The 70328-nt window shown below is 49.0% G+C and overlaps 1 protein-coding gene across 3 annotated transcripts; it reads left to right on the plus strand.

The window, feature by feature from the left end:
- Nucleotides 1–11010: 11010 nt before the first annotated feature.
- On the plus strand, nt 11011–50271 carry Rps6ka1 (ribosomal protein S6 kinase A1). Of its 3 annotated transcripts, XM_034503108.2 has the most exons (22): nt 11011–11235; nt 17675–17719; nt 26318–26434; nt 26684–26765; nt 28953–29033; nt 29218–29297; nt 30745–30851; nt 31787–31824; nt 32279–32421; nt 32795–32865; nt 33124–33212; nt 34147–34211; nt 34457–34559; nt 36747–36877; nt 37599–37724; nt 37895–37984; nt 38283–38441; nt 46630–46791; nt 46963–47039; nt 47158–47275; nt 48942–49079; nt 49414–50271. In XM_034503108.2, exons 1-22 carry the CDS (start codon nt 11173–11175, stop codon nt 49534–49536), a joined length of 2208 nt encoding a protein of 735 aa, XP_034358999.1. In that variant the 5' UTR covers nt 11011–11172; the 3' UTR covers nt 49537–50271. The 3 variants fall into 3 exon arrangements, with proteins under 3 accessions (XP_034358999.1, XP_076790130.1, XP_076790128.1); XM_076934015.1 differs by lacking the exons at nt 11011–11235; nt 17675–17719 and adding an exon at nt 23642–23779; XM_076934013.1 differs by lacking the exons at nt 11011–11235; nt 17675–17719 and adding an exon at nt 25315–25515.
- The last annotated feature ends 20057 nt before the right edge of the window (nt 50272–70328 follow it).

Genomic DNA, 70328 nt, shown 5'->3' on the forward strand with positions numbered 1-70328 from the left:
GCTTAGGAGGTGTGGCCTATCTGAAGGAAGTTTGTCACCTGGTATGGGTTTGAAACCTTAAAGACTTATGGCCATTTAACTTTGCTCTTTGATTCCTGTTAGGAGACTTAAGCTCTCAGCAACTCCAGGTGCCTTTGCCTCCCGCCTGTGTCACGCTTCCTTCCCAAGGTAGTAATTGTCATGACATATAATGAGGTAGCAGCAAGGATACCTGGGGGACCCATGCCAAGGTTTCTCCCTGAAAAATCACAACATGCAACAGGAAGGGGAGTGAGGACCAGGAGTGGGGTAGAGGCAGACAGGTGGAAGCAGAGCCTTGAAGGGAAAAAGAGAAAAAGAGGCCAGATGGGAACAAGGAAATAGAAAGAGAATCAGTGGGGGGGAGGGGCAGGGGGTGGAGCAAACAGTCCTTTTTATTTCCTGCCTCACCTGGCTCCCACCTGGCTCTCACCTACAGGCAATAACATAAGCCACTACTAGGTCCTGGGGAGGAGCCCAGCAGAATCCCCTGTAAGCCAGTAGTCATGGACTCTCATCCTTTGGAACCATAACCCCAAAATAAACTCATTCTTCTTGTCTAAGTGGCCTCCCTTATGGTGTTTTATCACAACAGAAAAGGAACTAAAACAGTAGACTAGGCCAGCCTCTGATTCCCAAGAATTTGCCTCTGCCTTCCTTTTTTTTTTTTTTTTTTTTTTTAAGATTTATTTATTTTATGTATTTGAGTACACTGTCACTGTCTTCAGATGCACCAGAAGAAGGTATCAGATCCCATTACAGATGATTGTGAGTCACCATGTGGTTGCTGGGAAGTGAACTCAGGACCTCTGGAAGAGCAGCCAGTGCTCTTAATTGCTGAGCCACTGAGCCATCTCTCCAGCCCTTGCCTCTGCCTTCCAAGTTCTGAAATTAAAGGCATTTAAGGGAGAAGTGGAACCAAGCTTAAGCTGCCTGAGGGCTACGGCTACATGGGTGCTGAGGTTGGGGACTGTAGTTCACTATAACTCTCTCCTGAAAGGCTGCTGTTCCTACTACAGGAACAGATGGCAAACTGACTGTACCAAATGCCCCATAGAGAGCCATCTGCACTCTGGGCTTCCCTCTTGCCACAGTGACACATCACTCTCCAACACCTCCACAGAAAGGAAACATGGGAGGTGAAAGGAATTAATCAGAAGTTCAAGGAAGCTGGGTAGTGGTGGCACTCGCCTTTAATCCTGGCACTCGAGAGGCAGAGGCAGCCCATTCTCTGAGTTTGAGGGCAGCTTGGTTTCCAGAGGGAGTTCCAGGACAGCCAGGGCTGCACAGAGAAACCCTGTCTTGAAAAATACAAACAATGAACAAAAAAAAGTTCAAAGCATGGGGGATGGGAGAGACGGCTCGGCAGTTAAGCACCTCGTTCTGTAGCAGGTGGCAGCTCACAAACATCTTTCACTCCAGTTCCAGGGAATCTGATGTCCTCTTCTGGTCTCCATAGGCAGCAGACATAGACATAGTAACACACCAACATATAGGCAATGTTGCACCATAGCGACATTTTCCTGGTGAACAAAATACACTCAGCTACTCACCCTAGATAGGGAACCCATGACAGACCAAAGTACAGATGCCACCAAAGTCCAACTTGGTGAAACAATGACTTTTATTGGGGTCACTTATAGGAAGATGGGTGAGGGATAACTTACAGAAATGACTTAAAGACAACTGTGTCACCAAGGTTCACCCCAGCGTAGGGGACAGTTCACAAAATCTGGGAAACCTGGAGAACACTGTACAGTCTGAAGGCAGCTGTTGAGATTGGACATTGTCCTTTGCAGCTCCGTGGACATTTGCTTCTCCCAGGCAGCCAGCCCTTGTTCTCTCTCTCTCTCTCTCTCTCTCTCTCTCTCTCTCTATATATATATATATATATATATATATATATATATATATATACATATATACACATATATACATGTGTATATATACATATATACACATATATACATGTGTATATATACATATATATACATATACACACACATATGTGTGTGTGTGTGTGTTTTCCCACAGGGACTCTTAGCTTTTATTGTTTACTCTGCCAAGGAGAGCAAAGTGAATGTGGTCAGTTTCTGGGAATTCTTACAGCTATTCTTTAGTTACCTTCTTGTTTAAGAGCTCTCCTGAAGGACAAAAGGCTTTGTTGTTGTTTGCTTGCTTCTGGTTTGGTTTGGTTTTGGTTTCTCTGTGTAACACTAGCTGTCCTAGAACTTACTCTGTAGACCTTAAACTCACAGGGATCCGTCTGCCTCTGCCTCTCTGCCTCTGCCTCTGCCTCTGCCTCTGCCTCTGCCTCTGCCTCTGCCTCTGCCTCTGCCTCTGCCTCTGCCTCTGCCTCTGCCTCTGCCTCTGCCTCTGCCTCTGCCTCTGCCTCTGCCTCTGCCTCTGCCTCTGCCTCTGCCTCTGCCTCTGCCTCTGCCTCTGCCTCTGCCTCTGCCTCTGCCTCTGCCTCTGCCTCTGCTGCCTCTGCCTCTGCCGCCTCTGCCGCCTCTGCCGCCTCTGCCTCTGCCGCCTCTGCCGCCTCTGCCGCCTCTGCCTCCTCTCTGCCTCTGCCTCTCTCTGCCTCTCTTTCTGCCTCTCTCTGCCTCTTTCTCTCTGCCTCTCTCTCTGCCTCTTTCTCTCTGCCTCTCTCTCTGCCTCTCTGCCTCTCTCTCTCTCTGCCTCTCTGCCTCTCTCTCTCTCTCTGCCTCTCTGTCTCTCTGCCTCTCTCTCTCTCTCTGCCTCTCTGTCTCTCTGCCTCTCTGCCTCTCTGCCTCTCTCTCTGCCTCTCTGCCTCTCTCTCTCTCTGCCTCTCTGCCTCTCTCTCTCTCTCTCTCTCTCTCTCTCTCTCTCTCTCTCTCTCTCTGCCTCTCTGTCTCTCTGCCTCTCTGCCTCTCTGCCTCCTGACTGCTGGGATTAAAAGCATGTACCACTCACATGAGTGAGTTTGAGCGTAACTTCAGGAGTCCACAGCAACAGCATACTCACATATATATTAAAGAATATTTTAAAAGAGAGAAAGAAAAAAAGAAAGAAAGAAAGAAAGAAAGAAAGAAAGAAAGAAAGAAAAGAAGGAAGGAAGAAAGTTAAGTGTTGGTTAGGCAGGCTCTTTATAAAGTAGGAAAGGCTTTGGCCCACCACTGTGCTAGGGTTTTGATTCAATAACTTTATGGCCTCTGAGTATCCTTTTAGACCCCCGCCCTTCAATTAATTAACCCAGACCCAGTAGGGCTGTAAGGCAGATAGAAGCCCCTTGTATCTGGTGGTGTCTCCAAAGGCTTTCCAAATCTGCAAAACATTCAGAGGTTAGCTTCTTATCATCTACATAACAAACTCATTTCCAGTGGATGGGCCAGACAGGGCCGCATCCCAAACCAGTGTTCCTTAACACGTAGTAGGGTTACAGAGAGAGCGTTGGTGAAACTCTCTGAAAGTCTGTCACCATCGGCCCTCAGCAATATCAGGTGACCCCAGAGGTTCACAGCTAAGATTAAATCAGACATCAGCATTCATGGACCGGTTCCATCCGTGTTCAAGATCCATCCACAGATCAACGTTGGGTATGAAGCTCAGATGGGAGGTGCTGACTTCATTACTATAATTCTTAGTCTTTCTCTCTGAGTTGTTACATCTCCATAGCCTGGACCTCTTCCATGGAGCCTCCCAATAAACACAACCGGATAACCTCAGTGAGCCCCACTTAACTTGCTCAGACCTACTTAGGGCCCTGCTGTCCCCCACTACTCCAGCTGGCTCCCTGGGTCAGAGTCGCTGTAAGTGGCACTTAGCTTTTGCCTCTCCATCCACTGGTTGTTAGGGGAGCTCCTGGCTGGGCAAACCATCTCCACCCCTAGTATAACCTTGTGCTTGGAGGGAAATGTACCATCTTTAGTCTGGGTGTTATTACCACCCCTGGGACAGGTTTAACTTTCACTTGTATTATTGTATCAAGCGTGTCTTCAGTGAACTGCTCCCGGGCCTCCCAGCCTTCCAGCTTTTTCAGCACACAGTTTGGCTTTCTACCAGTCTTTTTCTCAGCAACTCCAGCTGGACACAAATCTTGCCATATTTGTCTTCGAGTAACCCAGGCAAACATCTTGCTCTGCTCGCCTGTTGCCTGCTTCTGATCTCCTTTAGGCTGCTTTCTCAAACCGTACAGACTCACTTTGGATGCTGGTTGAAGTCACTGATATCTGCCAAAGTCTTTCCTACTTTATACAGATCTTACCTAACCAACACTTTTCTTCTCCTTCTCCTTCTCCTTCTCCTTTTCCTCCTTCTCCTTCTTCTTCTTCTTTTAAGATTTATTTATTGTATTATGTGAGTACGCTGTCGCTGTCTTCAGACACACCAGAAGAGGGCATCAGATCCCATTACAGATGGTTGTGAGGCCACCATGTGGTTGCTAGGAATTGAACTCAGGACCTCTGGAAGAGCAGTCTGTGCTTAACAGTTGAGCCCTCTCTCCAGGCAGCTCACCCTTTTCTTTAACTCCTTTGTGAACTGGGGTTCAAACACAGCTCCTCTTATCCCTACTTCCTCTGTCAACAACACCTGCCCCTCCTCCATGGGCTTCCAGTTCCTGTTACCTGTGAACCTCAGACAGACACATAGTCAAAGGCTCCTAGGGCTTTGGTAAGCCAGTCCATCAGGGACTGACTTCCTCAGACTGTCTCCCGGATACACAGCCATGGCTGTGAGGAGGATGGGAAGTTATAGGACTCCACCTCAATTCAACTGATCCCTTCACTCTCATGTCCCAGAGCCTCACAAGCCACTCAGTGACAGGGATGGGCACTTTCACTAATCCTTCTAATTTTACTAATTCTTTCACTAATTGGTGTTCCCTAACTCCAGCAGTTAAATGCCAAATACTTCCTGATCACACTACTTTTTTGCACTGAATCATGGGTAATGACCCTATTAGCATCCTGGATTATAGGTTTCCCATTTTCTACTAAAAGTTGTACTTGAGGGATATTGCTTTTACCACCTCTCCTCTCCCCTCCCCCACTCCCCCCCCCCCTTTGTCTAATTTACTTGTCAAACCAGAGGACAACATGGAGGATGCTGCCCCATCTCTCTTTTCTGTTGCAATTGCTCCTTTACTTAGTCACCATCTCAGCCTCAGATGCCTGCCTTTTTTTTTTTTTTTCTTTTTCTTTTTTTTTAGCTTTTTGAGACAGGGTTTCTCTGTGTAGCCTTGGCTGTCTTGGAACTCGATCTGTAGATCAGGCTGGCCTCAAACTCAAAAATCTACCTGCCTCTGCCACCTGAGTGCTGGGGTTAAAGACATGTACCATCACCACTGGGCACCTCAGATGCATTTCAAATTACATACAATGGAAGCCACTGTTGAGAACTGCACTACCCCACGTTTGGGGGCCAAAATGTCGTGGACCGCTGTGTCAATGTTGGAACCTGCACTGCCAAAAGCCTTGGGGGCTAAATTGTTAGAGCCCGTACTGCCCCAAGCTGCTCCAGTCCGAGGATCAGGGTTCAGCAAGAGAGAGAGAGGGGACGGACACGAAGAATGGAGACCAGACAGACTGTGATTCAATCCCGTTTATTCTTCAGTCTCTCTTCTTCTCTCCAAGTCTCTTGTTCCTAGTCCAAGTCCCAAGTCTCTTGTTCCTAGTCCCCAGTTCCTAGTCCCTAGTGCCTCCAAGTCTCAAGTCCTGGGTTTCGGCACCAAGTCCTAATCCCAGTTCTCTAGTCTAAGTGTCTAGTTCCTAGTTCTCTAATCCAAGTTTCTCTGATCTGTCTTCTGCCTGCCTCTCGCCTTTTATACATCTCACTTCTAAGTCACCCCTTTAAGTCACACCCTTAAGGCTTGTCTCTAAATCACACCTTTAAGTCACACACACCCAAGGGAAAATCCTGGGTATCTAAAACAAGATGTTATCAGAGTGTGCTCAGCTGTTGTAGGCTGTTGTAAACAAGTCTCTTGTCAGGGTATATGGCTCAAGAGGGCTGCAAGGATGATAGCCTCCTTCTGTCGGCTCCCCACAAGCTACTGCTTACCAAGAGTCTTGACTTATCAAGCAGGTGGCATGGCATCCCATATCACACAGACAAAAGAGACTGCCATCCCAGGATTCTTCCCACAGACGCTACTAATCCTGATGGCTCACCCTTAGTTGCATGTGTCACTATGGATAGACATGCAAGTGCTGTCATAGGACAAAGGCACACTACCACACATCACAGAGGAAAGAAAACTCAATTGGAATTCCCTCCGTACTGCTCTTCTATCAGGCTCCTCAACCTCAGCACCCATCCTGCTACCCAAAGCCAACATGATGCCCTCACTCCCTTCTTCCCAACTCCTCTTTGGTTCTGTCAGGTCCCCCCTTGGGTGCCAGTTAAGTAGCATGATGAAACTTCCTGGGCCTGGCAGTGGTGGCACACACCTTTAATCCCAGCATTCAGGAGGCAGAGGTGAGTGTTTTCTGAGTATGAGGCCAGCCTGGTTTACAGAGCAAGTTCCAGGACAGCCAGGGCTACACAGAGAAACCATGTCTTAAAACAAACCAATCAGTTTTCCCAGGGGAAAAGAAACACACTTGTCTCTTCATCCCAGATAGGGAACCCACAATGGACCCAAATACAGATGCCACCAAAGTCTAGCTTGGTAAACCATGAGCACTATTGGGATTACTTACAGGAGCAGAAATGACTCAAAGACAAGTGCACCAAGGCCCATCCCAGCATGGGTGACAGTGGAACACTGCAGAGCCTGTAGGCCGCTTAACAGGTAAGACAGTGTCCTTTTCAGGAGTCTCTTTTGGTCTAAATCTCTTCCCAACAGTTCAAATAGTTTCTGCTTCTTCCAGGCTGCTTGTCTGGTCTCAGCGTCCTGTTTGGAGCTCAGCCAACAGGCAAGACTCAGGCACATAACACACAAAGAAACAAACCTTTATTTGTTCAAAGTATGGGCTGATGAGATGGCTAAGTGGCTAAAGGTGCTTGCTGCCAAGGCTGAATGAAGACCAGAGGAGGTCTCCATGATCCACATCTTAGAAGGCGAGAACTGATTCTCAAAAGTTGTCTTCTGATCTCCAATTGTTGCTGTCTTGTTTTTGGTTTTGTGTTTGAGACAGGGTCTCACTGTGTAGCTCTGGCTGGCCTTGAACTCTATATGTGGAACAGATAAATTTTAAGTTGAAAATGTAATCGCTGACTCCGTCCCTAAGTAAGACAATGTTCTGGAGAGGAAGAGTCCTGAGACAGAGAAGGAAGAGAGAGTCTAAAGACAAAACCACTGCTGCCTCCCTTCCTTTACTGTAGCCCAGTTCCCTGTCAGCAATGCCATGGCCCTTAGTGTGCCTTCCTCCATAAGTGTCACTTAAGTCTGTCTGACATTTGTCACCTGTATACAATTTCTTCCGAGCCCTGAGGAAGATGACCAGATTGAGCAAGTCAAAATCCGGGCTCCTCAGTTCAATTCGTGCAGCAGATAAATGACAGGTAATAATTTAATCAGGTGTGTCCTAGTATTCGAATCATAGCCCAGAGCAGTCAGGGCTGGCACATCACAAACTGGTCTCAAGCAGTTGACTTGGACCATGCTGACCTTGATGTTCCTAATTGGTGCCATCTGGTACCAAGCCATCTCCAGTGTCCTCATCCAGTACATCCAGTAGAATAGCCCCTGTCTCACTGGGTTGACATGAGTACCACAGTACAGCTCCAGGAAGACTGCTCAGAACAGAGCAGGTTGGTGCTGTGTCAGTGATAGCTGTGTTTATTTATTTTGTGTTTGTGTGTATATAGTGTATTGTGTGCTCACACAAACGTGTGTTCCTGTGTTTGTGTGTGCCCACTTTACTGAGGTAGGATCTCTCACTGAACCTGGAGCTAACCAGTTTACAGCTAGTCTGAGTGGCCACCTTGCCCTGGGGATCCTTTGTCTGCTTCTCCAATGTTGGGATTGCAAGAGGCTGTCAGGACTGCCTGGCTCCTTCGTGGGCTCTGGAGATCTTAACTCCTATCCTTACCCTGGTACTGCTGGTTTATCCACAGTGCCATCTCTCCAACCTCATTCATTCATTCATTCATTCATTCATTCATTCGTTGAGATAAGGTCTCACTCTGTTGTCCTGGTAGTCCTGGAACTCACTTTGTTGACCAGGTTAGACTTAAACTCACTAGACCCTGTCTGCCTACTGTCTTCAGAGTGCTGGAGGGATTGTTGTTGGTTTTTTTTTTTTTTAACATTTTATTTCTGTGTGTGCTTCCAAGTGCACAGGGTACATGTGGAAGTCAGAGAACAATTTGGGGAGTTAATTTTCTCCCCTTACTCTGTGGATCCTGAAAATAAAACTCACATTTTCATGCTTGGTGGCAGGACCCTTTACCCGATGAGTGATCTTGCTAGGTGTTTGGAGATGGGGTCTTTTGTAGCACAGGCTAGCCTAGAACTCAATATGAAGCTGAAGATTCTCTTGAACTCCAGATCCTCTTCCCTTCCACCTCCCAAGAGCTGCTTATAGTATATATCATCACATCTGGCTGTATTTAGATTTATCTTATTTTTCTGAGATTCAGTCTCACTGTATAATCCAGGGTGATCATCTCCAAACTCAAGATCCTCTTGCCTTAGCCTCCTGAATGCCACCATGCTGAGAGGGTCTGGCGTGTTATTCATAACTATACATAATATATAGGGTTACAATGAGTTTAGTCCTAACAGCAGACCTAAAACATTGGAGTTATACTTCCCAATTTTCAGATAAAGAAGCTGAACGTAAAGACAGGAAAAGATCTGGGATTCAAATCTATGTTTTTTGGATTCCAAAGTCCTTTCTACTCAAAATGCAATTCAAGTCACCAGTGATTCCACCAAGGGAAGACATGGGATAAGTGGGCGTGGAGATTTGGCAGAAATCAGTGTCTACTTCATAGTGTGTGTGCATGTGTCTGTATGCATGTATGCATATGTATATGTGCATATGTGTGTTATATGTGCATGTGTCTGTATGCATGTATGCATATGTATATGTGCATATGTGTGTTATATGTGCATGTGTCTGTATGCATGTATGCATATGTATATGTGCATATGTGTGTTATATGTGCATGTGTCTGTATGCATGTGTACATGTGTCTGTGTGCTATGTGCACGTGGATGTCTGAGCATGTACATGGGCTACAGGTTGACAGCCCATACCTTTATCATTTTTATTTGTTTGTTTATTGTGTGAGTCTCTCTTTGAATCTGGAACTCACCTATCTGGCTAAGCTGGCTGACCAATGAGATCCCGTCTCTGCAGCCTCTGCAGTGAGATTACAAATGCTGACTGAGCAACCAGCATCTGTTTTTATTTCTTTTCCTTTTTTGACATCTCCATTATAAAGTCCACGCTGGCCTCAAAATCACAGTCATCTGGCCTAAATCTCCTGGATTAAATTTATTTCTATTTATTCATTTATTTATTTACTTAATTTTTTTGTGGTTTGGGGGTTTGTTTGTTTTGTTTTGATACAGGTTCTCACAATGTAGCCCTGGCTGGCCTGGAACTTGCTAAGTAGACCAAGTTGGCCCTGAGCACAGAGATCCTCCTGCCTCTGCTTTAATCCTAACCCTAATGCTAGGATTAAAGGCATGAGCCACTTCTCTCCACTTAAAAATGTATTGCATTAAAATTTCTTCATTGGGGCTGGGCAGTGGTGGTGCACGCCTTTAATCCCAGCCCTTGGGAGGCAGAGGCAGGTGGGTTTCTGAGTTCGAGGCCAGCCTGGTCTACAGAGTGAGTTCCAGGACAGCCAGGGCTACACGGAGAAACCCTGTCTCTGAAAAAAAAAAAATTTTTTTTTTCTTCATTGGGGAAGGTTGTCCCTGTGCACATTTGTGGAGGTCAAAGGACAACTTATGAGAGTTGGTCCTCTTCCACCACTCAGGGCCTAGGAATCAAACTCAGGGCTTCAGTCGGCGGCGGGCAGGCTTGTTTACCCATGGAGCCATCTCACGGGCCCACCTGACCTGCTGTGTGACTTCGGATAAATCACTTAGAGTGTGTACTAGGAGGGAGTGAGAAGTGAGGTCTCAAGAAAATCACAAGCTACCTGGGGGTATAGATCCACGGTACTAAGCACAACCAGGCCTGCAAAGCCTGGGTTCCATGCCCATGACCAAGCAAGCAAACATAACAAAAAGGAAATTCCGTATCAATGGAGCCTGGCTCGCTGGAGGCTTTTAATAAACTAGCCAGCTCGTCTCTCACCTGAGAGTAAGTCGCACCACACCTGGGGCCTAAAATCTCCTTAAGTGCAAGCCAAATCTTACCAGTGAGAATCCTGATCCCACCAGACCTGGACTTTTCCTTCTTCACAGGGACTCTTGCTCAAATCAGACCACAATCTGGTCTGCCGAGGAAGAGGCGCAGGACCTGGCCCGAAACCAGCGCCCTCAAGTGATAGGGCACAACAGATGAGGAGGGAGAAAAATGCGTTATTAGGAAATCACCCCGGGGGCGCTGTGGGTCCTGGCGCTGGCTGGCTTGGGACACGGGGATCACATGGAGACCCCCAAGTGTGGGCTCCCGTGATGTGCAGAAGCTTTCGGAAGGGGGCGATCCTAGGGCTTGGCCAGCTGAGAGCCAGAGGGCTCACGGCCCTGGCTCCTTCCACGCCTCAGTCCGGATCAGGCCCCGGACGTCCCATGTAAATGTGGGGTGGCAGCCCCTCCCCCTGGAGGGAGAAGGCACATCTGGGTTAACATCCCAAAGGCTGCTAGGACAGGACAACGGAGGCCCAAGCGAGGTCTGAAAAGCGACACACAGTCCGGGAAGACAGAACCTGCCGAGCCTCCGGTGGGCAGGGCCGACAGTGGGCCGGGGTCTGGTGCGAAGGCGAGGGTGACTCCCGGCACGTTGGGGGCGGGGGTCCGCGCCGGGAATGCCGCGCCGTGTGGGGGGACCGGGCGGGGCTACTCAGGCCCCGCCCCCGTGCAGGTAGCCAATGGGCGCGGCGGCGCCGAGTGACGGAGGGAGCCGAAGTGCGAGTGCCGCGGCGGCGGCGGACGGCCCAGCCAGAGCGCGAGGGGGCTCGGGGGAGTGCGGGGGTCTCAGTGCAGCAGCGGGGACCCCGGGAGCCAGAGGCGGCGCAGCCCGGGGCCGCCGGGAGGAGCGCGGGCGGTCCGGCGGCGGCGCGATGCCGCTCGCCCAGCTCAAGGAGCCCTGGCCGCTCATGGAGCTGGTGCCGCTGGACCCGGAGGTGAGTGAGAGGGGCGGGGGACAGGCGGCGGCGGCCGGCCAGCCCGGATCCGCACCGGGGCGGGGCGGGGGCGGCCCGCAGCGTCTCTGCAGCCCCGCAGGGACGCGAGTGCCCTCCGGTCTCTAGCCCACTGTCCGGCTCCACCCCCTTGCGCTCCGGGTGTGCGTGTGCCGAGGGGATGGTTCTGCTGGGCGCTCAGTACCTCCCTGCAGTAGTAGCCAGGAGAGGGAACCCCACGGGGTGTTGAGATCTGACCCCTAGGACCTGTGCGGCTTCTCATCTTTTGGTAGCCACTGTGGGAGTTGCCCCAATCAGTGCAGAAGGGAAAGGCTCGGGTCAGATGTCTGGGCTTCTGCTAGAGACAAGGATCATGGGAATCCGGTTTCTCACCGTTCCCTCTCTCCTAGACCTCCTCTTCATTCCTCCATTTCTGACCTTAGGAAGGTAGCCTTTCTGGACCCCTGGCAGTTATGGAACGTGGGACGATACCACCTCTGGAGTTGGAACCTGCTTTCCTTTGCCCTAAAGCTAATGACACCGGGTCTTCCCACTTCAGGTTATGCTAGGGAAAGCCCTTAGACCTTGTGAAGACTGTCTCTGTAGAAGAGACTCTGCCTCTGTCTTCCTTTCCTGTAGAAAAGGCTGAGCCCTTGGGCAGTGTGGCTTCTGCCACCTAACCTTTCCCAGAAGCAACTCTTGTCCTTTTGAGGGCTTTGTGGTCCAACCCTGAGCATGCTGGCGGCCACTTCTGTGGTGTCCTGTCACCCTGGGATCAAGGTCAAGTTCTGAACCAGCAACTTTAAAACTTTCCCCTGCTTTCATGCTGAGGAGGAGGCAGGTGAAACTCTGCCTTCACTGGAGCTCTTATCGGTACAGGAGACAGAAAGAGACTTCACTCGATCCCAGAACCCAGATGATTTTTCTCCTGGCTTGAACTTCTTTACCTATGTTTGGCACCTCAAGTTAGTCACCCGTGAGCTCTGCCTCTCAGCATCACAGGTAGAGGGGATCCCCAAGTCTTCAGGCACCCAGGGCATGCTGCCCCTTTAAAGGGATGGCCTATACTGGCTATTGGAGGGTGGGCGCGGCTGGATTAGGTAACCAACCTGAAGGCGCAATTTGGAGTAAATTGTTCTGGGATCCTTGCCATGGGCTTTTTACAGGCCCTACACAGCCTCTCAGAGGTTCTCTGGCTGACTCACTCTCCTAGGTGAGGAGCGTCGCTCTATGGAGCCCCTGTTGCCTGCCCCCCCCCCCCAACCTCGGGACTGGGGCACAAGGCCCGAGGGAAGGCTCAGAGGTGTGCTCCTTTGCCTGAGCACGCCCCTGCCACCTGGGCCTCCAGAGGAAGGTAGAGCTGAGCTGGGTATGGTTAGGGAGGGACTTAGCCTAGAGATTCAGTGTTCACACTAGTGGGGAGGGTAGAAATCCAGGAGTGCTGGCCTCCTCCAGGGCAGCACTTCCTGCTTCCCTTTGGGAAATCCTGAGGCCAGAGGCAGCCTCATGGGGGCCAGGTTAAACCGGAAACATCTTAGTTTGAATACTGTTGCACCTGAATTCATGGAGCAGCAGAGACTGTCAAATTTCCTGAGATGGGGGAGAGGAATTTTTCATTGAGCTTTACTTCAGAGGTGCCGTTTGGCCCTTAGTCCATCTTCGAGTCGTCTGGGCCTCTCTTTCCAGCGCCACAGAGTAGAGCTTCTAGCTCTACTTCCTGGGCCTGACAAGGTGCAAAACCCTGGGGCCTGCTGCCTGTGTCCCCTCCCCCAAGCCATGGAGGTGCCTGTGGACTGGGTGTTATTGTTTGGGTAACAAGAGCCATGGGGCAGTGAGGGTGTGCATGCTTACTTGAGAACAGGGCCTTGCTGTTCTTCGTGCAGATGACACGTAAGTGATACAGCGCCTGGCCTGCAGGTACTGGCGCCATTGTGAGCAGCTTCTGGCCCGGAAGGAGGCAGGTGAGGGGGCTGGCAAGGGCATTTGGCAGAAGAGGTCTGGGATCTGAACTGCCCTGTCTTCGCATTGCTGTCACCAGAAATGGGCTGCTGGCAGGCAGGGCCCAGGTGGGATAAACCAGTTGGACATTGGGGTGAGGAAAAGCATCAGAGCCTGGTCTCCAGGCCTTATTCTGCCAGGGCTCCACTACCTGCTATTTATTGATGTTACGTTACTTTAATTTTCACAACTTGTCAAGTTAGAAATTATGATCCCTGTTTTCAAATGGCCCAGCAGAACTCAGGGATGCTGGCATGTGCATTGATATCTGGGCCAGGATTAGAACTCAGTGCTATTGCTGTTTGCCACCAAGCACTCAGAGAGACTTGAAGATGAATGTGGGGTGAGTTTAAACTGGCACAGGTGGCAGGTAGGCAGAGAGCAGCTCCGGATGTTGGCACACACTTCTCGGGCCGCAGGGCCCTTGTCCAGCCTTGGCTGAGGGCTAGCAGTGTCCTGGCACTTGGCCTCCAGGCTCCAGCAGTGCACAGGGCTGCCAGTGCCGGGCTCAGAACCCAGTTCCTGGGGCTACTTCCTGCCTGCAGGGCACGTGCTGTCTTTCTCCATCTGTTCTGCTCCCAGCTTTTCCACAAACTGCTCTGGACCCTTAGGTGGAAAGAAGCAGGTTTGTTAAGACCCTGACTTTTGGAAGAGGTGCAGGGCTCTAGGGGTTCTGAGCAGGTGTCCATCTTCATGAGCCGTGCTCCTGAGCAAGAGAGGAGAATGGAGTGCTCCAAGAGACCAGAGGCCCGTCCCTGTCCCAGGGGTCTGGTCTGCATGTCTTTTGTTCCTTCCCTTCCTTCCTATCCATCCAGGGCCTTATTTGTACTAGGCAGGTACTCTACCTCCTCCTAGGCCTTTTTAACAGTCTGTTTCCTCAGGAGCCAGAAGAGGGCATTAGATCCCTCTTGCAGCTTCAGTTTCAGGCAGTTGTGAGCTGTTCGACATGGGTGCTGGGATTTGAACTCATGTCCTCTGGAAGAGCAACAAGTGCCATTTACCACTGAGTCATCTCTCCAGCACTCCTTAAGCTTTTTAGACAGACTTCTTTCACTCTCCTAGGTCATAGAGTGCAGCTGCTGACACAATAGACATGGAGTCATGGTACAGAGGAAGAAACCAAGATGCTGAGAAGCGGTGTGACGGCTCTCACTCAGAGCCACTAGTGGCGGTGGCTTTGTGGTTACACAGCTGTGTTCTTCCCGCTGTCCCACATGTCAGACCAAAAGGGCAGATGATCTCTGCTGTCCTGTCAGCCCCTCCAGTTCTCTACTGAGGATGGATCACTTCTCTAGAGATCTTGAGAAATAGGCCCATAGGCTAGGATCCTAGCCAAATAAGGCCTGGTGGTGGAGGTCCCTGAATTACACTAAAAACATCTTGACACCTCTTGCTATGCCTTTTCTCCTTCGTCAGGGATTTAGGCTTGCAGACACATGACTTTGAGTCAAGGACCCATGACTGCCACCTGCTAGCTGTGGTGAGCCCCTTTGCTGAACCTCAGCTGAACAATAGGATAACAAAAACCTACTCTGGCCGGGCGGTGGTGGCGGGCGGTGGTGGCGCACGCCTTTAATCCCAGCACTTGGGAGGCAGAGGTAGGCGGATTTCTGAGTTCGAGGCCAGCTTGGTCTACAGAGTGAGTTCCAGGACAGCCAGGGCTACACAGAGAAACCCTGTCTCGGAAAAAACCAAAAACCAAAGTGAAACAAAACAAAAACCCTACTCTGGCGTCCTTGCTGTCTTTGCTGGATTCACATTTTACCTTTTGTTTGACAAACTGTATGTTGGACCCTGGCTCAGCGACGAGGAGCTGATGAAGGATACAAGTCATGCCCCCTTCTGAGTTTAGGTGCCGTGGCTGCAGAGGAGAGAGGGAAGAATTAGGGGCTGGGTGGGCAGAGGAGGCAGAGTTTTGAGCAGAGACCCAGCAGAAGAGTGGAAAGGGTTAATTAGGGTAAGCCACCATAGAAATGCTCAGTCATATGGAACAGGTCTATTCAGGGTCTAGATCAACTCAGCGGAAGCCCAAAGAGCACCCGATACAGCCTGCTAAAACTGGAATGATACACGGAAGACTAGCATGGTCTCTGGGGGAGGACGGCTCGCAAATTCACGAAGCCGTCCATCTTTAAGATATTGTTAGTAGTTATTCTTGCGTGTATTTCTACATGCTGTGCATGCATGGGTGTTTGTGTGCGCGTGCGGGGGCCAAAGGACTACTCTGTGGAGTCAGTTCTCTCGTTCTACTCTTCTGTGCTTTCCAGGAATCGAACTCACGTCCTCCAGCTTGGCGGCAAGCACCTTAAACTGACGAGCCGTCTCGCCAGTCTAACAGTGCATGGGTTTTAAGGCTTGAGAAAGGTTATTTTTGGAACACTCTCAGGTGGATGAAAACGTCAAAATTCATCACTTTAATAAGAGTGCCCTTGTGGTGTGAGTCTTCATGGCTGGCCACTTGGACAGGCAATTCTTGTGGTAAAATTGTCTATTTTACAGGCCAGAAGACAAATGATTCTGTATGAGTTAATAAAAAAGATGGCAGCTGGGTAGGGATGACAATAATAATGGTTCCAGTGGCCACTCTTTATGGGCCAGTCACATGGCAGCTGTGTATTTATGGCTTGATTTCACTGCCCATTTAGTCCCATTTTACAGGTGAGAAGACTGAGCCATGAGAAGGATAGCGACCTCTTTGGCATCATGCAAGTGTTAAAGGCCAAAACTTGAACGCATGTTTTTTTAATCCTTGTGCTGGGTGGTTGGAGACGGTGGCCTTGGGTTTCATGCTGAGGAGCTGGGACTCAGTAGTCCCAGTGACAGAGGATGTGAGGTTTTAAATGGACAGAGACTGAATTGACTGAGCAGGAAAGAAGAGTGTCTGGAATACCTCTGGAGGGCTGTGGCAGAGGCTGGTAGGGAGGCTGTTTGTGGTTGTAGGTGGGACAGACAGTGCCTCTGTGACATCTCATCTGCTGAGTGAGCTGGACTTGTCAAGTAGATCTGCCTGGTCCTGCCCTTAGGCTCCGACCAACCTGTCCCTTCTCAAATTGTGTGTGTACCTGTCTAACACTTGGCTCTCAGTTCTTGGGGGAGGATTAGGAGCATTAAGGGGGCTCAGGGCAGGAAGGATGTCCTGGCAGGCAGGATGCAGCTACTCCAGGAGCAAGAGGTTACATAATAGACAGACTTCAGCTGTACCTGCTGCTGCCACACAAGGCCAGAGCTGCCCTAGGAACCTGACCCTTGGCTCCGAAGTCCCAGCCTTTGGGAACTTCCTGTCTGTCTCACTGTGCTCAATTCATGCCAGAAAGGGTGGGGACAGCTTCCTCAGGTGGGTTTCAAACTTCATAGCACATAGGCATAGAGAGACCGGCTGCGGTATACCCCAGGGTATGTAGTTTCTATCTGGGGGTAAAGTCAGGAAGAAACGGGATCTCAGAGCTAAGCTGTGCCCCTGCCTCTCCCTGCAGACAGCTCCCTGGCTGAGGTGGAGGCCACTCAGAGGCAGGCCTTTCCCAAGAAGTCCCCACATTTGAGGAGACAGTTCAGACCCCTGCTTTTCAGTTGTGTGAGGGCTCTTCTATCTTTAGTCCCCTCTGAGCCGTGGTGTCCTCCTCTACCTGTAGAGCCAAGGCCTAACTCCCAGAGCTTTCAGAAAGATTAAACAGAGCCATGGTGTGAGGCAGAGAGCCCAGCCTTGACGTGAGGTGGGCAGTCTGCAGAGACTGTAGTACAGGTCATGTCTGCTCTCCCAGGTCTCCCCGTTTACTGGGAAGAGTGAGTCTGTATGTGACCAGTGGTACTGTGGAGAAATGCAAAGACATGGCGAACACAGCCATCATGTTACCTGCTGACAGGTTCTCAAAGTAGAGCAGGGCCGGGGAAGCCACCAGGAGGGCACACCTGCCCCAACCTTGTCTTCTTCCATCCTTATAGCAATTTGGGGAAGTTAGGGTATCCATCCATCCCAGTGGTCCAGAGAGGGAGACAGGCCTCTCATGGTTGGTTAGTTTGCAGAAGGTTGCATGCACAATCTGCATGGCAGAGCTTGGCTCTATGTGTGTGGCCCTTCCTTCTCCCTAGGAAGAGGTAATATTTGAGCTGAGACTTTGAACATAGATGAGGTGTTTGGTAGGCAGAGGGTGGGTATCCTGAGTCCTGGGACTATCCTGCTGGGGTTGGGAGGGGCTGTTGATGGAGAACTTGGTTCTTGCACAGTGAAGCAGAGGTGGAGGGGGTCTGTGTAGAACTGAGTGGTTGCCTCTGCCTCCTTGGCTATTGGGAGCAGCCAGGGATGGAGTGTCCCAGGGTGTGTGTCTGTCTGCCTGTCTGTCTGTCTGTCTGTTTCTCTCTCTCTCTCTCTCTCTCTCTCTCTCTCTCTCTCTCTCTCTCTCTCCAGGTAAATTGTGACATTCCCCTTCCTTTTGTTTCTCTTTTCCAGAATGGACAGGCTTCAGGGGAAGAAGGTGGACTTCAACCATCCAAGGTGAGGACTGGAACCTTCCAGTGAAGTCTTGGTCAGAGAGGAGAGAGGATTGCTCACATCCCCGGATGTGAAGGCCCTGGCCTCTTATCCCTTTGCGTAGCGCGGCTCTCTTCCTCTGATTCTGTCTCTGCTCAGGACAGAGACCACTGCTTTCAGCTTTCCTACCTCAAAGGCGAGGGAGCTTTCACTCCTGGACTCAAAGGTGTGGTCCAGGAAGGCCCAGGAACAGGTCAGGTACAGGATCCAGGAGTTCTGGCGGTCTGTGACCCCCACACAACACTTCCTGGGTTTATTATGTACTCGGAGTTAGTGCTTACGGAGTGATTGGAGAGCTGTGTGTGTTGTCCTGATCTCCTTGGTGGGAGTGAGTGCCACAAGGGCTTGGAAACATTTGGGCCTATGGATTGGAACGGTAGGACTGGGAACCTGGTGGCTTTTCTAGCCTGACCATGCCCAGTGCCTCCCAGATGGCTTTTTGAGACTCCTAGCTCCCAAAACAAGGTGTAATCATTTGTCTCAGCTGCCTCTGCTTCCCCAGGCTGCCTTCTTATAGCCTGCCAATCCAATCCTTTACCCCTTCCTTTTTTTTTTTTTAATTAAAAAAAAAAATAGTACTTTTTTGTTGTTTTTTTTTTTTTAATTAATTTTTTTTTTTTTTTTAAGACAGGGGCTTGGCATGTAACTCTGGCTGGCCTCCCTCAGAAATCCATTTGCCATGCTTGGTCCCCCAAGTGCTAGGATTAATGGTACACCACCATCCCCAGCCCAAAACCAGTAATATACTTTTACTTAATAATTTTATGTATGCTCGTGTGTGTGTGTGTGTGTGTGTGTGTGTGTGTGTGTGTGTGTGTGCGTGTGTGTGCGTGCGCGCGCACGCGCGCGCACACATGCATGCCCCTAGGCGTGTGTGGAGGTCAGAGGACAACTTGCTGAAGTCAGCTTCTCTCCTTCTGTCATGCAGATGCCAGGGATCAAACTCTGGTGGTCAAGCTTGGCAGTAACTGCCTGTACCCACTGAGCTCTCTCAGCAGGCTGCCTTGCTGTCATTCAAAGGCTCCTGTGTGACCTTAATTGAGTACCTTGTCCTCTCTGAGCCCAGGCTTTCTCTTCTCTGTAGAAGGAAGAGCCACACCTAAGTCACATAGAGCTGTTAGGTCACAGAGATAGTGGCTGTTGAGAGGCAGAGGCTTTGGAAGCCCTCTGGGCAGGGTCTCTGCAAGCCTAGATTCCAGGTGCCCCACCCCACCCAAGAGGTTCTTCGCTTCTGTCCTCATCTGAAAGTTGGGAAGTACCCAGGACTGAAGTGAAGGACATGACTTGGTGACAGCCTGGTACACAATGGAGCTCCTCAGATCAACTTCCTGCCCAAGGCTCCGCCTTCCAGGCCTGGGTCAGCCCAGCTGTAAGTGCGACCTTTGATTTGGAGTCAGGCTTGGCTCTGATGTTTACATTGACTTAGTTTCCTAAGATAAGATAGCTGAGCTGGGTGTGGTAGGGCCTGTGTAAGGGAAGCAGGCCTTTACCCACTCCTGCTGTTGGTTACTGTAGCAACAGAGCCACCCCCCACCCCCCACCCCCCACCCCCAAGCCTTATAGCTTGGACCTTGGTTATCTCTGACTATGTCTGGAGACTGATCCCACAAGGGAGTAGCTGGGCAGTGTTGATGCACGCCTTTTATCCCAGCGCTCTGTGAGGTAGAGGCAGGCAGATCTCTGTCAGTTGAGGCCAGCCTGGTCTATGGAATGAGTTCAGGATAGCCACAGCTACACAGAGAAACCCTGTCTCAGGGAAAAAAAAAAAAAAAAAAAAAAACCCCACAGAGGTACCATTGTGTCCCCAGTGGAGACCCAGGCATTCAGATCTTAGGTTTGAAGATTCAAGGGGTCACAGTAGAGGTTTTGGAGAACTAGTAGTGAGTTCTGCTTGGCATCTCAAAGGTCAGAGGGGCCAGGTCTGGTGATAGGCTGTAATCCCAGTTCTTTCTGGGTAGAAAGAGGAGAATCAAGAGTTTAAAGTCATCTCTGGTATATAGTGAGTTTTGGACTAGCCTGAGCTACATGAGACTTTGTCTCAAAACCAAACCAAGAAAGAGGCAAACGGACAGGAAGCTTGTCGAGGCAGGAACCTTTGCTCATTCCACAGCCTAAGGCCCTCCTCTGAGGTGGAAGGTCCTGAGGTGGAAAGGGGGTCAAGGCTGGAGATAGTATGAGTTGGCACTCTCAGATGCCACATAGTGGAAAAAGCTGAACTGTGCCTGACATCAGACTAGAAGCTCTATGCTCTATGCTGTTTTAGATTTATTTTTATTTTATCTGTACTTTATTTTATTTTATCTTTATTTGTCTTGCCTTCATGTATGTCTGTGCCTCATGTGTGGTGCCATAGGAGGCCAGAAGAGGGTATCAGGTCTTCTGGAATTGGAATTAGAGATGGTTGTTAGTGGCTAAGTAGGTGCTGGGAATCGAACCTGGGTCCTCGGGAAGAACAGTCAGTCCCTCTTAACCAAAGAGCAATCTCTCCTGCCCTGTGTACAGTTTTCAGAGGTAGAGCACCCAAATGAGAAAATTGAGGCCTTGTGTCACACATTGATGTGGGTCAAGCTTTGTTTGACCAGAGCCACGTTCCTCCCTGGCTGGTGAATCCTGAGTACTGAAGAGGAAGAAGATGCACCCCAGATGCTAGCTCTGAGTGCAAACTCAGCCCCGTAGGATCCTCACGGGCCACTTCTGGGCTTAGCACACTAGGGGGCGCTTAACCTGCTGTAGGACCTCATTGTTGTGTAGTGGAGGAACAGGCGACTGGTATTCAGTGCATACTTGGTGCATTAAAGTTTCACTGAGAGATGCCCCTCATCCAAATGCTCTGGACACCCCATAGCCTCAGAGAGCACCCAAGCATGGAGGGAGGGCAGAGACAGGAACACTGCGGTTGGTGCTAAGATGGGGAAATCACATGGTCATGGGCGCATAGAACCTACACTAACAGCTTCTGGACCCCCACACTCCTCTCTGGAGAGTGATTAGTGGCTCGAGGAGCATCCGAGCCTCAGCCAGTGTCACCTGAGCTTGTGGCTGAATGTGAAACAGAGAGGTGAGCTCTGCTGTGTGTGTGCGACAGAATGTTGGGTGGACTCTGGGGCACTTGCCTACCTTCCCGCCTATTTAGCAGTTGCCTGGGCTTTGAGTAGCAGGAGATGGAGGTGGGCCTTCCAGGCAGGGGTGAGACAGGGGTGGAGACTTGGGAACCAGGCTGGCTGGGCTCTCTTGCCTAGCCTAGGACAACAGGTTGCTCCTTCGAAGGACAGAATAGAGCCTATCTTGCTGGGTCGGTATGATGACATGGTCCCTTCATCACAGCATCTGGAGGTGGAGGCAGGTGGATATCTGTGAGCTAGGCCAGCCTGGTCTACATAGTAAGTGCCAGGCCAGTAAGGCTATTTATTTATCAAGACTTTGACACAAAACAAGAAGAAGGGGGAAAAAAAATCTAACTCTTAGGCTTACCTGGAAGAGAGAATGTGCTGTGTACAAATTAAAAATATTCGTCAAGGTTTGTGCCCAGTGTTGATATCTAATGCTGCCTTCTTTATCCATCACAGATGGAAAGAGGCTTGGGGCTTAGCACTGATGGTGCAGGGCAAACACTCTTTGGATCCCTTTGTCTTCTGTATCCTCTGGGTATCCTCAGGAACATCAGGGCTCCACTTACACCCCCTCTCCCCTCCTGGGAGCAGACTGGGTAGCCCAGGCCCCCTCCTCTGGCTATCTCCGGAGCTGGACCCCTTTGAAGTGCCTGCAGGTCTATTTTGAGAGCAGAGTAGCTCCCGCCTCCCCTCCTCTCTTCCTGTTTATGAAACCCTGATCCCTCCCGGATCCCTTATGCTCCCCTGGCCCTGGAGCTTAGGCAGGATGTGACTCTGGGCTTTGGGGAGCCTCAGGGCAGCCTCAGGTATTGAGAGATGCTTCTCTTGGGTGACCGGAACTGGCCAGACTACCTGCTTAGCGCCTGGGATATGTAAAGGGCTTTCTTCCTTCAGCCTGCCCTGGGAGAGCCTGTGGTCTAAGTAGAAAGGTTTGGTTACAGTGTCATTTCTCCATGGCCCATTTGGCTCCCGGAGACATCCTTCCAAGGGGATGGTTTAAACCTTCATCTTGGCAGGGGAGAGGCTGATGCTGAGGCAGACTTTTTGCCTGAGAGCACGTGACTTTCACAGGCTCATGACCGCACTTCCCATGGGCCCTGCTCACATTGCTCTTTCTCAGTGTGGACCCTTTCTGTCCATCCCATGCCAGTTCATCCTCAAGACCCAGCTGGACTGTCTTCACCAGAAGGTCTTCACCCTTAACCGTCTCTGCACCTCTGGGCAGACACAGCATCTTAACTGCTGCTCTGTAGCAGGACAGTTGTCTCCCAGAGCTGTCAGCTCTATCCAAAGGAGGGACACCAGTGTCTGACGCTCGCAGGAAAGCTTTGATGGAGGTGTCGGGATGGGTGGGAGAAGGGTGGGAGGAGGGGTTGGGGTCAGTGATGAAGTGTGGACAAGCTTTGGCTTTTCCTGCAGGTACAGGTTTTTTTAGTTTAACCTTTACTGTCCCCTGTGCTGTCCTTATGGCCTTGGGATGGTCTCTTTATTTCTGAGTTCTGTCTCCTTATCACTGAAATTGGAAAATGGTCCTTCCTTGGGAGCTGTGCCAAGCCCAGGCCTGGTGGACCTACATCAGCAAAGGCTGAAGGAATGGATGCTTACATGCTCAGGTGACAGGAGGCTCTGTGCTCATTGCTTCTTCCCTGGCCTGATCTGGTACCTGGGGCCAGCCCCTCCCTAGGATGCCTAGGCATAGCCAGCCTGCTGAGAGGCACGCTGGGAGACACACCTGGGAGGTCCTGCAGATTTTGCCAGCTGGGGAAGGGAGTGTTTGTTAATGGCCCTTATGATCAGTAACCCACAAGCAGGTTTGACCATAGCAAGAGGCCCTGAGTGGAGGCCCTAGAGGACAAAGATCAGATGGTATGGCTCTGGGCTTTTCTTCCTGCTGCTCTGGGGAGGGTCAGGAATGTAAGTTAATATCCCTCCTTCCCTCCATCAGGGGCTTCAGGTCCTCCCATGGTTCAGCAAAGGAAATTCTGAGACCGTTTTCTTCTTCCTGTCCCTTCTGGTACCCTGGTAGCTACAGTGCTTCTTTCCCTGTTTATGGGGACTAGTGGGTTGGGGAAATCCTGGCATAAGTGCTGTGGCAAATCTTCGGGCAGGCTGCCCCTGCCTGAGATAGCAATAAGCGATTTGGTCTTGGGGAGGTGTCTTTCACAATTCCACAGGCTGTCTACCACAGATTGTTATCAGGGCCCTGTGAGGACAGAGAAGGGGAAATGTGGGGGACATGTGTTTCTACACTGGGCTGTCTAGAAAGGGTTTCTGATCACCAACCTGAGTGAACCTGTCAGTTCTGTGGATGTGTTAGTGTCAGGAGCTGAAGCCCTGTAGAAAGAGATGGGCCTGTTCTTCCTGGATCTTCTGACTTCTTGTCCATCCCAGGGCTTAGGATTAGTATATCTGAGCAGAAACAGGACCAGGCAGGATACTGCCTGCTCTGTCGGGGAAGGATTGTTTAAGTTCTGGACTGGGTGGGCCAGACCGGCCTTGCAGACTTCTGTCCTATATGTCCTCGAAGCCCCCTGGGTATATATTTTCAAGTCCTGAATGCCTGGTGTGTGGCCATCTCATGGCCTTGTGGCTTGGGTCTGCTTTTCTGTCTTCACTCACTGGGGGTCAGGAGACAAAAAGGTATGCACCTTTGGGCTCTTCTTGAATCCTAGCTTGGGGTCTGCAGTGTCCCCTCCTTAGCAGGGGAGCCTAACCGTCTTAAGTTCCTCCTTCCTGCTGAGAGGGAAGTGAGAAGGAGGGGAGCCAGAGACCCTGCCTTCTAGGCTAAGAAAGCTAAAAAAAGCAGAAGTTGTAGGAGTTACAGGCCCCTCTGGCCACCAGCCTGAATCCTACCATGCAAACACCAGCCGATATCCCCAGGGTCGAGAGAGACTCCAGCTTCTGTCCCAGAAAGGTGAGGAAAAGGGTCATTTTCTCCAGAAGTGCCTGTCATCATGACTCTGGACACAGAATAGGTTTGGGGGAAGCTGTCTGACCCCTGGAGTTTCCGGGTTTCTGCATCTGTCCCCAGCGGGTCTACTCAGGCAGATAGCTCGGAGCTGAGGGGCAGCTCTCAGGGTGGGGTGCACAGAAATTGCTGTGTGGCCTTGGCCTATGCATGGTCACTCTCTGGGCTGTGCCTTCTGCCTGTTCTACCAGATTACTCTCTGGGGACCGCCTCGCCTACTCTGTTCTGGGGCTTGATGGTACAGTGAAGAGCCTCTGAGTCTCAGAGAGGGCTTGGAATGGGAAGTCGTAGAGTGGCTAGGACTGAGAGAGAGGGCGGGTTTGGGAGGGCAGGAAGTGGGCTCTGGCTGACTTACCTGCCCACCCTTTCCCGGCACTTGGGGCTGCTGACTACAGTCAGACAGGACCCAGAGGAGGGACTTGGCTCAGGACAACTCTGACATTGGTTTGTCTTGAACAGTTTCCTGTTCCCCCACAGGGGTTAGAAGTTTTAGGGATATTTGCATCAGAGTGCAGTTAAGAGATGGCTCTCTCAACCTCTTCATCAGCCCTGGGGCTCCCTAGAAACCCCCTGGAAAAGTTTTGAAAGACCTCAGAGATGGGACTGACCACTGACTTGGTGCAGCTGCTGGGTACTGAGGCTGGCGGCTTATGCTCCCTGCTGTCTCTCCAACCCTGAGCACCCAAGAAAGAATCTACAGCTCTGCCCTGCCTTGTCCTTTCCTGGGGACCCCTGCCCTGCTACCTGCCTGGGTCTGCCCCGGACACCTGTCAGTCTGTGGAGGTCTCAAATTCTGCCTGCCTCTCTTCTGCCAGCTCTATCTCTCCTGTTGGGTTCCTGACTCTGTCTCCAGTTGATAAGTGCCTGTCCTCATGAGTTGGGTACTTGATAATGGTTGAGTGACTTCTTCCTTCTGCCTCTGCATGTGCTGATGAGTCTCTATCACGGAGATGTGAGCTCCCTTCTGCATAGTGGATGTGTATTCTTGCATTTGCCACTGGGTAAAGGTCACCCACCATCTCTATGTGTTAATTGTGTGTGCCTATCTTATTCTGTCTGTCAGGTAATTGTCCCAGGCTATCTCTTGCCAATTTCCGATATGTCCTTGTATTATGCCTCCCTGCCTGGTGAATGGATGTATATATGTTATGTCTGTCTGTCTGTCTGTCTGTCTGTCTGTCTGTCTTTTCTTGGCTACCACTATGTGGTAGATACCTATCTCTGTCTACTGGGTACCTTGTCAGGTCCCTGTTATTCTAGGACGTATCTGCTCAGCAGCTGGGTTGATATGGGGCTTTCTCTTTGTAGGAGGATGAAGGGGAGGGCCAGAGTACAGACCTCAGGCACCGGGGAGTGAGGGGGGAGAGAGAAGGGAACAGAGTGAGGGTGGATGGCTGGAGCTGGGAAACCACAGGCACTGTCTGATTGGCTGTCTTGAGCCTGGCCCAGCCCCCACGCCTTCACCCTGCACATCCGCCTTGGGCCCAGCCACCTCCTTGGCAGCCCCAGTGGGTTGTTGCTTACCCTTGCCATGGTGCTGTGGCCCTGCTGGGCGGATGGAGCAGGACCCCAAGCTGCCCCGCCTGTGGCTCAGGACCCTGCTCCCCTGGCTGCTAAGGAAACAACGGTCCAGGATCAGCCAGACTCTGCCTGGCCCTGGCTCTGGTCCCCAGCCGGACTCGGTAAGTGTACCCGGATATCTGGTCCTGGCTTGGCAGTAGCCCCTAGAACAGGTGTTTCGGCAGCCAGTTTGGTCTAAGTTAGCTTTGGACTCCTCTGGCCCAGCTAGATGAAGACTGGACCTTGCCTAGACTTACTTCCTGGGGAAGTAAGGAGGCATCTCAGTGCTTCAGAGCAAGACAGGCAGATTGGAGGGCCAGAGAGGTCCTATAACAGCAGTGACCCAATGCTTAGCAAGGAATGTTTGGTAGAGTGTAGGGATTCTGGCTGTAACTCTCAATTGCTCCAGATAGGCACTGAGTGGGTTGGGGGATGTCTGACTGACTCTTGGGTCTCTGTGTGCTTCAGTCTTATCCACACAACCAGACTTTGTCTCATCTTATCCTGCCTAGCCAAAAAAAAAAGGCCCAGCTCTACCTCCCCATTATGAGCTCAAACCTTACTTCCTATTGTGGCAAAACCCAAACAGCTGGGGGAGGGGAGCCTTAAGGAAGGGCCTGAGTAGGTCCCTACCCCAGACCCAAGCCTTGGGTCAACTCATCCTGGCCATGTCTGTACCTTCCTTTGTGTCTGAGCAGGCTGGTGCTGCCATACCGCAAGAACAGGGCCTCACCTGAGTTGGCACCTGGTAGTTTGCCTTTGAGACACTGTTGGTACCCATGAGCCTGACAGCTGTTGAGGGAGTGGTCTCTTGGGCCTGTTTTGATCTGGTGGATGGCTTGGATAAACTGTATGCCATGTTGCCCAGGAAGGGCCCCACGTCTGCAAAAGGGCCCACACCTACCAGCTCTGTCCCTCTGTCAGGATGAGGGTGTCCTCAAGGAGATCTCCATCACACACCATGTCAAGGCTGGCTCTGAGAAGGCTGATCCATCCCATTTTGAGCTCCTCAAGGTTCTGGGCCAAGGATCTTTTGGTAAAGTAAGTTCAAGTCCCTTATTGGGAGGGTATCACAGGTTGTATCTGAGGTGGAATGTCAGGGGTTACCTTGGAATGTACCAAAGGAACAGAGGGCAAAGGGGCATGAGAGGTCCCCTTGATATACCCAGGGAGAGCCGACAGTCCACTTGGGGTCCCAGGGATTGTCTAGGTCATTGTGGCGGCTGGGAGCCACTTGGGCCAGCCACCTCCCACCTCCTTCTTGATTTGTCCCACCTTCTGCCTTCTCAGGTCTTCCTGGTGCGCAAGGTCACCCGGCCTGACAGTGGACACTTGTATGCCATGAAAGTATTAAAGAAGGCCACGCTGAAAGGTGAGTAAGAATTCTTCCCTAGAAAGAACTGAAGCTGGGCTTAGGGTGAGGGAGAAGCCCAGGCCTCAGGGTTACGGAGCTGGTTGAGGGAGGTGCCTCTGTTTTCAGGAGTCTCTGGCATAGAGATGGAAAATGAGCCTACCTTCAGCTGCCCTTGCCTCTCCTTCCCCTCCTCTAAAGCCAAGTAAAGGCCAGTGCCTAGAAGGGAGTAGTGGGGTGCAGAACACTTGGGGGTATGAGACTCACGTCGTTGATAAAGCATTGTTGCTTCATGATTCTTGGATAGTCTAAGGGAGACCTCTCTCTCTCTGGCTCCTGGAAGATTCAGACCATAGAGGGGCATGGGAGAGCTGGGCAGTGGTGGTACACGCCTTTGATCCCAGCACTCAGGAGACAGAGGCAGGTGGATCTCTGTGAGTTCGAGGCCAGCCTGGTTCCAGGATAGCCAGGGCAACACGGAAAAACCTTGTTGGTTTTTTTTTTTTTTTTTGGTTTTTCGAGACAGGGTTTCTCTGTGTATTCCTGGCTGTCCTGGAACTCACTCTGTAGACCAGGCTGGCCTCGAACTCAGAAATCCGCCTGCCTCTGCCTCCCAAGTGCTGGGATTAAAGGCGTGCGCCACCACCGCCTGGCAAAACCTTGTCTTAAAAAAGTCAAAAAAAAATGTGGGGGCGGTGGGGGAAGAAGGCACTAGAGAAGACGAGGGCAGCCTGAGTGTAGAAGCTGGGGACCCGCAAGAGAAGATTAATTGGGGCCAGGGCTACAGAGTTAGATGACAGAGAAGTTCAGAAAGGATCCCCAAGCTAAAGTCAAGAATTCTGGGGACTTAGAAGGTAGATGAGGATGTTAGTAGTTGGCTGAGGGTCAGTTGACTGATTGGTCTGGGAGCCAATAGAGCCAGAAATCAGGTGGAGCCCCATGCTAAGCCCTAGCTGGGGGTGTAACAGGGAGAAAGAAGGGGCCGGCCTTAAGGACTAATCTGCCCTTGGCCTATCAAAGGCTGTCTGCTGTGTGATAATGGCTTTAGTGTAGGCTGATAGTAGGATCATCCCTCAGGAGGGATTGTGGGAGTCACAGGGGAGGAGAAAGAAGCAAAGATGTGGTCCCTTCTATAAGGGATCCATAGACTGGTGGGAGAGAATTTACATGGCCTGGCAGTTGGGTATAGCAGTACCAGGCTTGTGTGCATGGATGTCCAGGCCAAGGAGTTGAGGGGGTAGGCTGTTGATTCATAGGGGTCAGATGAGGGGTCTGGGGGCCAGTGCAGGTCTTGAAAGATGTTAGGAATTTACCAGAACAAGATGGTAGCGTAAGGAAGGACTCCCCCAGAAAGGAAGAACCATGTCCCTGCGGTGGCTGAAATGTGAACTGTGTTTAAAAGTGGCTGGATTAGTTAAAACCGCCCCTGCCATATCTAGTGAGAGAAATACAAGAATTAAAACAAAATAAGACGTGTCATGACGGGAAGCGCCAGCCTTGTGGGAGCCCAGAGGTCCTAGCCTTGCCTGCAGGGTAGGGATGCTTCCTGGAGGTTGTAGGGTCTGAACTTAGTCAACCAAAAACCTGTCGATGGTCAGAATTTGCTTGCTATCTTTGTTTATTCCCCCCCCCCCCACCAGACATTCATAAGGCCTGCAGTTGAAACACATGGTAGAGGCAGAGGCAGAAGGATCAGAGGTTGAAGGCCAGTGTTGGCTACATCATGACTTTGAGGCAAGCCTCAAATAATCCTCCCCAACAACAAAGCAAAAGGAAATGAGTGAAGCACATGAAGAAAATGCTTAGACCCAGACTCACATTTGAGTATTGAACTTAGGAGTTGTTTATGGAGGATGGACAGGGACTTGATAGTTAAATGTGTGCTGAAGAGGTGCAGAGTCAAAGACTGGGGACCTCAGAAAATAGGGCACCCTGGGGCACACGGTACTCAGTGGCTGGGGGGCTGGTGGTAGGTGAGGCTAGACAACTGGGCAAGACACAAGGACTATGCCTGGATGTCTCCAGGAGACCAAGAGCCGGCTGAGGACCCAGAACACTCTAGGAAGGAAAGAACCAGCTAAATGTCCCAAGGGTGCTTGGAAGGCTGAGGAGCCTTGGAAAGCTGAGTGGGAAACCCCACCTAGAGGTGGGCTTTGGGGAGAGGCTGCATTGGGTGTGTTTCAGTGACTTCTTTTCTCTTCTGGTCAGTGCGCGACCGTGTTCGGACCAAGATGGAAAGAGACATCCTGGCTGACGTGAACCACCCGTTCGTGGTGAAGCTGCACTACGGTGAGGTCACAGACCCTGCCCAAGTGCCACTTGTCCCCTCAATGTCCACCCTTGTCTCCGGTTTGCTGCCTTCCTCATCCCTTGGCCTACCTCTCACGGGCCTGGCCAAGGAGCCAGGAGTAGAGGCGTTTGTCACAAGCTGACACTGGTCAGCTAATTCCTTGTCGGCTTTCTTATCTCTTAGCCTTCCAGACTGAGGGCAAGCTTTATCTTATTCTGGACTTCCTGCGTGGTGGAGACCTGTTCACACGACTCTCAAAGGAGGTGAGCTAGCATCCCACTACTGGGATGTGACAAAGAGCCCCATCCCAGGCCTGTGAAAAACAATGTGGTGCAGGCCTGTAACTTCCCGGCTCTGGTTAATAGTAGAGAAATGTCACCTGCCTCTGAGAGTTTCTCTCAGGGTGGGCTGAGGATGAATGGGCCTAAATCTGACACTGCTGTGATTTCTGATTACTAAGGGGTGAACTTTTCAAGGGGAAGAGGCCCAAACCCACAAAGGAAGCTAAAGACTTTAAGGTCCTGGTCATGTTGTTCATACAAAAAGATACAATACAAAAGGATCCAGTAGAAAAGGATCTGAACCTCATTTCTAAACAACAAGATCATTAATACAATCTAACCTGTGGAGAGAACCAAGGTTGGCCAGGCATTGTGGCTCAGGCCTGTCGTTACAGCTACTTGGGAGACTGAGGCAGATGGATTACAAGATTAAGGTTTGCCTGAGCAATTAAAATATATATAGGTCTGGCATGTAAGTCAGTGGTAGAGTGTTTGTCTAGGACATACAAAGACCTGATTCAGTCCCTGTGGGTGGGGAAACTCACACTTTCTAAAACAGCAACAACAACAAACTATTTATATTGGGACACACAGACAGACATGTGGACACACATACGCATTCAAAGGTCAGAGGACAACTTATAAGAATTGATTCTCTGCTTCCACCCTATGGGTTCCAAGACTTAGTGGCAAGAGTCTTCATACACGGAGTCTCATTTCTCAGAGCCATACTTTCAGTATTAAAAAATATTAATGCTTAGCTGGGCAGTGGTGGCGCACACCTTTAATCCCAGCACTTGGGAGGCAGATGCAGGTGATCTCTGAGTTCGAGGCCAGCCTGGTTGACAGAGCAAGTTCCAAGACAGCCAGGGCTACACAGAGAAACTCTGTGTTGAAAATAAATACTTACTGCTTAATTAGACAGTCTATTTTTATGATTCAAAAGAAAGATATTCATGGTAGTCTCATCACTATATGGTCCCTCTACCCCCGAAGGTAAACTTTTTTTAATTAGGTTTTTTTTTTAACTTTCTGTTCCTTTCTGTAAATAAATTCTATACATGTTCTTTGTCCCTACGCCTGATTTCTTACGTGAGAAGTATTAGTTTCTGCACACTGTTTTGTGCCTGGCTTCTAGTGTCAGTGTATCTCAGATTGTTCCGTATCAGAATGTGAGCAAACTCCTTGTTCTATATTAGAGCCACATAGCTGCCCATTTTCCCTGGGAGAGGCGGTTTATTCCAGTCATTTATTCCTGGGTGTTTCTAAACTCTAACACAATGAATGACTTGTGTATTAGAGAACGATATGGTGCCTTGACTGTGCCCCCAGGGTAGACCCTCAACACCGAGAGGCTCTAACTGCTCAGTAGCATGGCTCCTGGTGAACAGGATGTGCCAGCTGACAGTGTCTCTGTCCCTGTTGGCAGGTTATGTTTACAGAGGAGGATGTGAAGTTTTACCTGGCTGAACTGGCACTGGGCCTGGACCACCTGCACAGCCTGGGCATCATTTACAGAGACCTCAAGCCTGAGAAGTGAGCAAAGCCCCTGCCACACTGCTGGCCTCTCTCCTGGGCTCAGGGACTGCTCTTGGGCCTTTAAAACAGGGCCACTCAGGAGATGTGGCGCTCCCCAGAAACTTCTCTCTCTCTGGGGCTGTCAGAGGGGTGGGTGGTTGGAGTGGGAGGTGGCCAACAGCAGGTTCACCTTAGGTAATTAGGAACTGCCTGATCAGTACTGCTATTACCAAAGGCCCCAGGGTAGCTGTGAGCCCTACCCCATTACCCCCTTCCTAATACAGTGTCATACTGGGCATGCTACTGTTAAAAGATCATTTCTGGTTTGTTTTTTCCTTTTTTTTTTTTGGTTGTTTTTGGGTTTTTTTTTTTTTTTTTTGTTTTTTTGTTTGTTTGTTTGGTTTTTTTCTTTTTCTTTTTCTTTTTTTCAAGACTGGGTTTTTCAAGACTGGGTTTCTCTGTATAGTCCTGGTTGGCCTCAAATTCACCAAGACTGGCCTGCCTCTGCCTCCCGAGTACTGGGATTAAAGGCGTGCATTACTATCCCCCACATCTAAAGATCATTTCTTGATCCATTCATCCTGGGGTTTTTGAATGCACTGCCTTCCAGTGCTGTCTTGAGAGCTGGGATAGATTCTGGTGGTAGAGTTAGACACACCCCAAGTCAGGCCTTACGGTATTCAGCTGTAGTACCAGCTGCTAAAAAGGCTGAGTCCAGGAGTTCAAAGCCAGCCTGGGCAATATAGTAGACCCTGTACTTGAAAGAAAGAAAAGTTCCACAGCCATTTAAACCTTGTGACTACGAGGAGTTACTTTCCTGAGGTTCCATCTTTCTACTCTTTCATTGGGTAGAGCTGGACAGAGCCCTTCTTCTGGGCAGACCCAAGTCTCTCCACTAGAACTTCCACAGTACCCGCAGCTAAGGATTCCTGACTCCTATCTCTCTGTTACAGTATTCTTTTGGATGAGGAGGGCCACATCAAACTCACTGGTGAGTAAAGGGTACCTGCTCCTTTGGGCTCTGGGGAAGGATGAACAGGCTCTGTCTGATAGGTCTCAGCCGATGGCTAGTTCTCTGTGCTTACTTAGACATGACGCCAATTACATAGAAAAAGCCAAAAACCCAGGCCCTCGTTACTTATTTTTTTACGTATAGGGGTTTTGCCTGCATATGTGTCTGTACCTCATGTGTGCATGGCCCACAGAAGCTGGGAATGGAACCTGGGTTGTCTGGAAGAACAGCTGGAGTTCTTCACTACTGGGCCATCCCTCGAGGCCCCCAGGTCCCAGTGCGGACATAGCTCCTAATTATAGCAAATCCACTTGGGCTTCAGCTTTCTCCTGGGATCACAAAGTGATGCCTGGCTCTGGACAAAGGAGCTAAGTGCGGTAGCGGTGAGCATGGTGGGGTGCTAAAGATGACTTCTCTGCCCTCCATGCTGCAGACTTTGGCCTGAGCAAGGAGGCCATTGACCATGAGAAAAAGGCCTATTCCTTCTGCGGGACAGTGGAGTACATGGCCCCCGAGGTTGTCAACCGCCAGGGTCACACCCACAGTGCAGATTGGTGGTCCTATGGGGTGTTGATGGTGAGTGTCCAGGCTCTGGACTCAGTTTTCCCTTATTGAGAAATGTCAGTTCACCCTCCCCTTGTCTCTCAACTGCACACTGTTGCATCTTCTTTCCTTGGAAGATCCGTGGGCTTTAGTCCACCTGACTGAAGTACCGCCCTTCACCTAACTTGGGAACTGTCCTCCGCTTCCTTCTGGGATTAGTGCTGCTCCTGGAATCTAGGTTGGGATGGGTGCAGAGGCAGGTGCAGGCCTTGCTGCAGCTAGACTCTAAAGTCTAGCAGGCCAGCAAGAATCCTGGGACTGCAGCAGGGTAGCCGGGGAAGGAGTGGGAGAGGGATGTGGGAGACAGAGAACAAGACCACACCTGTATGTTTTCTTTTCCCTGCAGTTTGAGATGCTGACAGGCTCCCTGCCCTTCCAGGGAAAGGATCGGAAGGAGACCATGACCTTGATTTTGAAGTAAGCATCAACATTACCCTGGCTCTAGCAAGTTCTTCCTAGTCCCACCCTAGTTTCAGGACTGGAGCACTGCCTTTTCCCTGCCTGCAGACCCTTGCTATCTGCCAGGGCCAGTGGGAGGTGTCCTAAAAGTCTTTGGGAGGTGAGTTAGTGGCTGGCTTATCTGGCCTGAGCTGGGAAAGAGACCTGGACAAAGGGAAGGGGCTCTGGGGCTCCTGGGGTGGGGCTCGACCCTGATGAGACCCGTGGCCTTTCCAGGGCGAAGCTAGGCATGCCCCAGTTTCTGAGCACGGAAGCCCAGAGCCTCCTGCGGGCCCTGTTCAAGAGGAATCCTGCCAATCGGCTTGGTAAGCAGCCCCAGCTCGGGGGAGGGGGCATGGCAATGGGGAACAGGGTACAGCTGCAGCCTAGGCCACAGGGCCACATCTGGGGCTGAAAGGAGCTGTTGTCCTTTGTGTAAGCAGACAATGCTGCCGGCCACCCTATTTTCTGGTTCCATGTATGGTTTGGGAGGGTGACCTGTGTGTGGGGGGAAGGCAGGAACTGAGTCATCCATACCCCCTCAGGGACAAGGACACAGGCCCCCACACAGCTTCTCTGCCAAGGTTGCTGGCTCAAGAGAAGGCACATGAGCTTAGGAGTGAGAAAGGTCTCAGTCCTAGCTGTGCCTTTCCCCATGGCCTGGCACCCAGCAGTTACTGTAAATATTTGTTGAGTGATTGAATACAGGTTATGAGTCTGCGTCTTGGCAGGTGACTCCACCTTTCTGAGCCCCGGGTTCCCTGTGTCTGTGGAGACCGTGATCCTGATCAGTGATCTTTGAGTCAGAGAAGGACGTGCCTGTTAGGCACTGGAGTATACAGTACTGGCTGAGATTTTTGGTTGCTGGCTTGTTCTGGATCACAACCAACTAAAGACCAGTCCAGGTCCCTGGGTTGAATTGAATGAGCGTTTGTCTCAGAGATAAAGCTGGTAGTAGGAGAAGGGTGGAAAGGGGGCCTGTGGCAGGAGTGGATGAAGGCCCTTGTTAGATCTCAAAAGAAGTCCAGCTTCTGTCATAATTGATGCATGGACAAGTCACCCATCCTGCCTGGCCCCTCCTTCAGTACACCAGCAGAGGCTCCATAACGTAGAAAATACTGAGGGGGCTCCAGGCTTCAGGGTGATGGGTACTGACGCAGGGCAGGGTGAGCCCAAGCTGCCCTCCACTGTAGCTGCTGGTCCAGAGCTTGGGGGACAGAATGGGTGTCTGAGGTTGGACCTTCATTTGGCTTCTTTCAGGCTCAGGCCCTGATGGAGCAGAAGAAATTAAGAGACATATCTTCTACTCTACCATTGACTGGAATGTGAGTGAATCTGGCCACTCTGTGCCTCTGTGATGGACACAGGGCGTGGGAGGGGGCATCTGCCAACCATGGCCTCAGGTGTGGGAGATAGAAGCCCTTAAAATGCCCTTGGAGGGGCAACTTCGTGCCCTTAAAGCCTGCTCTGCCTTGCTGTTATCCACTGGGCAACATAGCTTCTTCCTGCTGGGGCTACTAGCAGGCTGTGGGGACACCATGGTGATCAGAGCATATACCCCACCTTGTAGAAGCTCTACCGCCGTGAGATCAAGCCACCTTTCAAGCCAGCTGTGGCCCAGCCCGATGACACCTTCTACTTTGATACTGAGTTCACGTCACGCACACCCAGGGGTATGTTCCTGACCTGGCTTGTCTGTCTCAGGCTGGGTAGCAGATCTTTGGGAGAACCCTGGGATACAGAGGTGATCAAGGACTCTGGAAGCCCAGGTGTGTGGGTAGACAGGCAGTATCTGGCTCCGTGGGATTCATGCTTCATCCTGACTTCATACTACCTGACTACCTCCCTGGGCTTCTGTGGGCTTCTTTGTTTCCAGGTGAGGGACTGATGTGGGGGTGGTTTAGACCACAACAGGAAAGTCAGGACCCCTGCCCTGGGCATCTTCCAGCCCAGTGGGACGACTAAACACTTCAGGCCACCACTTGCATCAGGCATGAGGAATCTGACTTGGCAAACCTGTGATGGAGAGAGTCTGGCAGAGCAGAGGGGACAGTGCCCACAGGTTGGATGAGATAGGAATAGACTTGGCTTCTGACGCTAGGCCCCATTTGCTTGTGCAGAATTTTCAGAGAGTCACAGACCCACTTGTTCCCCAGTTGCTGTAGGACGCCAGTGAACCAGTGTTTGCAGCTTCCAGGAGGCCACTTGGGAATTGACATCCAGCCGCATACTGCCAGTGGGTGGGGAGTTGTGTGTTAGTTCTGAGGTGTCTTCTTAGAGGGTGATTATTCTCTCTGTAGCTTGCATACTATTATTGGCTGGAAGCTCATGGCTTCTTGGCTGTCTGTCTTCTTATTTATCTGGAATTCCACACCAGGTCCCTGCTCTGTGTCAGCCATAGTGAGAATGGGGGTATAGACAGACCTAGGACTGTGAACAAGACAGAACCATGTAGCTCAGGCTGTCAGAGGGAAGGAGATTTTAGAGGGTCAGAGAAGCAACATCAGGCAGCTTTCTCAGGGGGAGGGCATATAAGCTTTGAGTGATGGACAAGGGGTGGGTGTTCTAATCCAGGGGGAACAGTGAGTGTGGTGACGCCAAAACACTCTTGAGTGTGTGGAGTTCATTGGGACTGAGTTGCACAGGGGAGAAAAGAGGCTGAGGCCACGTGGATCTTACTGCCTGACTGGGCCATGGGGTGAGCTTTCCCCTGATAAGTGCAGAACACAGGCGGGCCCAGACTTCTTGGATGGAACTGTCCCTCTAGCGGTGCTGAGAATAGGCCTAAGAGGGGGACCGGAGGGGAGAGGCTAGAATGAAGCTAGGCCTGGCCCAAGCAGGAGGCTGGGTGTGGGGCTCCTACAGTCCTCGTGGGACAGGACTGGAACAGTCTAAGCATATAATAAGGCTATATTATGTTCGTTAATTGATTATTTGGAGTTTTTGAGACAGGATTTCTTTCTGTGGCTCAGGCTGGCTTAGGACTCTTCAGACTGACCTGGATCTGGAGCAGTCCTCCTGAGTCTGCCTCCTGAGGGCTGAGATGGTGGGCACAAGTGTCATCCACATTTACATATTCATTTAGTATGTGGATGAAAAATGAAGTCAGAGGAGACCATGACTCCCCTAAAACACAAAGGGGCTTTTGTTTTGTTTTGTATTGTATTGTTTTGTTTTTTGAGACAGGGTTTCTCTGTGTAGTCCTGGCTGTCCTAGAACTCACTCTGTAGACCAGGCTGGCCTCGAACTCAGAAATCCACCTGCCTCTGCCTCCCAAGTGCTGGGATTAAAGGCACATGCCACCACTGCTCGGCTACGGAGGGGATTTTTATTGTAGATACAGGGGAGAAGGCAAGCAGAGGGAAGAGTCCTGATGGAACATGGCTGGCAGATTAAACTGGACTGTGAGAGGGGAGGGGGAAGGAGAGCAAGAAAGGAACTGACAACCAGGAGGGGTAGCCTGGGCCAAGAGACCAGAGTAGCCAAAATAGCTGAGTATATAGGATCAGGCTAGAGGATGAGAAGCAAAAGCCTAGCTCTGGGGGGGAAAGCTTTAGGGTGGGAGGGGCTGGGTATGGAGCCCTGGGAAGAGCCACAGGTCCTGAGACTTGTCCCAGGTTTCTTTGAGACCTAACAGTAAATGTGTTTGTATTTCTTCATGGTGCTCGAAATCAAACCTACATTGTACATTGTAGGCATGTGCTATACCACTGAGCTGTAAGTGTTAACTGATAGGCAAGGGCCTTAATCATGCTCCCTCCAGAGCTGCCTGCTGAAGCAGGCCAGGATCCCAGCACTCCCCTTCCCGGACTGCAAGGCATCAAAGGGACCTCCTGACCCCCATCTCCTCTCCATGACAGATTCACCAGGCATCCCTCCCAGTGCTGGTGCCCATCAGCTGTTCCGTGGCTTCAGCTTTGTGGCCACTGGTCTGATGGAGGATGATGGCAAGCCTCGGGCCACTCAGGCCCCCCTGCACTCGGTGGTACAGGTAAGGGAGGTGGGCCCTGCTGCTGTTCGGTTGCCACAAACAACAACTGAGAACACAGGCTCTGGAGCTGGCAGGTCAAGCCTCTCTGGGACCCATACGACTTCCAGTCTCCTGGATCCTCACTGTTCTCGTGTGTAAACCCGCTAGTGAAACACAGTCCTTGATACCTGTCTCCCAGTGGCCCTGACTATATTGGCTAAAAACATCAGAGGTCATGGCCTGGGCTTGCCTTACAAGTTAACCAGGCTAGCGGGGCAGTGGTGGCACACGCCTTTAATCCCAGCACTTGGGAGGCAGAGGCAGGTGGATTTCTGAGTTTGAGACCAGCCTGGTCTACAGAGTGAGTTCCAGGACAGCCAGGGCTACACAGAGAAACCCTGTCTCTCGAAAAACAAACAAAAAAAACCAAAACAACAAAAAAAAAAAAACCAAGTTGACTAGACTCTAGAGACAACCAGCTCCTGTGCCTCAGTTTCCTCATCTGTAATGCTAGAATTTTCCTATGCAGAGGCTAATGAGTGATGTGAATGTGTCCATTGCAGAGTAAAAACGGGGGCTTAGAGAGGGCAGATTCTCGACCGAGGCCCACAGATCAGATGACACTTAGGCCTCGTGACTGTTTCTCTTTTTGCCACACCACCTCTACCGAGCTGAGGCCTGATGTTAGGGATAACCCCGGCACCATAGCACCCAGGGTCAGTCTGACTCATGTCTTCTGCAGCAACTCCACGGGAAGAACTTGGTTTTCAGTGATGGCTACATAGTAAAGGAGACAATCGGTGTGGGTTCCTACTCTGTGTGTAAACGCTGTGTCCACAAGGCCACCAACATGGAGTATGCTGTCAAGGTGAGCCTCTGAACTGTATCTTGGCTAAGGCTGCTGGGTTGAGGGTGAGGCCACTGTACCTGGGGTGATATGATGGGGAGGGTCTGTGGACAATGACAGGTGAATGGCTGGCTGGTTCTCCCTGGCCCTGTAGTAGACTCAGACTGTGGGTCTTGCCCCTGTGTCTTCAGGTCATCGACAAGAGCAAAAGAGATCCCTCAGAAGAGATTGAGATTCTTCTGCGGTATGGACAGCACCCCAACATCATCACCCTGAAAGATGTGAGTGGGAGAGGGGGTCCTCAAAGCCAAGTTGGGGCTGGGAATCCCAACTGTAGGATTTGACTGAGGGACCCCATGGTTTTGACCTTGGGGTCTCTTCCCAACACACGGGAGAGGAGGCAGGGGTCTCTGAGCCCTCCCTTGAGGACTCCAGCTTTCTCTGACTGTCACAGATGAGGCCAGCACCCACTGTCCAGCAAGGTGGGAACCCAGATGGGTGGTGGGTCAACAGGGCTACTGAAGTGTGTGGCAGAACCCAGCCCTGAGGGTCTCAGCCTGATGGCCAGGTCTCTGGCAGGTATATGATGACGGTAAGCACGTCTACCTGGTGACAGAGCTGATGAGGGGCGGGGAACTACTGGATAAGATCCTACGGCAGAAATTCTTCTCAGAGCGGGAGGCCAGCTTCGTCCTGCACACCATCAGCAAGACTGTGGAATACTTGCACTCTCAAGGGGTAAGTCTCCATTAGGGGGGTTGGAGGCGTCCAAGGTCATGACCTGGGCAAAATGCGAGAACTGGCTGGGCTCAGGAGTGACAATCAGAGGCTGTAAGAGGAAAGGAGAGATGAGGACATTTGTCCTGTACCTACTATGTGCAGCACACCAGGCCAAGTTTAATTTAAGATTAAAGTCTCCTTTGTTTTCTTTCATTGGGATTTCCACAAAATTCTGAATTAGATGTTTGATTGATTGAATGACTGTCAAGTTACTGGCACCTGATAGGTCTAAAGTCTGAAAGTTGGGGCACAACCGGAAGGAATTTGTTTGGAAGGTGTAGGGTGTTTGAGAGGGTGACCCAAGTGCTGAGAGACAGAGAGAGAGAGAGAGAGAGACAGAGAGACAGAGAGACAGAGAGACAGAGAGAGACAGAGACAGAGAGAGACAGAGACAGAGAGAGACAGAGAAGACAGAGAGACAGAGAAGACAGAGACACCAAAGAGCAGGGTGTGGCTTTCTTTGTTGATGTTGCCCTGGTGGGTGAGCTGAGTGGAGGGTTAAAGTTCCTTGTGGTTCTCTCTGGCTGAGGTGATGTTTGAGGGAGCATCAGATCAGTCAGTGAAGGGTTAAGAGTGATGGTAGCCTGGTGTCATGTGCCTTTAATCCTAGCACTCAGGAGGCAGAGGCAGACAAATCTCTTGAGTTTGAGGTTAGCCTGGTCTGACTAGTGAGACCTTATCTCCAAAGAGGAGAAAACGTATAGGAAGTCAGACATGGCTGCCCACCTGTAATCCCAGCACTTGAGAGGCCAAGGGAGAAGGAACATCACAGGTTGGAGGACAGCCTTGGGTATATGCCACCACCATGTCACAGAGGCACATGTATGTATGTATGTATGTATGTATGTATGTATGTATGTATGTGTGAGCTTGCATTTGTATAGGCAAGTATGTGGGCAGGTATGCATGCACGTGTGCCTTCGTGTAGAGGTCAGAGGTCGACATTGGATGCTGCTCTGTATATATTGAGGCTGGGTCTCTCATTGGTCCAGGACTGTGCCGACCAGCTAAGCAATTTATTTTGGGATCCCTGGCTCTGCTTCCTAAGTGTTAGGATTACAGGTAGCCTGCCCAGTCTGCCCAGTTGTTTACATGGATGCTAAAGATCTGAGCTGTGGTTCTCAAGGTGACATGGTGCCCTGTTTTGCTCTCTGTTGCTGTGATAAAACATACAACTAAAAGCAGCTGGGGGGGGAGGGGAGGGAAGGTTTATTTGGGTTATACTTCCCAGGTCACAGTCCAATTGAGGGAAATCAAGGCAGGGACTGAAGCAGAGACCTAGAGAAGTGCTGCTGACTGATTTGCTCATTGGGGGCTGTGGCTTGTTCAGCTTGCATCACACGCACACACAAACACACACACATTTGTTTTATGTGTGGGGGTGTTTTGCCTGCAAACATGTCTATACACATTTAGTTCCCTACTGCCTGCATTGGCCAGAAGAGGGCATTGCATTTCCTGGAAGTAGAATTCCAGACTGTTGTGAGCTGCCCCATGGGTATGGGTATCAAACCTCGGTCCTCTGGAAGAGCAGGCAGTGCTCTTAACTGCCGAGCCATCTCTCCAGCCGCAGCTTCCTTTCTTTTATATAACCCAGGGCTATGTGCCCAGAGGTGGTACAGCGGGCTACACAGAGAAATCTTGTCTCCCGAAACAAAACAAAAAATGGTATGTGCGTGTGAGCACAGGTGCACATTGGGGGCCAGAAGAGGGCAGGTGTGAGCCACCAGACATGGGGCTGGGAACCAGACTTGGTCCTCTGGAAGGGCAGCAAGTGCTCTTAACTGTCTCCTCAGCCCTGGTCTGGTTTGAAACTCTGCCTCAACAACAAGAACACGCCACGCAGTCATCTCTGAATAGCCATACCGAATGGTAGCTGACACTTGACTTGCATGCCTATAGCTAAGGAATTTTTGTTTTTGAGACAGGGCCTTATATAGCCTGGACCTTTAATTCTGGCATTCAAGAGGCAGGGGCAGACAAATCTCTGTGAGATCAAGGCCAAGTTGGCCTACTTATCAAGACCTTGTCTTCAAATGCATGTAACCTCATCTACCTAGGCCCTGTTTCTTAACTGAATTACAATTTGCATAAAGTACACCATTGTCATCTGCAGTGTGACACTTTGCTGTGGTGAGCCTCTTCTATGCATAAGAGATCAGTAGTTCCCTTGGAATATTTCAGGTTCTAAATCTCCTGATTCCTGGCAGCATGGTTGTGTCATGTTGTAACACACATCATGCCTGGGTTTCCTATAAGCTAAACCTGGTTGCAGCTCCTCCAGCCCTTGCAGTACCTTGCCTTGCCACTGGCTTCCATTCTACACACTTTAGTGCTTTAATGATCAGTGGGAGAAAGGGTGTTTGTTTGTTTGTTTGTTTGTTTGTTTTTCCATGTTGAAACTCCAACCCAAGTCCTCATCTATGCTGCGCACAAACTGCTTACAGCCAACTTCAGTTTCTGCCAGGGAGAGGGGGAAATGAGATTCAGAAAGACAGACCCAAATGAATCATGTAGAAGACTTAACAGGTTTTTATTTATATTATTGTTATGATTGTTTTTATTAGTTTGTTTTTCAAGATGGGGTTTCTCTGTGTAGCCCTGACTGTCCTGGAACTCACTCTATAGACCAGGCTGGCCTCGAACTCAGAGATCGATCTGCCTCTTGAGTGCTGAGATAAAAGGTGTGCTGTACCACACCCTGCTTTGTTTTTATTAGTTTTAAGATAAGGTCTTGTAATATAACCTATGCTAGCCTAAAACTTGCTATGTAGCCCAGGCTAGTCGTAAAGTCATCATGCAGCCTTGTCAGGCTGGCTTGGAACTTACAGAGATAAACCTGCCTCAACCTTCCCAGTGCTGGGATTATAGACATTGTATTATAGCTCCTGTAGTCAGCTGGAATACTCAGCTATTACAGACCACTGAACTGCAAGAGATTCTAGTTTTCTTGGTTTTTAGCTGACTATATCCATACAGGAAGAACTAGAAAGGGGGCTTATCGTGACCATGTCTAACCATTGGCATCCAGTTCCATGTTTTAGTGACAGGGTGGGAGTAGGGGCGTCACGATGTCCTCTGCTCATACCTAGGGCTAAAGCCTCGTAGACTCTGAGCTAGTTCTGTAGAATAGTTGGGCTTTCCTCTGTACTTCAGAATGGGTTCTTTCACGGGACCATTTGGCGATATGGTCTGTGTTGGCCATTCTGCTACAAAGCAATGAAGTAGGTCTGGGGCTGGGGGAGGTGGCCAGAATCACTTGTCAGCTCAGTGGGATATTGTACTTGATCCTGCATGGCATCCACAGACACAGCCTCATGTTGCCCCAATTACTCAAGCCAGATGGGAGTCACCCCATCTCCTCACTGGGAAGACCCTCATGTGAGGATTTATCTTTTCAAAGTGTTTGAATCAATTATTTTGCTAAATTTAGCAAAAATGTCAGTGTTAGATTATTTATAACTTATTAAGGGAATTCTTACACATTTGTTTACCTAACAATTTAGTGTGTGTGCATGTGTGGAGGTCAGAGGACAACTTGTGGAAGACAATTAATCCATTTTTGACATGTGGGGATCGAACTCAGGTGGTCAGACTTGGCTACATGGGCCTTTGCCAACTGAGGCCTCTCAGAGGCCCAGAATCCTTTTATAAGAGGGAACTTTTTACCTCATAACCAAAGCTTCAGTTTGGTTGCCACATGGGTTTTGAATGGTTTAGATTTGAAGTGGCTTTGGTTTCATGTGGTCAATGCACGCAGACTAATATTTAACCGTGTCAGATCAGAGTGTTAATGTTTCCTCCTGTCTTGTTAATACTGGTTAAAGATCCCCCTTAACAGCTTTGGCTCAATTGTAAAGTGCTTGCCTGGTGTGCTGGAGGCCCTGGGTTCCATCCACAGTACTACACACACACACACACACACACACACACACACACACACACACACACATACACACACACAAACATGCACACAAATGCACATGTTGGCACATGACTGTAACCCCAGCTCTCAGGAGGCTGAGACAGGAGGATCACGAATTTGAGGGCAGTCTGGGCTGCTCTGTAGTGGGGCGGCCTGGGCTATAAAAAGACCTTGTCTCAAAAACCAAAAAGGATGGCTTCATTACATGCCTTTAATCCTAACACTCAGGAGGCAGAGACAGGTTCAAGGCCAGCCCGTTCTACAAAGCGAGTTCTAAGACAGCCGGGGGTAGAAGACAGCAAAGCCGAGCTAGTGAATTATCAGTGGGGAACCTGAAGTTTAGAGCAGGCAACTGATTCCCAGAATAAGAGTCTCCGAAAGCACCAGGCTCCTTGAAGACAGCCACATTTGGGAGACAGTCTCTTTCCCAAAGCCAGTTTATAGGTCACCAGTGTTCCATTTCTGGCCTTTTCCAGATTCTAGGGGCTGCTGGTGCAAACATAGGTACTCTTTTCTTTACCATCACTCCCACTCTCCCTTTCTTTTTTTTTTTTTTTTTTCTTTTTCTTTTCTTTTTTTTTTTTTTTTTGAGGTGTTTGTTTGCAGGGGCTGTCTGGGTTGATTTGGTGTCTGAAGCTGAGAATCCACAGAAACTGAAAGAAAGGATTGACAAGGGGCCAGATCCAGGACACCTGTTTGTTTGAATAGCATTTGTTTATTGAAATGTCTCATAAACACAACGTGACGCACAGGTCACAGTGCCGGTCGGTCAGCCGTCTCCTAGCAGTGAACACAGTGAACACACACAGTGAACACGCCCATTCGAGCTCTGACATCAATGCACAAAGCCTTGCCCATCTCCCGGCACAGCCTGCTCACTTCTCTTTTCTTCTTGATCGTTTTTGTTGTAGTTTTGTTGGTGGGTTTTGGTTTGGGGGTTGTTTTTGTTTGTGTGTTTGTTTGTTTGTTTGTTTGGTGTGAAGTAGGAAAAAGCCTGACTGTACCCAGGCTGAGGGTACTGGGATGGCAGGCTTGTGTGGCCTTCCCTACTGTCCCTGTCATTGAGATTCATTCACCTTGCTGTGGGCTGCAGTTTCTCCTGCCGGATTGAGTTCACAGCATGGATTGTCCGGGGAACTTCCCTCACCTGTTAATAGACACTGGGTGGTTGCTGGGTATTTACTGCCACAGATGATGCTGCTATGACAAGCCAGGACTATGTTTGTAACTTTTGTTTTGTTCTTTTGTTTGTTTGTTACTACTTTACCCAGACAAGATTTCTCTGTGTAGCCCTGGCTGTCCTGGAACTCACTTTGTAGACCAGGCTAGACTCAACTGAGTGCTGGGATTAAAGGCCTGTACCACTGACTTTTTTTTTTAAGGGTGTGTGTGTGTGTGTGTGTGTGTGTGTGTGTGTGTAAGCCGAGGAAGCAGAGTCCAGTTGAGCGTTGTCCTCTCCCTCTGGCCGAATTCCTTCCAGGAAGTGTTTCTCCTTGAATTTTGGGCTTGTATTTTCTCAGCTAGACTGGAAGCCAGGAAACCCTAGCCTTATCCCCATCAAAACTGGGTTTTCATCTGAAACTGCTGTGGGGTTACCATGACAAACACCCACCATTGTCCCAAGCTCTGAGTTAAACATCCCAGGCCTTCCCTGTGTCCCTGGACCCTGAGCATATTTTACAGGCGAGAGAGCTTAAAACAGAGGGGCAGGTCACACACAGCTGTGGAGGGTGAGGCCAGGCTTCTCTTCCCTCACCTGCAGAAGGCTTTTGTTCTGAGGCCGATGTGGGAAGGTTTGCTGAGGTTGGCTGCCTTTAAAAACACAGGGCCTGAGTTGCTACGTGGTGACTGTCACCTCATTCACCAGAGCCGTGTTTAGTCTGGTTGCTGTGGTTCCCACTCACGCTTCCCAGCCTGCTGTGATTTTCTGTGACAGTGTGCACACCTGGTGGCCAGGCAGCACTGACTGTAGCTTTTCTGAGTGTGCCCCGCCTCACTCTTCTTTAGCTGTAGCAAGACAGGCTTGTTCCTGTCAGAGAATTACTCATTTCTTTACATTGCTAAGGCAGGGTCAGATTACAAACTTCCCTAATGTCTGTTCCCCAAATGTATCCTTTGTGCCACAGTAAATTGGGAAGGTCCCTAAATGGCAATCAGGGCTGAGTTCAAGTCCTGCTCCTGTTTTTCACAAGTCAGGGTTTCTCTCAGGGTCTCCGTTTTTCCTCCGTAAAATGCCACCTGCCTACTTACTGAGGTGTGGTGAGTGGCCCCAGTGTCATCATGATTATGAAGTGACGTTTTGAGAAGTCCTATTTATTATACGTGTCTGTGAGACTATATGTGCATGTGAGGGGAGTGCATACCTGTGTGTACCTCTGGCGGCCACAGCAGGGTGTCAAGTGTCCTGTTACTAGACACTGGCTCTGTTGAGGCAGGGTCTTTCTCTCAGCCTGGAGCTCACATTTTCTTGGCTAGGTTGAAAGGCAGGAAGCAATCAGCAATCCTCCCGTCTCTGCCTGCCCGCCCCACTTGGAGGTGAGGTTATAAGTACAGCATACCAGTTCCTTCTGTAGGTTCTGGGGTGTTCAAATTCTGCTCTAATCTTCATGATAACTTAGCCAAGATTTTTTTTTTTTTTTTTTTTTTTTTTTTTTTTTTTTTTGGTGAGGGGGGGTTGGGTGGAGTTGTTCAAGACAGGGTTTCTCTGTGTAGTCCTGGCTGTCCTGGAACTCCCTCTGTAGACCAGGCTGACCTCAAACTTACCTGCCTCTGCCTCCTGAGTTGAGTGCTGCCTCGCTCAGCCAGGGTTCCTAACTGCCAGACCACCTTTCTAGCTGTGCTTTTGTTGGCTAGGTAGTTAGTTGGTTTGTTGACAAGAACCGTGTATCTCAGGCTGCCCTCTCTCTCACTTACCACAGGCTGGCCTCTCACCACAGGCTGACCTCTCACTTACCACATAATCATGGGTGAATTTGAACTTCTGATCCTCCTGCAAGGACACTATAACACTGAGCTACCCAGTCCCTCCATTTTTTTCTTAACATTTTTTCACGAGAGAGAGAGCGAGAGAGAGAGAGAGAGAGAGAGAGAGAGAGAGAGAGAGAGAGATTGATTATGTGTATCTGTATGTGTGTATTTGTGTGTATGTGTTTATTTGTGTGTGTGTGTGTGTGTATGTTTGTGTGTGTGTTTGTATATGTGTGTTGTATGTATTGTGTGTGTATGCATGCACATGTGCACTTGTGCTGTGGCACATGCATGCGGAAGTCAGGAAACGGTGTAGGTTCTCTCCTTTAACCGTGCAGAGTCTGTTGATCAAGCCCAGGCATCAGACTTGACTGTGAGCGCTTCTCCCTCCTCAGGCATCTCACCGACCCCTTGCCAGAGGGTACTCCCTCAGTCAGCTGCAGAATCTAGAGGCAGATGATGGCTTTGGGGACAGGATTCCTGACAGGAGAGCAGCTGAGAGGGGCTGGGCTCGGGTGTTTTAATGGTAAAACCCACGGCATTGGGGGGTGGGGTGATTGAGAGGTATAAGGAAAGAAATCTTTACAAAGGAAAAAGAAGGAGGGGAAGGGGGGGCTGGAGAAACAGCTTAGCGGTTAAGAGCACTGGCTGACCTTCCAGAGGTCCTGAGTTCAATTCCCAGCAACCACATGGTGGCTCATGTCTGTAATGGGATCCAATGACCTCTTCTGGTGTGTCTGAAGACAGTGACAGTGTACTCATATACATAAATATATAAATAAATCTTAAGTGGGGGGAGGACCCATACTGCAGGGGCGGGATCCACCCTAGAAGAGAGTGGGTGATGGGCAAGTCAGAGAGAGAAAGTGGGGAGGGCTTACTGCTGCTGGCATCTTCACAGAGATTTCAAAAAGGCAGTGCAGAGCTGGTGAGATGGTTCCGCTTGCACAGGTGCTTTCTGGCGAGCCAGACAACCCGGATGTAGTCCCCTGGACCCACACAGTGGAAGGAAAGTATCGACTCTCAAGTTGTATGCCCTGGCATCTGCACACACAGTTTTTTTGTTTTTTTTGTTTTTTTAAGGCATTTTACCAACATATACCAACATAGGGCCCTATTTCAATACCTTCCCCTCTTCTAGAGGCCTGGGCCTTTCTTTGTCTGTGTGCCCGTCTGTGTTACTTTCTCAGCTCTGACAGTTGCCATGGGTCACTACTACCACACCATATACCGACCCCAGCCCTCTGCCCCTAGGTCGTCCACAGGGATCTCAAACCCAGTAACATCCTGTATGTGGATGAGTCTGGGAACCCCGAGTGCTTGCGCATCTGTGACTTCGGCTTTGCCAAGCAGCTGCGGGCTGAGAACGGGCTCCTCATGACACCTTGCTACACAGCCAACTTTGTGGCACCTGAGGTAAGTAGAGGCCCTGTGGCTGCTCTCGGACACCCCGTACTGTCCAGCCCTTGGACCCAGGTTCCAAGGGAAGACATATAGTCTATGGCCCTGACTCTTCTCTACCCTATGGGAAATGTTTGATGTTTCCTATGCCCCTCAGCCTGACCACCCTCCCCTGCCTCCTGCCAGGTGTTAAAGCGTCAGGGCTACGATGAAGGCTGTGACATATGGAGCCTGGGCATTCTGCTGTACACGATGCTGGCAGGGTGAGTGTGACAGCTGGGTCCCTGACCCTGCCTTTGGGAGCTTCCAACCTTCTAACCTAACCCCCTAGTGCCAGGATGGAGGCCAGAGGCTAAAGCTGAATTTGAGACCTCTCTCTAGATACACTCCATTTGCCAATGGCCCCAGTGACACACCAGAGGAGATCCTCACCCGGATCGGTAGCGGGAGGTTCACCCTCAGTGGGGGAAACTGGAACACGGTCTCAGAGACAGCCAAGGTGAGTCTTTGAGGCCTGGAGGGCGGAGCTGGGCTGATATCAGCACCTTTTCACAATTCTCAGACAGGTCTCCTACAGCCTCCCTCCCTCTCCCAAGTAGAATGTTCCAGAAATCCCTGTTGCGGTATTACCCCAGGTAGAGATTCCGAGACACGGGCCCCTCCCCTGTTTGTCTGGATAACTTCACTGCCCCTTATGTGTTCTAGGCCCTAAGGGATGCAGAGGGCTGCCTAATCCGTCTCTCTCCACACAGAGAGTTGGTGTGGTAGAAAACACACCGGCCCTTTGCCGCTAGCTCTCCGGCCAAGTGTGTGGGCATCTCTCCGAGCCCTGTGGGATGCTGGCCCAAACAAAACTGGGCTTGAACTTTCAATATTGGGACATTTCTATTCATCTAGAATGCCTCCTAGTACAGTTGAACCCTTGGTGACTAGCACCCCACCTGTACTGGGTGTTGTCACCTCTGTTTCTCAGAGGGGAAACTGAGGCACTTAAGTAACAACTTGTCCAGGACACTCAGGCTGGTGAAGGGAAGAGCTAAGTTGAGGGGTTTTATTTATTTGAGGTTCTGTTACTGTTTCAGGGTTTGTTTGGTTTTGGGTTTTTTGTTGTTGTTGTTGGTTGTGTTTTGTTTTGTTGTTTGTTTGTTTTTTCTGTCTGACTGTGTAACCTAGGCTATCCTAGACTTGGCCTATAGACCAGTCTGGCATTAAATTCACCAGCATTCACCCTCCTCTGGCTCCTCAGGACTGGGTTTAAAGGTGTACACCACCACAGCCAGCATTGTTTTTATTTTTTATGGTGTGTGTGTGGGGGGGGGGGTACATGTGAATGCAGGTGACCTCAGAGGCCAGAAGACATGGGACCCCTGAAGCTGGTGTTACCTCTGGGTGAGCCTCCTACAGGAGTGCTGGGGTTGGCCGGTGCTGGTGCACATCTTTAATCCCAGTACCCAGGAGGCAGAGGCAGGCAGATTTCTGAGTTCTGGTTTCAGCCTGGTCTACAGAGCGAGTTCCAGGACAGTTAGGGCTGCACAAAGAAACCCTGTCTGGAAAAAAAAAAAAATTAGAGTGCCAAAAACTGAACTCTGGTCTTCTGGGAGAGCTGTAAGCACTGAGTTTGGTTTGGTCTTACTTTGAAGATAACATCTTTCCCAGCCTTGGCTGGCCTTCAAGGCGTGTGCAGCTGAGGCTGATTTTGAACTTGTGACGCCCCTGGCTCTGCCTCCCAAGTGCTGGTATTAAATACCTGGCAGGATTTTTCATGGATTTCTCTTTTCACTTTTGTCCTTTATTATGCCAGATATGGAGCCCTGCCCTTCGTGCATGCCAGGCCAGCTCTCAGACTCTTAGCTACATCCCCACCCCAAGGAGAGTCAAATTTAAGCCTCATCTGTCTGCATGCCCCCTCCCTGCCCCCAGTCTCCAGGCAGTCGCCACCTTTCCTCATGGCTTTTCTGAAGGAGAAAGGGAATGATATCCCCCATATCCTGAAGCAGCAAGGAGGAAAGAAAGAGACCCTGGGATAGGGTGGGGGAGGGGGCTTTGTTGTATAAAGAACAGGCTGTAAGGGCTCAGGCTGGACAGGGTTGGCCTTCCAGTCATTGGGGCACAGTTCTCTGCTCCCTCGTGCCCCACCCATCACCTCCTTGTCCATATGTCTCCAGGACTTGGTATCTAAGATGCTGCATGTGGACCCCCACCAGCGTCTCACAGCCAAGCAGGTCCTACAACACCCGTGGATCACCCAGAAAGACAAGCTTCCCCAGAGTCAGTTGTCACACCAAGACCTGCAGCTTGTGAAGGTAGGCATGATCACCTGGGGCTGCCAAATGATCAGCGACCCCTGGGGTCCGGGTGGGGGTTGATCTCAGACCAGTGGGTTATGGCAGAGACTTAAAGTGACAGAACCAGGCAGTTCTGTGTCTGCCCAGAACCAGGGGATGTAGCAAAAGACATATCCCTGCCCATTCTTGTGTCCGAGGAAAACCTGTAGCCATGAAGCAGCACCAAGGCTAGGAACACTGGGCTGGATGTGCTGGGGGACCTCGGGAGGGGTGGGCCAGACCCTGGGGTACACGTGTTATGATGCCCACTACCCACCCTCCTTCATGGTCTGATCTACCTTTTCTCTCTTAGGGGGCCATGGCAGCTACATATTCTGCACTCAATAGCTCCAAACCCACCCCCCAGCTCAAGCCAATTGAGTCTTCTATCCTTGCCCAGCGGCGGGTGAGGAAGCTGCCATCCACCACCCTGTGAACCAAGTGCAGACAAACTCCTTGGGGGGCAGAGTCCTTCCCAGAGGGAGCAAGCCTGAGTCCCAGGACCAAGCAGAATGGAGTCCTGAAGGAAGTGACCAGCCCAGCTCACCTATGAGGGTGTGAAGTGCCTTCCTCCCCGGACCGCCTCTGCTGGCCTCAGGCTCCGTCGTGTGAAATCCACTCACTGTACAAACTATTTTTTAAGGAAAAGAAAAATGGCATCATCTACCATGAATTTTTTACAAGACCCATTTGCCTTCTTGGCCATCGCAGTCCCAGGAGGAACACTCATGTGTGGCCGAGACTCCTCCCCTCTGTTGGCCTTGGAGCCATTTGCACACCCCTCCAAGCTGCCCAGCATTGCCTCTCAGAGTCGTCTACTGGCTCCTCAGCAGAACTTGGTCCCCAGCCGTCTCCTTTTCCGTTCTGTTCTGGGGTTCTAGAACCACCTTCTGCTAGAGCCAAAGACCCCACCCTGTCAGCTCTTGGCTGCAGGCACCAGCATCCACAATGCGAATCCACTGTGGACCCCTGCGGTCGGATCAGACAACCCCGTGGAGAGGAGGCAGAGAGCACTTTTTGGGAGACTTCTTGTCTGCCACTGGACAGAGTTCACAGGAGACCAGGGAGGTGGTCCACGGGGGATGAGGGCTTTTTCATTTCCTCCTCAGCTGGTAACTCAGGGTTCATCTGTCCAAGGCCTTTCTAATAAACTTACAATCCAGTCAAAGCACCTGCTCTTTCGCTCTTTGTCCTCCTTGAAGACTTTGGCAGTGACAGGAAACAGACCAGGGACAGGTTAGCCCACTTGCATGGAGCACACGTCATTTGAGGGGCATGTGAGAATCCCTCTGTTCTGTGCACATGCTCCTATGAGGGATCCCATCAGGGTAAACACTAATAAACACTAATGACATTAGTGACCAGCAACAGTTGCTGGCCCTTTGGGATAAACATCCAACCCTGGGCCTTAAACACTCCAGACAGGTCCTCTGCCACCGTCCTCCCTCCTTTCCTCTGTGTGGTACTCACAATTGAACTTGGGACCCCACACAGTGCTGTGACACTAAACTAAGCCCCTGTCTCATTTAATCTTAACCCTGTCAAGCAGACACTCCATTTTATGGATGGAAAACAGGCTCAAAGAGAGAACAACATTTCTCATGCAGCACACAGTAGGTGTTTTCCATTGGGCCAGGTAGAAAATAAGGTCCTGGATCTTACTCCATAGAGAGGAAATGACAGTTAACAACCCAAAGTCATCAGGAGATAAAGACATGCAGAGAATCAGAATAGGGTAAGGAGGTAGGCCGCAGTGGAGAGCGACCCAGAACTGAGGGCTAAGTGGTAAGAAACAACCATTAGGACAGACTCAAAGACGGCTGCAGACTAGAGGACTAGAGAAATGGCTCGTCTAGTGCTTAGCTGATAATGTCCTCAGAACTGGGAGTTTATGCACGATGATGCTGGGAAGGAACTGGCACTTTGCAGGCCAGACTTGAGCGTTGTGAACAGTACAAGCTCTTAAAAGGATTCAGGGCAGCGGTTCTCAACCATCCTAGTGCTGGAACCCCTTAACACAGTTCCTCATGTTGTGCAACCCCAACCATAAGATGAGTTCCATTGCTGCTCTGTAATTTTACTACTGTTATAAATCATAAATGTCTGTTTTGTGATAATCTTAGGTGACCCCTGTGTTCCAGGGGTTGTGACCCACTGACTGAGAACTGCTGGTTTAGGGGCTAGGCATGTCGTTCAGAGATACAGGCTCTGTTTTTATTCCCCACACCATATATGACGTGATTGTAACATGGTCTCTCTCTCCCCAGCCCCTTCCCACTCTAGCCTAGGCTGGTCTCAAACACAATACTTCTGCCTCAGCCTTCTAACAGGAAATGAAGAATCACTGACCTATTTTTATGGTGGTGCCTGTAGAGTAAGCCACATGGAAAATGAGAAACACGGGCTCCAGCCCTGGGCCACTAATACTATTTAAAGTCACTGACTGCTGTAGACTGCATTGACTGGAAGAAGGAGCAAGACAGAAAAACAGCATGATCAGGTCAGAGCTGAAGTGGTTTGAGCAGGCTGGGGAGAGAGATGGGAGGGAGTGGACAGGACATGCTTTGGGGGTAGGCAATACTTGCAGTTTTGGAGAATAGATAAGAGATTCAAGAATAGCTTATGATGCCGGGCAGTGGTGGCGCCTTTAATCCCAGCACTTGGGAGGCAGAGGCAGGCGGATTTCTGAGTTCAAGGCCAGCCTGGTCTACAGAGTGAGTTCCAGGTTAGCCAGGGCTACACAGAGAAACCCTGTCTCAAAAAAAAAAAAAAAGAAAAAAAAAAGAATAGCTTATGGCCAGCCAGACTTTACTGAACTTGCCTTTAATTTCAGCACTCTGGAGGCAAACACAGGTAGATCTCTATAAGTTCGAGGCCAGCCTGGACTACAAAGTATAGGAAAGTCAGGGTTGTCAAACAACAAAAAAAAAAAAAAAAGAGGGGGACAAGGAGAAAGAGAGAGAGAGAGAGAGAGAGAGAGAGAGAGAGAGAGAGAGAGAGAGAGAAAAAAGGAAAAAAAGGAAGGAAGGATCTTGTGGTTTTGCAGATAACATGCTTGCATGATGGGCTGACATTCTCAGATCAAGTCCCAGAACCCACTGTAGAAAGAGCCCTGAGCCAGCAAGTGCTCCTGACCTTCACACGTGTGCTGTGGTATGTGGACCCACACTCACCTACATAATCAGACACAAGATAATAAAAAATCCTGAGCTGCTGGTGTTAGCACACACTTGTAATCCCAGCACTTGAGAGGTGGAGGCAGAAGGATCAAGGTCTTGATTTTGTTTGGTTTTGGTTTGGAGCAGAGTTTCAATTAACCCAGGATGAAACTCAGTGACAGGTGTCCAAAGTCAGCACAGGGTTACATGAGAAGAGACCTTCCCTCAAGAAATCTAGGTTTGGTGTAGGAAGGAAGTTGGGGGTGGCCAGGTTTAATGGAAATTCTTGGTTCTCTGTGAGAAGTCCCTCTAAATATCCAAACTGACTCAACACATAAAAGTTCTCATTAGAGGTTGAAGTTCCAAGTTGTGAAGGTCCAAGCCTGGAAGCCTAGCACCTAAGAAATGCAGACAGAAGAATCAGTAATTTCAGGCCAGCCCCAGGCCACGTTCGGAAGTTTGACCACACACCTGGCCCAGCATTTACCCTTAAATGACCTATCATAGTCCAAAAGGTAGACAGAATCTCAGCTAACCATGTTCTATGTGACAATCCACTCTGTCCCTAGCATCGAGACCCTACAACCTAGCTGGGCAGCAGTGGTTGCACATGCCTTTAATCCCAGCACTTGGGAGGCAGAGGCAGGTGGATTTCTGAGTTCGAGGCCAGCTTGGTCTACAGAGTGAGCTCCAGGACAGCCAGGGCTACACAGAAAAACCCTGTCTTGAAAAAAAAAAAAAATTATTTGTTTATTTATTTTATATGAGTACGTTGTAGCTGTCTTCAGACACACCAGAAGAGGGCATTGGATCCCATTACAGATGGTTGTGAGCCAACATGTGGTTGCTGGGAATTGAACTCAGGACCTCTGGAAGAGGAGTCAGTGCTCTTAACTGCTGAGCCATCTTTCCAGCCCTCAGCTAGTGTTTATTAAATAAATGAAAAAATGCAGAACGGTGCATGATGGTGCTGGAGGAGGCATGGCTGTGAGCCAGGAAACCCCCAAGGGAGTTTGATGTCTTCTGGCTTCCATGGGCACCAGGCACCCATGTGTACAGACATACATGCAGGCAAAACACTCTACCACATTAAGAGTAACAAAAAAAGAAGAAGAAGAACTGATAGATGAACCGTTTCCATCCATCTCAGTATCACTTGAAAATCGAGTAAGTAGATATGAATAAGGAAGGGAAATATTTACGTGAAGTTGGCTCTCCTTTTGACTAGATCAGGACTGCATCCCAACCCCCACCCTAACTTACCAGACTCTAGAAACCCAGCTCACAACCACCAGCATCTGGGATGAGAACTTCTCTCTAATCACTGATCCTCTGGTCTGAACCTACTAATGGTGGCCAGAGTTAAGAAGACCCATGCCTCAGCTGCTTTCCATTGCTATCACAAAATGCCTGAGGCCACATTATCCATGAGAAATAAAGGTCACAGCTCACACCTGACAGTGCGGAGCACCTACTGGTTCCCACGTTTTGTTTCTTTATATCCTCGAATACGCAAGATGTGATCAACCCTATTTCACTCAGAGATCGACCTGCCCAAGGACACAGCTCAGGCTACAGAGCAGAATTCAGAAATGGGTGTGAAGCCGAACACCTCTGTGCTTTGAGTATGCCTGAAAGTGACTCTGCATTACAAGGACTTGTCTGGCTCCCTCACTTCACCTCTTGGTCTAATTGTTAGGAAGTTCCTGTCCTTGGCAAATAGTGGAAAGCAAGTTAGAAATTGGGGCACTTCCTACTGATAAAAAAAAAAAAAATCGAAAATTTCCCAGTACCTGAGGGGCACACACTGAGGATGGCCCCAGAAGGTCCAAGAGATTCCTACTCCCACCAAGGGATGCTGACATGTTCCCTCTGGATCAGAGGCTCATTCTCAGTGCTGCTTTGCCCACTAGGGTCTCCCAGCATTCTGCCTGTCTGTCTGTCTGTCTTTTTTCCTTTCTTTGGTGGGAGGTGCGGTTTTGATCCATGGTTTTTCTGTGTATCCCTGGCCATCCTTTAACTCACTCTGTAGACCAGACTGGCCATGAACTTACAGAGACCCACCTGCCTCTGCCTCCCCCCACCCCCAAAGTAGTTGGTGGCCTTTAATTCCAGCACTGGAAAGGCAGAGGCAGGTAGATTTCTGTGAGTTTGAGGATACCAGCCTGGCATACAAATGGAGTTCCAAGGCAGCCAGTTCTATACAGAAAACCATCTCAAACAAACAACAACAAAGTGTATACATACAGGTTTATGTATGCCATGTCTGCTGGTGCCTGTGGAGACCACAAGAAGGCTTTGGATTCCCTGGAACTGGAGTTACAGCAGTTATTGAGACATCTTATATGGGTGCTGGAAGCCAAATACCAGCTCTTAACTGCTGAGCCATCTCCTGCCCCGTGCGTCCCGAGGACTCCTGGCTCTTTGCCCATTTGTGTATCATGCTTTCTAAGATTACCTCAAAAACAGTCCCTGTCAGAGGAAGGGCTGGCTCTCTGCCCGTGTTAAGTATTCAAGCACTTGGGACCTCAGCCCATAAATTTAAACCCTTCTCTCAATTCTGGAACGACAGGTCAGCAGAGGACCTGTCTGTGTGTGGCTTGGCCTTTTTGTTGAAGAACTTGTCAGAGGTGTGATCCACTGAGCCTCACTTCACACCAGGCAAGGCTCTGCTGTCTCACAGGGCTGGGGAGGTGGTTCTGTCGGCAGAGTGCTTGCCTCTCGTGTACAAAGCTCTGAGTTCCGTCTCCAACACTGCCAGGTGTGGACATGTATACCTGTAATCCCAATACTTGGAAAGCAAACGGTAGGAGGATCAGAGGTTCGAGGTCAGCCTCAGCTACATAGCACATCTGAGGCCATGTCGTCTCATGAGGTAGGCATTTTTGGTTTTACAGGAAGAAAACTGAAGACAAATGTACCCACAGTGTCCAAGCAAGGAAGTGGCTAGACCACTTTTTTTTTTAAAAAACTTGTTTGTTGGGGGTGCTCATGTGCCCATGTGGGAACATGTGGGAGAGAGCATGTAGGCAAGAGGTCAGAGGACATTGTGCAGAAGTTGTTTCTCCCCTATCTGGGGATCAAACTCAGGACCTTAGGCTGGGTGGCAAATGTCTTTACTCTCTCAGCCATCTCAGCAGGCCTGTGTGTTTTTGTTTTTGAAAAGGGAATATCTCCTAATGCCCAGGCAAGCCCCCATTGCCTTTAGCTCCTCAATTTAAAACCCCTCCTGTCCCAGGCAGGTTTTGAGCCTAAGTCTATCTTATCCCAAAGTTCATATATGTCCTCTGTTTGACCCTCATATAAAGGCTGAATTTCAACTCATAATGAGTCATAAAAGCTTACAGTTAAAGAACTTCAAAGATCCAACCCCTGCTCCTACAGGAAGGCCCTTCAGCACCCAGGCCTCGACTAAATATCACCAGCAGTGGAGAATCCACCTCACCACAGGGTAGTCCCCACACCCATGGAAAGTTCCTCTGCTCTGAGCTGAGATTTTCAGAATAGCTATACTTTGTTCCTAGAAACAGAGAGAGGGGTTCCCCACTAACCCCGGGGGACCCCGGGGGAAAATGATTCAACAAGGAGAGAGGCCTCACTGGGTGCTGCGCCTTCAGGGATAGTAGCGGCTGCAGCCACGGTAGAACTAAACTGTGGAAGGGCTCTGGAGAGGTGAGTGGGAGGACCCTGCAGTGCGCCCTTCATTTCCCCTCCTGCTCAGTTCACCTGGGAAGGCAACAGTGAGTGGCCGCAGCTCAGACACCAAGTCACCTGGATATGTGTGGTTCTTTATGGCCTCAAATGCCAAATAAAAGTATACTTTATTATTTTATTCCTCTGTGTGTGTGTGTGTGTGTGTGTGTGTGTGTGTGTGTGTGTGCATGTGTGTGCATGTGTGTGTTTGAAAAAGCTGGAGAACAACCTTCAACGTCGTCTTCGGAAATGCTGCCCACGTCCTTTAAGACAAGTCTCATGGCCCGGAGCTTCCTGAGCTAGGCTAGCTGGCCGTTGGCCCCAGTAGCCTGTCTCTGCCTGCCGAGCACCGAGCTTCTCATGTGAATTCTGGGGTTTGAATTCAGGTCTTTGAGTTTGCAGTGGATGGGGGGGGGGGGGGGGGCTTTACCAGGCCATCCCCCGCCCTACATGCAGTTATTGTGAGCATGGATGAAGCATACCTTATAAGCAAACAGCCAGGAGGCTGGAGCAAGAGCAGTGTTTAGCTGAAGCTTGGGTTTAGGCTGTTTGGTTTTGTTGAAATGTATGTATATATGTATGTATGTATGTATTTTGGGTTTTTTTTGGAAAAAAAAACCAAAATAATTGTTTTTCCTGGCTGTCCTGGAACTCACTCTGTAGACCAGACTGACCTCAAACTCAGAGATCCACCTGCCTCTGCCTCCCAAGTGCTGGGATTAAGGACCTGCGCCACCACCGCCCGGCTTATGTATTTATTTTTTGAGACACAGTCTCAAGTTCTAGGCTAGCCTCTGACTCTCTAGGTAGCCAAGGATGGCCTCACACTCCTGACCCTCCACCACCACTCAGCGAGTTCTCGTCTTTAAACATGAGTTCCGAGTAGTGCCTGGTTTGTGTTGTTGTTTGGGGGTTTTGTTTGGCTTGGTTTGGTTTTTATACAGATGAAAGAAGATGGCTGAGGAGGAGTAGCTCAGGCTAACACATATTCACCGGCACCATCTCTTCCTCCCATCACAGGCTCCAGCCTCCTAGGTCAGGGTCTCTCCTCCTTCTCTATTTGGGAAGCAAAACCGTCTGTAAGACGTAGAAAGAAGTGGGCTTCGGTAAGAAGCCTTACCCCAGAGAGAAGAGGGAGCCTTTCACAAGGCCTTCGCTCCCCCCTTCCTGCCCAAAACCGCTTTCTGAGCTCTAGTTCATGTGTGTGACTCAACCTGAGACTGCTTTTTATAAGTCATTTCCTCTGCCTCTTCTCTTCTGTGGCTCCACACCTGCCCCAAAGGCTGCGGGCTGAGTTGAGAAATCAAGAGGCAGATTACACATGTTTGACCTGAGCATGAAGCTTGCATCTGGGAAAGGCTTGTGCTCACTCATCCACCGAATTCTCCCTGGGGCTGGATTTAGCTGGATCCGGTCTGTCCTACAGTTGCTATGAAGCTTTAGCTATGGGGCCCTCTGCAGGAGCTTGGGGGTGGGGGGATATCTAAGTAGAGACTAACTTTGAGAAATGAGTCAGGGGGTCTTTTTTTTTTTTGAGACAGGGTTTCTCTGTCCTGAAACTCACTCTGTAGACCAGCTGGCCTCGAACTCAGAAATCCGCCTGCCTCCGCCTCCCAAGGACTAAAGGCGTACCCCACCACTGCTGGGCGAGTCCGGAGTTCTTAAAGTAGTTATCTGATCTCTAAACCTCAGTTCTTACAGCTAGCTGCAGAGCGTCCTCAGAGTGGGCAGGAACACTTTAAAATGAATCAACATAGCCAGCTCTGTTGGCTCAGGACTGGAATTCCAGCTTTCTGGGAAGCTGAGGCAGGAGGATCCAAGTTTAATGTTATCTTGAGCAACTTACTGTGACTATCTCAAACTAAAAAGCAAAAACAAGCCTGGGGACAGAGCTGAGTGGTACCGCCCTTGCCTAGCATATGTAAGGACGTAGGTTCAATCCCCACTGGGAAAAAAGTTGACTTGGAAGTCAAGGCTCCGGCAGCCACCATGAGCAGAAGAAATAGGAACACAGAGACTTGCTAACCCAGGCGTGGAATGGGCACTGTAATCCTAATTTGAGAGGTAGAGGCAGGAGAATCAGGAGTTCCAGGTAGTCCTTGGCTAGGTAATTTGAGGTCAGCCTGTACTAAGTGAGTTTCCTGTTTCTAAACAACCCAAACAAAGAAGAATATCTGTCAGGAGCCATGGCACAAGCCTTGAATTCCAGCACTTAGGAGACAGAAGCAGGAGGATTTATATGAGTTTGAGGCTGGCCAGATTTTTTGTTTGTTTGTTTTTGTTTTTTGTTTTTTGAGACAGGGTTTCTTTGTGTAGCCCTGGCTGTCCTGGAACTCTGTAGACCAGGCTGGCCTCGAACTCAGAAATCTGCCTGCCTCTGCCTCCAAGTGCTGGGATTAAAGGCATGCGCCACCACTGCCCAGCAAAGCTGGCCAGATTATAATTTGCTTGTTTGTAGACCAGGCTCACAGAGATCCACCTACCTTTGCAAGGTTAAAGGTATGTCATAAGACAACTACACCTGATAAGTTTTCTTTCAATTTTTTTCAGGGGTTTGAAATACACTAAATAGCCCAGGCTGACCTTGAACCTATTATGTAGGTCAGCTTGTCCTTGAACTCACAACCCTCTCACCTCGGTCTCCAGAGTGCTGCTATCACAGGCATGCACCACCATGCCCAGGTAAGATCACAAAGTTCTAAAGGAAGCCTGCTATCAGTTGCTCACCTCAGAGAGGTGTTCTGCCAGGAATGCCGGCTGTGCTGTCATGTTACCTCCAAGGGGCCCAGTGCCCAGTTCTTCCAGCTGACAGGGACAAAGGATTCTCTCCATAAACTCTGACTCAGCCTAATAGACCAGGAAGAAATTGCATGCCCGTGTCTACATTGATTATGTTGTGTTTCAATTTACGTCCAAGAAAAATGTACAGGGTTTTAACATACAATTGGATAATATTTAACCAACTTAATGCCTATGAAATGCACACCAGTCTCAAGATACAAGGCAGAGTAGAGGTGGATCTTAGACTGTGCAGAGATTACAAAATGACGAAGAAACCAGTGGAATGTCCCAGGGTTGTTCCTGGAAGACCCTGGCTCCCCACATTCTGCTCTGCTTTCTCCGAGTTTGCTGATGAGATGCCATGGTAATGACCTGGGAGTCTGGGGAAAGTGGAAAAAATGTCTGCTGGTCTCCAAGTGGGACCAAGTCAGTAAATCATGTCTAAGAACGTGATTCTTCTTTTTATTTTAAGATTTATTTATTTATGTATATGAGTGCACCATTGCTCTCTTCAGACACACCAGAAGAGGGCATCAGACCCCATTACAGATGGTTGTGAGCCACCATGTGGTGCTGGGAATTGAACTCAGGACCTCTGGAAGAGCAGTCAGTGCTCTTAAATGCTGAGTCATCTCTCCAGCCCAGAAAGTGATTCTTAAAAACCACTACTTAGAGCTGGAGAGATGGCCCAGCGGTTAAAGCACACAGTACTCTTCCAGAGGACCAGGTTCAAGTCCCAGCACCCATATCAGATGACTCACAACCACCAGTAAGTCCAGTCCAGGAGACCCAACACCTCTGCACACAGGCATCTACACATAATTAAGGTATAAAAGAAGAAAGTAAAACTACTGAAAGACCAGTGTTGTCAGCCCAGCATCTGTGTTGTGGTCCACATCTGTAATTCCAGCACTTCCCAGATGGGGCCAGGAGAATTGTCACGAGCTTGAACCAGCTTGGGCTTCAAAGTGTGTCCCCAGTCAACAAAGAAACAATAGTGACAGCCCAGTGTAATCATAGCATGGAAGGCAGAAGTGAGACTACATGAGGGACTGGCGACATGGCTCAGTGATTTAAGAACACTGGCTACTCTTGCAAAGGACTAGGTTCAATTCCCAACACCTATGCAGCAGTTTACAGACCCAGCATCCACTTCTGACCTCAGCTGGTAAATGTATATACATGAAGGCAAAGCACACATATAAAATAAACAAAGGTATGTGTGTGTATATATGTATATATGTGTGTGTATGTGTGTATGTGTATGTATATGTGTGTATGTGTGTATGTATGTGTATATGTATGTGTGTATATGTGTGTATGTGTGTATATGCATATATATATATATATATATATATATATATATATATATGAAAAATCAGATGGTTTGTGCTGCATATAGACAGAACTGGTGGCTTGACTTTAATCCCAGCACTTAGGAGACAGAATTGGTCTCTGTGAGTTTGAGGCCAGCCTGGTCTATACAATGAGTTCCAAGATAGGGAGCCTCATTTCAAATAATCAACCACCAAACAAACAAAAAAAGTACTGCATGTTCGAGGCCACCCTGGGCTATAGACCAAAACTCTGTATTGAAATAAAAAAAGAAAGAAAGGAAGGAAGGAAGAAAGAAAGAAAGACAGACAGACAGGCATGGTGCCATACACCTTTAATCTCAGCACTCCAGAGGCAGAGGCAGGTGGGGTCTCTGCGTTTAAGACCAGCCTGGTCTGCAGCATGAGTTCCAGGGAAGCCAGGGCTACATAGATAAATTCATATATATATATAAATGTTTTCCAAAGTAGCTGACCACTTTCCTTTCCAACCAGGAATGCATGAGCTTCCAGCTGTCACTTCCCGTGTCTCTAACTGGCTGCATGGGTCCAAGGCAGGCTATGAATGAGGCCCAGCACACTTATAGATGACATCACCAGGTTGAAGTGTCACAGGGTTGAACACCTGGGCTTGGACTGTGGTATCATTGTTTTAAATATAGTCACCCTGGTGGGTGTTGAGTGGTTTCTCTTTGTGAGTTTAGTCTTCATTTCCTGGTGACAAACGTTAGTGAGCCTTTCTCACAAACTCACTACTTCTATATGCTCCTGGGAACCTTTTGCTACATCTTTCTTTTCTTTTTTTTTTTTTTTTTTTTTTTTTTTTTTTGATTTTTCGAGACAGGGTTTCTCTGTGTAGTCCTGGCTGTCCTGGAACTCCCTCTGTAGACCAGGCTGGCCTCGAACTTAGAAATCTGCCTGCCTCTGCCTCCCAAGTGCTGGGATTAAAGGCGTGCGCCACCACCGCCCGGCTTTGCTACATCTTTCAATGGAGTCCTTTCTCCTGCAGATTGCAGAGAACCCCATGTATCTATATATTAGATACAAGACTTGTCGTGTGCCTGTGTGTGTGTGTGTGTGTGTGTGTGTGTGTGTGTGTGTGTGTGTGTGTGAGTGAGTGTTTTCCAGGTCTGTGACTCATTGTTTTATTTGAAGAATGGATGTTTCCCTGGGCAGTGGTGGCACACACCTTTAATCCCAGCACTTGGGAGGCAGACGCAGGCAGATTTCTGAGTTTGAGGCCTGCCTGGTCTACAAAGTGAGTTCCAGGACAGCCAGGGCTATACAGAGAAACCCTGTCTCGGGGGAGGGGGAAAGGAAATAAAAGAATGGATGTTTTTGTTAAAGAACAATTTACAAATTTTTAAAATATTTTTTGGTGCATGCCTGTAATCCCAGCACTTGGGAGGCAGAGGCAGGAGGATTTCTGAGTTCGAGGCCAGCCTGGCCTGTTTTACAGAGGGAGTTCCAGGACAGCCAGGACTACACAGAGAAACCCTGTCTCGAAAAAATAAAATAAAATAAAATATTTTTATTTTAGCTGGATGTGATGGCACAGACATTTAATCCCAGCACTCAGGAGGCAGAGGCAGGTGGATCTTTGTGACTTCAAAACCAGATTCTGTCTCAAAAAAGCAAAAAAATGAAAACAAATACATTTTTAAATTAATTTTTTTAGTTGTTTTGTTATTTTGAAGCAGTGTTTCTCTGTGGAGCCCTGGCTGTCCTGGAACTCACTCTGTAGACCAGGCTGTCCTTGAACTCAGAGATCCACCTGCCTCTACCTCCTGAGTGCTGGAATTAAAGACATGTACTCCCACTGGCTGGAGAAATTAAAAAAAAAAAAAAAACAACCTATGTTTCTAAAGACTTATTTGTTTTATGGTATGTGAGTACACCTCCATTGCTGTCTTCAGACACACCAGAAGAGGAGGGCACCAGGCACCATTACAGATGGTTGTGAGCCACCATGTGGGTGCTGGGACTTGGACTCAGGACCTCTGGAAGAGCAACCAGTGCTCTTAACCACTGAGCCATTTCTTCAGCCCCTGAGAAACTTTTTAAATTTTGTATATATGGGTGCTTTACCTGTTTGTATGTGTACCAAATGCTTGTAGTACCCTAGAAGGCCAGGAGGTGGTGACAGATTCCCCATAGTTACAGACAATTGTGAGCCCTTGTGTGAGGTTGGAAATCAAACCCCAGCCCTCTGCAAGAGTGATCAGTGAGTGCTCTCCATGCTGAGCCACCTCTCTAGCCCACCTGCCTAATTTTTATGATCTTTAATTTTATTTAATTTTATTTTTTTTCATTTAAAAATTTTGGAGGAAGGGCTGGGGAGATAGTTCAGCTGGCAAAGTGTTTTCTCTGAAAGCGTAAAGACCTGAGTTCAAATATACAGAGAGATGCTAGCTTGAAAAACTAATATTAATATTAATATTAATTAATATCAACATTATTAATTAATATTAATTAATTAATAGTAATTAACATTAATATTTATCATTATTATTATTATTATTATTATTATTATTATTATTATTATTATTATTATAGAAAGATGAAATTTGTCTACTGACTGTCCTTTGCAGTGATGTTGGCCCCTGCTTGTCTGGCAGCAGAGGCTTCCTGACCCCCGTATGCCAGGCTGCTCTCGATTCTCCTACCTTGGCCTTCAGAGTGCAGAAGTTATAGCTGTGAGCCCCTACACCCAACAGCATGGCATTTTTTGGTTTTTTAGTATTTATGGGTGTTTTGCCTGCGTGTATGTTCCTGTATTCTGTGCATGCTGTGCCCACAGAGGCCAGAGGAGGACAGAAGACATGGGTTTCCTAGAACTGGAGTTATGAGTTGCCATATGGTTGCTGGGAATTGAACCTGGGTCCTGTGGAAGAGAAGCCAGTGCTGAGTCACTTCTCCAGCTCCTGCCTTCTCTCTCTCTCTCTCTCTCTCAATCTCTCTCTCTCTCTCTCTTTCTGTCTAAGAAAAAATTCTAACTCTGGTGTTTGCCATTAGATCATGTCTGTTCCTTCCTCCAGCTTAGCACACCTAAGCACTTCCCCCGGATGTTTAATGCAAAGCGTCCCCAGCCCTAAGGTTCTGAAACCTGAGGTTTGCCTCTGCCTCTCCCTACACCGTGTGAGCAGTGCTGTGGAGGGGCCGAATGGGTCAGCTAGGAGTGCTTATCTCCTGGCTTCTGCTTCTGCCTTCAGAGAGCTCACTGTGCTTTTAATTTGCATTTCCCTCCTGACTCACAATGGGGTTTCTTGCTTTTCTTTTGGGTATCTTCTTTGGAGAAGAATCTGTACAAATCTTTTGCCTGTTTCTTGTTGGATTATCTCCACTGTTGAGCAGATTCATTCTTTTTTATATTGTCTTAGTTGGGTTTTTAATTGCTGTGAAGAGACACCATGACCAAGGCAACACTTATAAAGGCAAACATTTAATTGGGGCTGGCTTACAGTTTATTAAGTTTAGTCCATTATCATCGGGGTGAGAAGCATGACATCATGCAGGCAGAATTGATGCTGGAGAGCCAAGAGTTCTATATCTTGATCAGAAGGCAGCTAAGAGGAGACTGTCTTTGGCAGGCAGGCAGGAGGGTCTATTCCAAACTGGGCAGAGCCTGATCTTAGCACCTCAAAGCCCACCCCCTACAGTGACACACTTCTTCCAACACACTTCCTAATCATGCCACTTCCCGTGGGACAAGTATAATTTACTTATTTTTACTCTGTGTGCATCAGTGTTTTGTTTGTATGTCTGTATGAGGGAGTCAAATCCCCTGGAACTGGAGTTACAGTTGCCAGCTGCCGTGTGGTTGCTGGAAATTGAATCTGGGTCCTCTGGAAGAGCAGCCAGTGTTCTTAACCTCTGAGCCAGCTCTCCAGCCCCACCAAGCAGATTCATTCTTTTTTTAAAGATTTATTTATTTTGCCTATGAGTGTTCTATCTGTACACCTGTGTGCCAGAAGAGGGCATCGGATCCCATTACAGATGGTTGTGAGCCACCATGTGGCTGCTGGGAATTGAACTCAGGACCTCTGGAAGAACAGTCTGTGATCTTAACCGCTGAGCCATCTCTCCAGCTTATGCAGATTTTCTTAACACTTTCTGGACATTGCTCACTGTGCTAGAAGCATGTATTGACTGTTGCAGGTGCCACACCAGTAATCCCAGCTCTCTGGGGAGACAGAAGGGTAAAAATTACAGGAGTTCTGGGCCAACCTGACTTAGATGGGGAAACTGAGTCACAAACAAACAAACAAGCAAACAAGATTCTCTCTTCCTGAAGTCTATGACAGAGCAGAAGATTTCAATGTCCATTAAATCCAATCAGCCTGAGAGACTGAGAAGGACTGACCTCAGTTACTTAGCAAATTGGAAGCTAACCTGTGCTACATGAGACCCTGAGTCCAAATATGAACACAAGTCCAGTGAATCAACCAGTTCTTTTCAGATTGTTATTACCAGTGCCCGTATGAGTGTGTTCATGAGGGCGTATGCACTTTCTGATTCTTTTAAAATATAGTGTTTGTCTGTGTGCTTGTGTGTGTGTGTGTGTGTGTGTGAGAGGGAGAGGAAGAGGGAGAGGGAGAAATTGAGAGGGAGAGAGGGAGCAAGAGAGACAGAGAAGAGGAAAGAGGGAGAGAGAGAGACAGAGAAGAGGAAAGAGGGAGAGAGAGAGACAGAGAGAGTGTGTGTGTGCATCCCAGAATTCAGGAAGCAGAAGCATGTGAATCTCTGGTAGTTCAAGGCCAGCCTGGTCTATAGAAAAAGTTCCAGGACAGCCAGGGCTACACAGAGAAACCCTGTCTCAGAAAAAAAACAAAAACAAAAACAAAAACAGAAGTTCTCTTCTCCCAAGTACATTTAGGAGATCAACTTTAAGCATTCCATTTTCTTTCTTTCTTAGGTTTCATTTGTTTGTTTTCCTTTTCTTCTTTCTTTGGAGACAGGGTCTCACTATCTGACTATGTAGCTCTGACTAGCCTGGAACTCATTATGTAGACCAGGCTGGCCTTATACTCATAGAAACCTGCCTGTCTCTGCTCCCAAGTACTAGGATTCTGGGATGGAGACATGCAATTCACACAACCCCCACCATGCCCTTCTCAAACTTCTTCCTCCCCAAGCCTCAGGGTCTCTCATTGAGCTGGGAGCTCTCTGACTAATCTAGGTCTGTAAACCAACAAACTTCAGGGGCCCACCGGTCTCTGTGCCTCCAGTACTAACGGGGACCAGAACTCAAGTCCTCAGGCTTGTGTAGCTGTATATTTCTATATGGCTTGCATCAAACTCACTATGTAGCCAAGGATGACCTTGAACTCCTGATCCTCCTGCCTCCACCTCCTCAGAGGTAGGATTATGGTGTGTCACCCACTGTGCCTAGCTTGGCTATACTCTTTGAGCGTTGAAAGCATTCATTAGCATACTCTCTCCATTTTTTAAAAGATTTATTTATTTTATGTGTGAGTACTCTATTTTCATGTATACCTGCACACCAGAAGAGGGCATCGGATCCCATTACAGATGGTTGTGGTCACTGGGAATTGAATGAAGGATCACTGGAAGAGCAGCCAGTGCTCTTAGGCACTGAACTATCCTATCCAGCTCCCTAATTCATAATTTTTTAAAGTATTATTATCTTACTTAAAAAATAATTATGTACACTTATTGTGTGCACACACATGTGTGTGTAGGTAGGTGGGTCAAACACACCATGATGTACATATGGGGGTCTGTAGACTTCTATTTTTTAAACCTAGTTTAATAAGGGTTCTTAAATGCTGTAACCTCCCTTCTAGCCCACCACCCACCAGAGGTAGTGGAAAGGAAAGGTTAATAGGGCAAAAGAAGATGTGGACCTGTTTAGAAATAGTTTTTTGGGGGTGATTCCAATCTTCATTGTGAAGGTGATGTCAGTTCAGTTCGCATGAATCAGCAGCAATCCACTCACACACCGTTTGCAAATCAGCAATGGCAGTTTGATTCAGAAGAAGCTGTGAGGCTCTGCCAATCAGCCCCAGTCATTGGAAGTAGGAAGAAGCTGCCCAAACACCACCAAAAGTGACAAAGGATGCTCAGAGAAGAAGGCAAGGTGAACCAATGCCACACAGCATTGCCCACTGTCTGTTGGGCTATTTTTATACCCTTTCCAAATATCACATATTCTCTTAAGCGTCCACTCCAGCAAAACATCACATGCCTTTTTCCAGGCAACCTCAAGAAAAACACATGTCTGTTCTTGGCAAAATATCATCCCATATATCTTCCTCAGCAAAACATCCTCTCAAAAGGCAGTTTCCAGAAAAACATCTCATGACACAAGCAAGTCTCCAAAGAAACCAGAAATTTCCACCTCACAAGTCAAAGGACATTTTTTTTCAGGCATAAGTTTTTCCTTCCCACAATGTAAGTCTCAGAGATCGAATTCATCAGCAGCCTCAGGGAGGGGCCATTACCACTGGCCACCTCCATAACCTCATTTTTTGGGGTGGGGGAGGGGTTAGATTTAGATTAGGTCTCACTATGTAGACCTGGCTGGCTTGGAACTCATGGTTGAACTGGATCTCACTCTGTACTTCAATACCAGGTTGGCCTTGAACTTACAGAAGTTGCCTTGTCTCTGTCTCCCAAAGGCTGGGATTAGGGGTATGTGCTGCCAGGCCTGGCTCTGTAAATTTTGCTGTTGTTTTGCAATTTGTCTTTCTATGTAGACAAGCTGACTCTAATGGCATCATCCTTAGCCTGTGGTGTATTGGGATTACAGGAACATGCTACCATAGCCAGCCCCAGGGCTCTCATACAGGATTATTTTTTTTTCTTATTTTATTTACATTTAAGATGCCATCCACTTTCCCCATTTCCCCTCCCTAGAAAACCCCTGTCCCATGCCCCCCTTTCCTTTTTGCTTTTATACAATTTTTTTAAAAAATTTTTTATTAGATTTTTATTTACACTTCAGATGGCATCCCTTATCCCCATTCCCCCCCCCCAACCCCCCTTAGGAAACCCCTATCCCATGCCCCCTTTTCCTTTTTGCATTTATACATTTTTTAAAAATAATGTTAATCATAGGCTTTATAAGTTTGGAATTGTTCAGTCAGAGGTGTAACCCACTGACCAACCTAGATAAAACAACTATCTTTGACTGGTGGAGATACATGAATATCTGCCTCCCTGTCTCCCCCTCTTTCTCTCTTTCATCACCTAGCTTCTCCTCTCCTTCTTCTTCTCCTCTTCTTACTCCTTTTCTTCCTCTCAGTACTCCTCCTACCTTAGCTCCTCCTACACATCACCCTTCCTGTTAAAATGAAACTTTTCTCTCAAAATACAATTACAGCATAATTATGCCAATTTGTACCAGTGAGGTACAGGATAGTCCTAATACCCAGTCCATCCTTTTGTTGACTAACCAGCTCCTCTGTCATCTATTCTAACTAAAACATTTAGTCAAAGGATTTATAAGTTTGGTAATGCTCAATCGGAAGCGTAACCCAATACCCAACCTAGATATGAAAGCTATCTTCGACTGGTGGAGACCTGTGAACATCTGCCTCCATGCCCCCTCTCTCTTTCTCTCTCTCATCACCTAGCTTCTCCTCTCCTTCATCTTCTCTCCTTACTCCATCTCTTCCTCTTGGTACTCCTTCCCACTTAGCTCCTCCTACATATCACTCTTCCTGTTAAAGTAAAACTTTTCTCTCAAAATACAGTTAGAGCATACTTATTCCTAATTGTACCAGTGAGGTATAAGATAGTCCTAATACCCAGTCCATCATTTTGTTGACTAACCAGAACGGATTACTATTTGTTAAAGAAAGAAAGAAAACATGATAACGTGGCATTGAGCTGAGAATGTATTGCAGTTGGCAGAGTGCTTGCCTGGCACACACAGGCTCTGGGTCCCATCCTCAGCACCACACAAAACCAAGAGTAGTAGAACATGCCTGTAATCCCAGCACTTGAGAGGCAGAGGCGGGTAGATCTCAGAGTTTGAGGCCAGCCTGGTCTCCAAAGTAAGTTTCAGGACAGCCAGGGCAGTCAAGAAGAAGAAGAAGAAAAAGAAGAAGAAGGAGAAGGAAGAGGAAGAAGAAGAAGAAGAGGAGGAGGAGGAGGAGGAGGAGGAGGAGGAGGAGGAGGAGGAGGAGGAGGAGGAGGAAGAGGAGGAGGAGGAGGAGGAAGAGGAGAAGGAGGAGGAGGAAAAGAAGAAGAAGGAGAAGAAGAAGAAGAAGAAGAAGGAGGAGGAGGAGGAGGAGGAGGAGGAAGAGGAGAAGGAGGAGGAGGAAAAGAAGAAAAAGGAGAAGAAGAAGAAGAAGAAGAAGAAGAAGAAGAAGAAGAAGAAGAAGAAGAAGAAGACGACGACGACGAGGAGGAGGAGGAGGAGGAGGAGGAGGAGGAGGAGGGGCTGGTGAGATGGCTCAGTGGTTAAGAGCATTGGCTGCTCTTCTGGAGGTCATGAGTTCAAATCCCAGCAACCACACGGTGGCTCACAACCATCCCGTAATGAGATCTGATACCGTCTTATGGGGTGTCTAAAGACAGCTACAGTGTACTTACATATAATAAATAAAAACATTTTTGAAGAAGAAGAAGAAGAAGAAGAAGAAGAAGAAGAAGAAGAAGAAGAAGAAGAAGAAGAAGAAGAAGAAGAAGAAGAAGAAGAAAGAGATGGAGAGCCGGTGGTGGTGGCACACGCCTTTAATCCCAGCACTTGGGAGGCAGAGGCAGGTGGATTTCTGAGTTTGAGGCCAGCCTGTTCTACAGAATGAGTTCCAGGACAGCCAGAGCTACACAGAGAAACCCTGTTTCGAAAAATCAAAAACAAAACAAAAAAAAAAAAAAAAAAAAAAAAAAAAAAAAAAGAAAGAAAGAAAGAAAGAGATGGAGAAGGTGAAGGAGGTGAAGTTCAAGATTATCCTCTGTATTGACTATTAAAACTGGAACAACACAGTCTCCATTACCTTGGACCTGCAGAAACATAAGTTCAAATTCATGAACCAGCCTATCTCTCTCTCTCTCTGAGACAGGATTTCATGTAGCGTAGGCTATGCTCAAAGTATGTAGTCCAAGATAACCTTGCACTCTGGATCCCCAATTCTCTATATCTTTAGAAATACATCGTTTGCCCAATCCCATGGTGTCAGTAGGATCGGGGTTGGGGAGCTAACGCAAGCCGATGCACTCTTCCTCAAGTTTACTGTAAGTGATGGTAAATATTTTTCTTCAAGGGAATTTTGGTTCTTTACATAGATTTTTTTTTTTACCCCCAATGAAATAAAATGGAGAAACTGTGTTTGACATTAAATAAAGGCTATGGGAAGAGGGGAGACAAAAGAAGGGAGGAGGAGGAGCAAGAGGAAGAGGAGGAGCAGGAGAAGGAGGGGTTGGCTGGCGCTGGTGACAGTGGCCTGGAGAAACATGGAGTAAGACCTCAGTGAGCAGCCATGCTAAAGCAGATTCTCAGCCTTCCTAACACTGTGACACTTTAATACAGCCCCTCATGTTATGGTGACCCCAACCATAAAAAGCATTTCTTTGCTATTTCATACTTTTAATTTTACTTCTGTTAGGAATCCTAATGTAAATATCTGGTATGCAGGGTATCTGATAAGCCACCCCTGTGAAAGGGTCATTTGACCCCAAAGGGGTCGAGACCCACTTATTGAGCATATCTGGGCTAAGACTTGGCCTGAGAATGGATGGTGGTTGTTTGCCATTCTCAAAGCTCACCCAGCAAGGAACTGAAGAGCTTGGTTTCTTAGACCCTGAATCATAAATCGCAACGTGGGTCCCAGGGACTGAACTCAATTATTTTTTTGTTTTGTTTTGTTTTGTTTTCTGAGACAGGGTTTCTCTGTATAGCCCTGTATAGGTCACTCTGTAGACCAGGCTGGCCTCGAACAGGGGGGGACAGGGAGAGAGACAGAGACAGAGACAGACACAGAGAGAGACAGAGAGAGACAGCAAGACACAGAGACACAAGCAGACAGATGGACAGACAGACGGACTGACTGACTGACTGACTGACTGACTGACTGACTGACTGATTGACTGACTGACCGACCGACTGACTGGAGGGAAAGAATAGGAGGGAGAGAGGCAGAGAGAAAAAGGTTCTGACTAAACCAAAACCCTTCACTAGGAGGGAGCTTTCATCTGTATTTTCCTGCTGTTCCTCTTTTGACCAACAGGTGGCAGGCTAATCCCACAACAGGCGATCATGACTTTATTTAATTGCAATGAGAAGAAAATTGCTT

The sequence above is a fragment of the Arvicanthis niloticus genome, chromosome 5, assembly GCF_011762505.2.
Source record: "Arvicanthis niloticus isolate mArvNil1 chromosome 5, mArvNil1.pat.X, whole genome shotgun sequence".
Taxonomy (NCBI): domain Eukaryota; kingdom Metazoa; phylum Chordata; class Mammalia; order Rodentia; family Muridae; genus Arvicanthis; species Arvicanthis niloticus.

Bases quoted from the DNA above. Each gene is read 5' to 3' on its own strand.
- Rps6ka1 (XM_076934013.1), top strand. From the start codon at position 25,390: ATGGAGCAGGACCCCAAGCTGCCCCGCCTGTGGCTCAGGACCCTGCTC. The intron at 30,852-31,786 runs GTGAGCAAAGCC...TCTCTGTTACAG, and splicing joins AGAGACCTCAAGCCTGAGAA to TATTCTTTTGGATGAGGAGG. The intron at 34,560-36,746 runs GTATGTTCCTGA...TCTCCATGACAG, and splicing joins CACGTCACGCACACCCAGGG to ATTCACCAGGCATCCCTCCC.